The sequence below is a fragment of the Muntiacus reevesi genome, chromosome 4, assembly GCF_963930625.1.
Source record: "Muntiacus reevesi chromosome 4, mMunRee1.1, whole genome shotgun sequence".
Taxonomy (NCBI): Eukaryota; Metazoa; Chordata; class Mammalia; order Artiodactyla; family Cervidae; genus Muntiacus; species Muntiacus reevesi.
The window spans coordinates 8,697,315-8,769,403 of NC_089252.1; positions in this window are offsets into that span (position 1 = coordinate 8,697,315).

A 72,089-nucleotide genomic window follows, 5' to 3' on the forward strand; every position below is an offset into this window, starting at 1 on the left:
TTGAGAGTCCCGTGGACTGCAAGGAGATCCAACCAGTCCATCCTAAAGGAGATCAGTCCTGGGTGTTCATTGGAAGGACTGATGTTTAAGCTGAAACTCCAGTACTTTGGCCACTTCATGCGAAGTGTTGACTCATTGGAAAAGACCCTGATGCTGGGAGGGATTGGGGGCAGGAGGAGAAGGGGACGACAGAGGATGAGATGGCTGGGTGCATCACCAATTCGATGGACATGAGTTTGAGTAAGCTCCGGGAGTTTGTGATGGACAGGGAGGCCTGGCGTGCTGCGATTCATGGGGTCACAAAGAGTTGGACACGACTGAGCAACTGAACTTAACTGAACTGACTAATATTGAATTTCATTGTAGATATTAGTCTAATTCACCTAGATATTTTTTAGAGGCTGTATATGGCTTTCCAGTGGTTTATCAGATGAATAAACTTGTATGGAAAATTTCTTGTGAACATGAAATTCTTTGGATAAAATGTTCATAGCTTTGAAAAGGCTCGTAATGAAACTTATGAGCCATAAATTAAGAACCAGCAAATCAGATAAAACACTTCCAAATCATTGTTTATAGTATTCCATTGCACTACATGGTTTCCTCCACCTTCCCAAACTCTGGGATAGATATTGCTGGGCTTTGTCTTAGGGGTGATTACATTACAATGAAATGAATATAACCAACCCAGCTTGAGAAAGGGTATATGTTATAAGGAATCAGGAGATCTTAAAGAACTCAAAGAAAGGAAACATAATCATGCTTGGAGAGAAACTAGAACCAGGATTTGCTGAAGACATGAGACAGGTTTGCTGTCTTGTTCTCTCTGCCTTATCTCTGCTTCAGTTCAGTTCAGTTGCCCAGTCATGTCCCACTCTTTGTGGCCCCCATGGACTGTAGTATGCCAGGCCTCCCTGTCCAACACCAACTCCCGGAGTTTACTCAAACTCATGTCCATTGACTCTGTGATGCCATCCAACTATCTCATACTCTGTTGTCCCCTTCTCCTCCTGCCTTCAATCTTTCCCAGCATCAAGGTCTTTTCAAATGAATCAGCTCTTTGGATAAGATAGCCAAAGTATTGGAGTTTCAACTTCAGCATCAGTCTTTCCAATGAATACTCAGGACTGATTTCCTTCAGGAGTGACTGGTTGGATCTCCTTGCAGTCCAAGGGACTCTCAAGAGTCTTCTCCAACACCACAGTTCAAAAGCATCAATTCTTTGGTGCTCAGCTTTCCTTATACTCCACCTCTCACATTCACACATGACTACTAGAAAAACCAGAGCTTTGGCTAGATGGACCTTTGTTGGTAAAGTAATGTCTCTGCTTTTTAATATGCTGTCTAGGTTGGTCATAACTTTTCTTTCAAGAAGCAAGTGTCCTTTAATTTCATGGCTACTATCAATATCTGCAGTGATTTTGGAGACCCAAAAAATAAAGTCTGTCACTGTTTCAAAGTTCCCGATCTATTTCCCATGAAGTGATGGGACCAGATGCCATGATCTTAGTTTTCTGCATGTTGAGTTTTAAGCCAACTTTTTCACTCTTCTCTTTCACTTTCATCAAGAGACTCTTTACTTCTTCGCTTTCTGCCATAAAGGTAGTGTCATCTGCATATCTGAGGGTATTGATATTTCTCCCAGCAATCTTGATTTCAGCTTGTGCTTCCTCCAGTCTCACATTTCTCATGATGTACTCTGCATATAAGTTAAATAAGCAGGGTGACCATATACAGCCTTGACGTACTCCTTTCCCAATTTGGAACAAGTCCAGTTCTAACGTGCTTCCTGTGGCAGACTTTATTTTTTTGGGTTCCAAAATCACTGCAGGTGGTGACTGTAGCCATGAAATTAAATGATGCTTGCTCCTTGAAAGAAAAGTTATGACCAACCTAGACAGCATATTAAGATGCAGAGACCTTACTTTGTCAACAAAGGTCCATCTAGTCAAAGCTCTGGTTTTTCCAGTAGTCATGTATGGATGTGAGAGTTGGAGTATAAGGAAAGCTGAGCACCGAAGAATTGATGCTTTTGAACTGTGGTGTTGGAGAAGACTCTTGAGAGTCCCTTGGACTGCAAGTAGATCCAACCACTCACTTCTAAAGGAAATCAGTCCTGAATGTTTCTTAGAAGGACTAATGTTGAAGCTGAAACTCCAATACTTTGGCCACCTGATGCAAAGAGTTGACTCATTTGAAAAGACCCTGATGCTGGGAAAGAGTGAAGGCAGGAGGAGAAGGGGACAACAGAGGATGAGATGGTTGAATGGCATCATGGATTCAATGGACATGAGTTTGAGTAAACTCCGGGAGTTGGTGATGGACAGGGAGGCCTGTCATGCTGCAGTCCATGGGGTCGCAAAGAGTTGTACACAACTGAGCGACTGAACTGAACTGAAATCTTTGTTAAGTATTTTTTATAACTGTGCTCTGAGCATTAAGATGAGAAATAAATTAATCTGATGTGGCTTCTGCCCTTAAAAGGACATTGACTTCTGTTAATATTAAAGTAGAGAAACTGGATCTTATAGAAAGAGTAAAATGCACACATGGATGAGAGATTGATGACCTTCCATTGTATGGATCCAGTCTCCCCTGAAACATGAGAGCCCTTCTGGTCTGTGACTTTCATGATTTCCTCTGGTTCCTCGCAAATAAATCTCAGTCTATAGCAGCCAACAGGGTTTCTGTTTCTTGAGCCAGATCATCTCTAAAACAAGTTCAATAATATATAGTCTAGAGATAGAGGAGTTGGGAGAAACACAATATTGGAATGGACAAGCTAATCAATTAGACACAGCTGAGAAGAGAATTAATAAAATGAATAGATTATGATGAGAACTCAGAATTTAGCATACATGGATAAACATATACGAAAATCATTTCAAAGGAAGTTTGAGAATGTTGAATAATAAGAATTTCAAACAAACATCTAATAGAAGTTCTAGAAGGAGAGTATGGATAAAATAGAATGTAGGCATGAGGTTTGGTTAGAAGAATCCTAAGAATAATCTGAAAATATCACTAGACTGTTGAAAGATACAAAGTCTCAAATTCAGTAATCCTGAATAAGAATGAAAATAAATACAGACCTAGGTAAAACAATGTGAACCTGTGGAACTTGAGAAAGGAAAAAGACTCTCAACATTTCTGGCAGAGAAAAGACAGAATACCTACCAAAGAACTTGTCTTGAAGGCTATAACCTCTCCTTGTTCTTTACTTTTAAAGAAACTAGAGAGAGTAGCAATTTTTCCATCCTGAAAATGTATTCTTCCAGCAGCCTCTATACATGTCTATATTTGCAAAATGTATTTGTAATGCCAGGCCGTTATCTGTTTCTTTTTAGACCATGAGGTCCGTCAAGGAAAGTATTTTGTTATTCACCTTTGTCTGTGGTGTGTCCAGCACAGGGCCTGGCATCTCGCTGAAGATCTTTCAGTGGTTGAATCAATGAATGAATGAATGACCAATTCCAAGGAATTTGCTCAGATCTGCTCAATGAAGATAGTTTAAAATTTTTTCATAAGAACCATGAGTAGGATTCCTTTCCTTATAAGAAACTGGTGTGACGTGACATAGATGGGATATTTAGGAAGGTGGTGTCTATCAGCTTTCTCATCTGCTAAGGCTTAAATTGGATGATCCATAAATATTTATTCACTTTTTTCATAGTTGTGTTCCTTTCTGAGTATTTCATACTGTGAGAGAGCCAAAATACAAAGCATTTTACCCTTAGGGTGAGTTTATATATTTTATACACACACACACACACACACACACACACACATTTTTGACACTCTGTACACAGTGAATAAAAAATGAGATTGATAAATAAAGAAACCAAGTGGACAGGAAAAGCTAAAGGTCACATTTTCGTACTTTCTAATTTTGTATAGAAAGTTTGGCTCCTTGATAGTCACAATTTGAAATATCTATATTGCCTTAAAGTCTCTTTCTGACTAGTTTCTGTGAAAAACAAACAAAAAATTATTGAGGTGGGACATTGGAGTGAAGCGGGTTATCTTGACATATTATTATTCTAATAAAATTATAGATTCAAATGTAGTAATCATGTTTAGTATCATTGAATTCATCAGCAGGTGAGTCCTTATTTATAATTCAGTAGGTGACAGTTGTTTAGCTGTGTCTTTGTTTTGTTCCTAACCACTCTATCCAGTGATAGCCCAGAAGTGTCTCACTAATTTTGAAAGTCTTATTGATTAGGTACTCTTTCTGATTTTCAAAATGTCAATTTATCCCAATGTCCAGGCAGAGGTGGTCCACTCTTTCAAGAATTCATATCTCAAAAAGCTAGTTAAGCTTCTAGTGCTATTATTTATTTTATTATAAACAAAGATTCTCAGCTATAAAATATTACCTCTCCGAGTTTCATCAGTTTTAGGAAATTGAAATATTTATCAGTTCTTGGCTGATGTTTTATGTATTAATTAAAAAAAAAATTAGAGAAACTAGATTCTTTATATTTCAGTAAAGGCCAGGTGTGCTTTTTAAAAGTGCCTTAAAACTTCAGCACTTTCTCTACCATGCTCAATTTTATTTGGGTAATTTACATTTTATCTTTGGATAATCAGCATGGAAATGCTTCCATTTACAAGTGGCCTAGATGGTGAAAATTACAGAAACATATGCGACTGTGGAGACGTGCATGTTTTAGTGACTATTTGATATAATGTTCCTTATGTTTCATCCAGCAAAAGCCACCCATGAAAGAAAGAGGATCTTCTCCTGTGTCTTTAAGTATGGGGTTCAAACTGGCAGTGCTTGGGACCAACGTTTGTTATTTACATCCACTGCAGCTGTTAGCACTTCGAAAAAGTTATCTACTTTAAACAAACAAGCAAAAACACTTAATTGGTTTTCTGTTTTCATTTGAACAGCTAAACGAAAATAAAGCTATATGAAGATGGGAGGAAATTACATTGAAAGAGCCTGTGAACATAATACAGTTATTTTTTACAATTTATAAGCATATTTACTATCCTTTATGTCTTAATAGAAGTTTTCCCCAAGTTGTAATAGCTCTTTTAAAACCACAGATTTAACTTTGCTGTAACCTTTGCTATTTTCAAGTCAGCCAAATGTGACTGTAGGGAGCAGATCCTGCAGCTCTTTCTCTTTTAGCACAAATTTGAGTCTCACTGTGAGACGGTGTTCACTTCTACTTCCAGTCTGTTCAGATTTGAATCCATTTACTTCCAGCCAACCCAGAAATGAATGAGGTCTCTCTCTCTCTCTTGTCCTCTATCTCTCAGCCTCTCTTTCTCAACAGTATTTCATTTGCTTTAGCAAACATATAGAAAAAGAATATATCACTGCAGTGAGCCCTATTTATAATGTGAATAGGCAGATTTCATCTTTGCCACCTATTTCTTTTGAAATCTTCTCGACTAGGACCATCCAGTATCTGGACTTCACATCCTTCTCCTGATATTTAGAGATTCTCCACTGTAATTCTCCTATTTTAGAATATCATGCACTCTTCCCTTTCACTGAAACTACGTCTAATGATATTCTAATCCAAAGGGACACAGTGAAAGTTAACAGAGAAATGAGATGCTATAATATTGTCTAATAGAGTTCACACTCTACATTCAAAATGCATGTTTTTCCAAGCTTTCCAAAGAGAACAATCATTAACATCTGGGGGCTGTGACAATACACTTGCAGAATATTCCAGGGAAACATGAGTCTCTGAATATCCTTAAAACATATGGATTTGGCATATGCACATTCTGTTTCTATCGGTCTATTTCTATATAATTCAAACTCAGATCAGGAAATCTGTGGCTGCAGCTGATACAGAGAAGGCTCAGCTTGCTTTTGTTTCAGTACTTTATACATGCCATTCCCCTGTTTGTACTCTGTTGACTGCTCTCGAAGTTTTCTGCATCTTTGGTTTTCATGAGTTTTTCTATATGCCTCAGCACAGCTTTCCTGATGTACAGTCTTCTTGGAGGCTCCTGAGATTCTTAAATCTATGAATGTATGTCTTTCAACAAATTTTAGACATTTTCATGCATTATTTCTTCAAACATTTTCTGTCTTAGTTACTTTTCTTTCCTTTTGAAACTAATTTCACTTGTGTTAGACATTTTGAAACTGTGTTATAATGATTGTTGTAATAAAAATGCACAAAAATATAAAGAATAATAAATGGTAAAAACTACATTTCTGATTTTGTAAGAACTGAAGATGAAAGAGCACCTGTCCGGGTACTCAGTGGTGCTAACAAGAATCTTTATAGTAACTGAAATGGTCTTGATCTAAAGACATAAGGAGTCATTATGAGTGTATCTTTCCCTTACCCTCTGCCTTCCACATCCTCCATGCCTATTGAATTAGTATATAAGTGTGTGTGTGTGTGTGTGTGTGTGTGTGTGTGTGTGTGTGTGTTTGCTTTATGGTGTTTTAATAGGTTGCTTTATAGTTTTCTTCTCCTCGCTTCCTGTGTTAGCTGTCAATATGTCCGGAATGTTGAGATGTTAGACTTGGACAACATTGAAGAAATATTTTTCTTGATAGAAAACAATAAAGAGAAGTCCCGCTAGAGATACATTGCTCCTCCCTGTGAATATAAAAGGGATCCAGTTGGGAACAGACAAACACAGACGAGCACATGATATTAGCTGCTTTTTAGACTAAACGATAGCAAATCACAAGTGAGCTGTTATCATGAGTCAGTTCTTGCACCTAGATTGCACTTTTATTGGAGGGGTCTGGATGACGGGGCCAGCCCGAGAGGAAAGGGTACTCAGTTATCAGTTGACCGATGTCAGTACTCAGAGCTGCTCTGGTTACTGGTAAGATTTTCTTCACAAAAGGTGAGCAACAGTAGCATTTCAATGGCACACTTTCTGAATTGTCCTAATGTTTTTGCTAGTACAGCAAGAGCTCCTCGCTCTGGACTCTGACTATTAAAGCTCAACATTCAGAAAACTAAGATCATGGCATCCGGTCCCATCGCTTCATGGAAAATAGATGGGGAAAAAGTGGAAACAGGGGCTGACTTTATTTTTCTGGGCTCCAAAATCACTGCAGATGGTGATTGCAGTCAGGAAATTAAAAGACATTTACTCCTTGGAAGGAAAGTTATGACCAAAAAAGACAGCATATTAAAAAGCAGAGACATTACTTTGCCAACAAAGGTCCGTCTAGTCAAGGCTATGGTTTTTCCAGTGATCATGTATGGATATGAAAGTTGAACTATAAAGAAAGCTGAGTACTGAAGAATTGATGCTTTTGAACTGTGGTGTTGGAGAAGACTCTTGAGAGTCCCTTGGACTGCAAGGAGATCCAGCCAGTCCATCCTAAAGGAGATCAGTCCTGTGTGTTCATTGGAGGGACTGATGCTGAAGCTGAAACTCCAATACTTTGGCCACCACATGCGAAGAACTGACTCACTGGAAAAGACTCTGATGCTGGGAAACATTGAGGGCAGGAGGAGAGGGAGCAGACAGAGGATGAGATGGTTGGATGGATCACCGACTCGATGGACATGAGTTTGGGTGGACTCCAGGAGTTGGTGATGGACAGGGAGGCCTGGCGTGCTGTGGTTCATGGGGTCGCAAAGAGTCAGACACAACTGAGCGACTGAACTGATACAGATACTGAACGTGCTCAGAGCCTGATTTGACCTTGTTTCTATTCAGGACCTTTAACAGTTTTAGAGGAATTTTGCTTATAATTTGGTGTATTTCTGAGACTATATTCATGCTGCAAACTACTTTAAATAAGAAGTTCACATTAGGTCACATTCGTTTCCTAGGGCTGCCGTACAAGCCAGCAAACTGAGTGGCTGGAACAACTGAAGTTTGTTGTCTCACAATTTGGAGGCTGGACATGCAAAACTGGAGTGTGGGTAGGGCCTTGCTACTCTGAAGGCTTAGGGAAGGATGTTCCATGCCTTGCTTCTAGCTTCTGGTTGGCCATTATTTTGTGACAGTCTTGGTGTATGGCCTCATAATGGCAATCTTCATATGGTTTTTTTCCTATGTGTGTCTGTGTTCAAATTTCCCTTTTTTTTTAAGGACATTGGTCATTTTGTGTTAGGGGCTTATTCTACTCCAGCACCATCTCTTCTTAACCTAACTAATTACATCCACAACTACCCTATTTACAAATGAGTTCACATTTTAAGGTTCCAGGGATGAAGACTTCAACATATGAATTTGGGATACAAGATTCAACTCATAACAATCATTAACACAATGTTGTTTAGTCATTAAGTTGTGTCTGACTCTTTGCCACCCCCTGGACCATAGGCCACCAGGCTCCTCTGTCCGTGGGATTTCCCAGGCAAGAAAACTGGAGTGGGTTGCCATTTCCTACTCCAGGGGATCTTCCCAACTCAGGGATTGAACCAGAGTCTCCTGCATTGCAGGCAGATTCTTTACCACTAAGCCACCAGGGAAACCACACATTTCTAAGGTACCCACCCCTAAAATTCAGCCATCTCCCACTCTGAAGTGGCAACCACAAGATCTTACTCTCTCAAGGATGGAAAGTGAAACCTCCATGGTAGTAGGACAGTCCAGTGTTTGGGGAGAGGGGAAGTGGCAAAGCTTCCCTGTATCTCAATAGAGACCTGTAAGTCTGATGTACAAGGAAACACAAATCCCTGTTTCTGGGAATAATTTCAAGTTGTGTGGTTTGTTTGTTTCAAGTTTCAAACAGCCAGACAGTAATTACTCAGATCTGCACTTAGGTCTTTGAAGGGTCAGGTGTTCAAGGTCAGAGTTTCTTTTCAACATCTATGGTTGAAGCCCAGAGAATTAGAGCCAGTTCACAAGGATAAAAGTACTGATAGAAATGCTACCACGTTGATGGGAAGACAGCAGTACAATAACCCTCACAATAGCACAAGCCTTCACAATTAACACAATTGTGTTAATAACCCTCCTTTGAAACCAGCTTGTGATGAGACTCATCTGTGCTCTCAAAGCTGAGAATTGTGAAAATCAGAGAATCCGCTGGAAGATAATTTTCTCTTCAATCAAAAAGAAGAGTTATTTAGGAGGTAGTTTAGGATGAGAATTACTGTGTCAGATTAAAAGTTGGAATCTTGTAGATTTTTTTAATTGTATGCTTTTTGTTCATGAAAAAAAGAAAAAAAAAAGCCTCTCTTTGCCAAGGAGGCTTATTATGAAGGAAATTTGGACTTTAGATTATTTTAATTCTTTTTAAGAATTTTTGTCTTTAAGCCAGAAATGTTAGTAATTTAAAAATTGTTCTTTGTATCCCTTCATTTTGAAGTAAAATTGTTATTCTTGTCCAATACAGACCTCTGTGCTGGGAAGATATGTGGTATATTCTTTTCTTTTGGGTTCAATGAGTATTTACAGCTCTTCGATGTTGACATAATACTATGAGTAGCACAATTTAAAAAATGGCATAGTTTTAATTTTAAAGGGAACCATAAGAGCTTCATTTAAAAATACTTCTATTATGCATGGTTCAGAATTTGGAGAGAATGGAAAGAATGTTGAAAGAGAATGGAAATTCTATCCTTGAATAAAAATTATGCCAAAAGTAACATGAATTTTGCCTTGTATCTCTTGCTTTCCAACACATGTGTTGTTGACTGGAAAGAAAAGAGATGCCTTTTGTGTGGCAATCCTTGAATGATAGATCTTTTAAAAGATACAATTTTGTAAAATTAAATGATGTAATTTCATTTTTCTTTTTTTTTTGGTTGCAATATTGATCAGTGAAAAATTTCAAGAACAATTAAACAACAAAGGACTTATTTTGGATAGCTGAAATGACACCAAATTCACTCTTTAGATAATTGACATCACCAATATTTACTGAGCCCCTACATACCTAAATCATTGTGTTGACTTGTGAGCTATAATGATCTAGAAGGATGTCACAAAATTCATAAATAAGAAATTGTAATGCAATGCTGTATTTCACATATAAAGAGAAAACTGAATAGGTCCATGACTTTAGGAATACCAAAGGTCATTTCATCTGAGTAGATCAGAGAAATCCCATGGTTGTTCAGGTTGGAAATTACAGATGAAGTATAATTTTAGCAAATGATGGAAAGAACACATTTCAGAGGACTTAATAGCATTACCCAAAGTCTAGAAACTAAAAAGTGGTAAATATAGCAAGGAATATAATTTTCATGAAAGGTCAGAAATTGATGACTCCAAGGGTTGTAGGGGCATGGAATAGAGAGCTATGAAGGCCAGACTGGAATGTCTGGGCCCTATTTATTAGAAAGCAATATGGACACAAGTATTTTCTAATAGGGGGGCGATGTATTTATTAACAGCAGTTTTAAGGATGGCTGTGTTAGCCCACAAACACTGTGTGCAACATGTGTGTTTAAGACAGACCTGTCCCTGGCTGACATCAGAGTCCTGTGATTGTCTCCTATGGCTCCGGGATTCCCAACAGTTTTGGGGAAATATCCTTAAATCATGTGGCAGCCTAGAGTGCTTCCACTGGGACTTCTCTCTCTCTCTCAAGTTTAGACACGGCTCATCAAGATGTCAACACCTGAAAAAGGCAAAGAATAGATTATTCCCCTGGAGCTTTTAGAGGGGGCGTGTCCAGGAGACATCGTGACTGTGGCCCAGTTGATACTGACTTTGGACCTTGGGTGTACAGAACAATAGAACAGTAAATCTCTGTTATTTGAAGCCTCCAAGGTTGTGGTGCTTCATTGCAGCACCTTAGGAATCAGGAGTCCCAACTCCTGCTCTGCAGTCCACTGACAACTTTGATCCCAGAAAGTAACAGGTGTGGCCCCAAAACTCAGGCAGCTCATAGATCTGGGAGCCTGGGACTCCTCTGATGGCTGATCTGGGCTCCAGCTCTCTCTGCTCACTTTTCTGAATTTTCCTTAGACCCACAGAGTGTTGGCTCCCTTTCATCCAACTTTATCTCCCTCTCTTCACTTGGGGTCATGCTTGCTTGGCAGCCTGATGACTCTCCCAGCCTCAAGTAACGGCCTTGCTATTTTCTTTCACACACCCATTTTCCCCAGTAAAACGTGTGGGTTTAAATCTCTTCCCATCTCCTGCCTTTAGAAGGACCTGGAGTCACAAGCTGGAATTCCAAGATTTTAATTTAAAAACTGAAGAATGAATGTAATTTTTTTCAGCCTGAATTTTTTTCCAGAGATATATATACTGGGCTTCCCCGTTGGCTCAGATGGTAAAAAAAAAAAAAATCTGCCTACAATGCGGGAGACCCAGGTTTGATCCCTGGGTTGGGAAGATCCCCTGCAGAAGGGAATGCAAGCCACTCCAGTATTCTTGCCTGGAGAATCCCATGGGTGGAGGAGTTCATGGGGTTGCAAAGAGTTGGACACAACTGAGCGACTAACACTTTCACTTTTTCATATATTTTGCTGCCCAATCTGTATAAATTTCTCTGAGATCTTTATGTTATGTCATGTCTAAAAGTGTTCACAATGAGTCCCCACAAAAGTATACACCTCCCCCCACACCTCTACTGTCGTAACCTCAATAGATAGCACCGTCCATCATATACTCACTGCCCAGACAAAGATTTGTCTTCTTGACTCTTTTGCTCATATACCATATTAGTATAATTCAAGCTCTATCAATTCTACCCTAGAATTTTGCTTAAGTGGCCCCATGTTTCTCCTTCCCCAGTACTAGTATGCATCCTGAATCATCACCATTTCATGTTTATTTACCTCCTCAACTCCCTAGTTAAGCTTCACTACCTATAGTCTCATTTGCCTACCATTCATGGAAAGCCCTGAATTTGGGATGATGAAGCTGAACTACAGATCTGCCTATGTTACTACTGTCCCTGTCCAAAGTCCTTTCCGTAATTCATTGCCACTGTTAGCATAGAGTTTAAATGCCTAGTGGGACTTACACAGGCATCCCTGTCCTCGCCCCTGCATCCCTGCGGGTGCTTCATCTCCAGCTTTCACCCTTTCCCCTCTCATACTTTAACACCTGCCATTACAAAGCAGGTGCCTTTATCATACAGTGCACTCTATCTTGCCTTCCTGGCTGTTTGCATGTAGTTCTCTCTGCACTCAGAGCACTCAGGCTTTAACTTGAATGCTTTGTCCCCCAAAAAGCTATTCATAATAAGCCTCTGAATCTGTCCCTTTCGTGTGTAACAGAAGCGATTTTGTGGCCCCCCCAACCCCCTCCCCAGAACATTTTGTAATGTCTGGAGATGTTTTGTGTTGTCACAACTGGGAGGTGCTACTGGTATCTAATGGGTAGAGGCCAGGGATGCTGCTGAATGTCCAACAGGGCACAGGTAGCCATACTGGGGAAGACTTGAAAGTTCCTTGGACAGCAAGGAGATCAAATCAGTCAATCCTAAAGGAAATCAACCCTGAATATTCACTGGAAGGACTGATGCTGAAGCTGAAGCTCCAATACTCTGCCCACCTGATGCAAAGAACTGGTTCATTGGAAAAGATCTTGATGCTGGGAAGGATTGAAGACAAAAGGAAAAAGGGGTGGCAGAGGATGAGATGGTTAGGTAGCATCACTGACTCAATGAGCATGAATTTGAGCAAACTCCGGGAGATAGTGACGGACAGGGAAGCCTGGTGTACTACAGTTCATGAGGTTGCAAAAGTCGGACATGACTTAGTGACTAAACAACAACAAAAACAAATTATTTGTGTAAGTGCAGCAAGAATTGACCATACAAGGCTTTTTAAAAATCTATTTTGCAGAACTTCTCACAATGAATCAAGATTGAACTTTTAAGACACACATAATATCATATACCCATAACATATACACACAGACATACAGAAACATACAGACAGAGAGTAAACAGGGATCTAATAGCTTTCGTTTTAAAATTATAGGCATGAGATGGGCATGATAATACAAAACTCACTAGTTTATAAAAGAACAGTGGAATACAGATTGTGTTTGTGGCAGATGGTATAACTTACATATAGATGCTTTAGATGTCTTAAACTTTTTACAAATAATTGTGGAGCTTTTAAGGATTTTTCTTTCACTTAGTTTCCAAATAGCCTTTCCTTTTATGTGTGTGATTACTTAGTGGGATCCTAACAGAAATGTCACTTGGCTCAGTGTGACCAAGTGTTAGTTTCATATCTGTGGATGACCTGAAAGAGAAATATTAACGACTTTCAGGGAATGAGGGTATTCCCTCCAGTCTGAGAGAAAATTGTGTAGGCAGCAACTTCTCATGAGTTTAAGAGTCCTCCCTGGAAAGTCGCATTCCTGGCAAAATGCTTGAGCAGCCTTTGATATGATTGGAATTGAGTGCTCTCTGGGAACTGAGATTCACACACCTTTCTCCCTTTAAAGGACATTCATTTTTAGCCAGCTCTGTGACTATGCCAATAGTCCTAATCAGAAATCGTTTTGTGTATCAAGTCTAAAAATGAGTATCTAGCCAACATTTTTTTTTTCCTATAATGTTTCTCTGCCAAGAGGAAATCTTTGTTTTGACTTTCTCGGGAGCATTTCCGTTAATTATAAGCTTGAACTGAAACTCTGACACGTGCTCACAAACAATTCTTCTTTGAGAAGTCCTTCAGCAGGAGCTGTTACCAGCCTCTGGACATTAGCCAGCTTCAGGTGGGCAGGATCCAGAGTCTACCCTTAACACAAAGGGGTAAATTTCTCAGAATTTCATTAGGCCCACTTCTGATATTGTAGCATCTTCTCCCAGTTTATCCTCCCTTCACCAATAACACAACAGACTAAGCCATGTCCCTTAATCCTCAGTCAGCAACATTTTTGATATTGGCAGAATACAATGTTGGCACTTTGGTTGAAAAACTCCAGACACATCTGTGCTTCCTGACATTTAGGTGTTGCAGTATGTCAGCTGAGACTTTAATGTGACCCCCCACACCGCCCCCACAGCAAAGGTCCATCAGAATCCTCTGTTACACAGTTCCTGCAGCACGAATGGGAGAATACAGCGCCATCACTCAAAGGCTGGAACCAAATCTTTTGGGCTATCAGATAAGATCATCTCAGCTGGCTTTTCTTATGCAATAAAGAAGCTAGTACATACTGATTTTTACTAAACCTTTGAAAAAAAATATAAAGTCTGAGAAAGAAACAATACAGGAGGATAGTGTTAAGTCAAGGAAGTCAGTTCAGCTCTGTAGATATTTGCTGCTTATATGGGAGATCCAAAATATCTCTTCTTAATTGTTTCTAAATAACTTTAAAGTTAATAAAGTGGAATAGATTATGCAGTCCTAAAGAGGGTCCCCAGATTTTTAGAGAATAGCTTATATATCATGTCTATCTATATATCTATATGTATCTATCATCTATCTACCTATCATCGGTCTACCTATATATCATCTACCTATCAACCATATATTATGTATCTATCATCTATAATATAATCTATCTATCATCTGTTATTTATCTACCTATCTGTCACTTAACTATTATCTATCTATCTACCTATCTGGCATTGTCATCTGTTGACCTCTCCCTAATGCCATGCTTATGACTTCTGTAACTCACTTTAATCTGGAGCCGTAGTGAAAATCACTAGCTGTTTACTAAAACCTTTGCTTTCTTCCTGAGCCCAAAGCTAGACTGCGTTTCTCTTCTTCCCTTGAAGTTAACTTTGACCAATGCCATATGAGCAGAAGAATGCGTTTCATTTCCAAGAAGACAGAAGGTGTTTGTGACTTGAGTTTTGGCTGAAATGGAGCTTTTCCCTTTGTACTGACTGGACCAATGAGCTATCTTATCTTCGGAGACTGAGCAAGGACTGAACTTCTCCCGAGTCAGCCGCTGACGTCTGTCTACATGTTACCCTGGGCAAGTCTACCCTTGCCCATGAGTTTGAGGACTTGATTTCTCCAGTTGTAAGCTTTCCTCCTTTGACATTTTTTCCTCCTCTTTGTGTCTCCACGTCTCCTCTTTGTGGCTTCTTAGCTGCTTCTCTCCACCAATTCCCTCACTCATTTTCTCTAATTTTTCTGAAATTTTGTCTTCATTCTCTCCTTTCTTGACAAGCAGATCTCCTAGTCTCTACTAGATCAACAAGGCCACAGTACAAAAAAGGCTGGAACATTTCTTTGAGCAAAAATGTTGGAATCATGTTGGAATAAATGTGCAAAGTTCAGGTTTCAAAATATCTTTCCTGTCACATGTTTCTTTCATATTTTAGTAGACTAAAGAGATTCCATGGAGAAAGTGTTAGATGAGCATCCATCTGACTCTGCATCCCTGATAAAGTTTCCTTCCTGGTGAGAAATCAAAACATACTAGATTTAGAGAAGAGGTATATGCTATAACTGTAAAAGTAAAAACTCTTGTTTAATAAACTTGATAGATCTAAAAGTAAAAACTTCTTTAATAAACTTGTGATGTTAATATTATTAATTCCTTTCTATGAATTTGAAGCAATTTTGCTACAAAAAATATGCAACCAAATGTATAAGACATTTTAGGAAACCATATTTTAGATTAGTAAAGCTTATTACCAAATAGCATAATATGAAATTAAATTTTATAGGTACTACATGTATTTTTATATCATTATAATATTTGATATTGATAATATATTTTTAATTTTATAGCAATGTATGTCTGCATTCTGTTTTTGTGAAGATGTTTTTAGAAAACCCAGTTTCATGCAGACAGGAGTGTGAAGTTCAATGTTACAGAGAGCTCATTGTGCAATATGTGGGAAACTATGCTCTGTTTTTGCTCAGAATTTGATCAAGTCAGCACATGAAAAACCTAGATTTAAACCTCCTCTATTCACACATCCCCCATTACTCAATACTCTGTTTCTTAACAACTTCACAGCACAGAGTCTGTGCTGTCAAGTGAATTGAGAATATAGACGCAATATTTGGTTCAGAAGACAAATATTCACAAGATAGATCGAAGTCTAGACATGCAAAGCATTATGTAATTCCACGTTGAACCATCAATCTCAAGATGATGCCCTGAGAAGTTATCAGGTGACCAAGTGACTGATTTGACCATTCTCTGTATTTGAGAGTGTTTGTGTCTATACTCTTGCCAGGAAAGGCTGACTGTCCCTGTTTCGCTGTTCTCTCCATGGATTCTCTTTCCTTTTCTTTCTCTGAGATAACTTCTCCTATCTTTCAGGTGGCAACTCATTTTTCTTACTTCCTTAGGAATGACTTCCCTGTTTCAGCCTGTCAGGACAAACTCCCCATTACATGTCTCTTTTGTAGCATGTTGTCATAATTATAATCTTACATTTTGTTTGTTTAGTTATATGGTTAGTGTCAGTCTCTTATGCTGGATCATTTCTACTTAATGTGTGGTCCATGTATATAACATCATTGGCACTACCTGGGATCCTGTTAGAAAAACAGAATATTTGATCTTGTCCTTATACAATCAATCTACTTTTTAATAATGACCCAGTGATTCATACGCATATTCAGTTTTGGGAAGTGGTGCACTAGACTCTAAACTTCATGAGGCTATGGGCTGACAAACCCCTGGTGCTGAACACAGGGCAAGGAATATATTTATTAAGTAAATTCTTTTATAGAATTAATATTTATGGAATGTTCCAGAAGCATGTGGGCTTATTGCAAAGTTTAAAAAAATAGTGCAGCTAAACATGAATCTTTTAAAATTTTCCTATTCATTGATTTGACACATATTTAATTAACACAAACCACAGTCCAGGAATGGTAACATTAATAGGTTCTTGCTGTTTATTCATTCATTAAATTATCAGCTAGCTCTTGCTAACAGGTAACTATTGACATATGCCAAAGATTTAAGGAAAATGTGTCAGAGAGGTACTTAAAGTGCCAGTCAACTTAATTTTCTATTAACTATCAAAAGAGTATCATGATATGGTTTTAGTAATGGAACACCATGACTGATCTTCACAGAGCAACACTGTTACCCGAGAACGTGGCTTTTGGACCACCCTTCCAATCTGTGAGTTCACGGCAGTAGGACCATGATGAATGCATTCGTCCTGACATCTTCAGCCTGTTGCAAGGTGCCGAGAGTGACTTTTCTGGGATGGGGTAGGATGAGGTATAGCAAAGGAGGATAAGGTGAAGTAATTTAAAAATTGTCTAAATTGATGTTAAAATAGAAATTCTTCAACCTACCTTATAAATCATTTAAAAAATAATTATTAAACTGTCTGTCATCCATCTACTCTAGGGAACAATGGCAGATATATAACTTTTTTCAAATAGCTAAGTCTTTTAAATTCAAATAACCAAGTCTCAGAGGTTACAGTTTAGGGAAAAGACTGAGCCAAGAAGTGTGTGATGGCAATCGATACATACTTCTTGATTACATTGCAGCTATGCAATGTAAGAATATCAGTATGAGGAATATACTGCAAACTATAGGTGCGATGGAGCTACTAATCTTTGGCTCTCATTAAGTTGGAGTACAGAAAACTTTTGTAAAGTTTTGCTATAAATTTATATAATTAGATATTCTCCTATTCTCCTCGTAGAAAAGTTGTCTGTGTGGTGCACCTTCAAAATTGTACATGCAACCATTTATCATTGCTCGAAATGTAAGTTTGCCTCAAAGGATCTAGTTAGAGTTCTAGACATCTATCCTTTTGATATAATACAGATTCTGAGATTGCAGGGGGTATGGACATGGCCAATAAAGTTTCTAAAAACATTTTAATAGTGTGATATTATTTTGAGCAGTCCATTTTTAATTAGCTGAAAAGAAATATTAGTAAAATTACTTGAAAGAAACTATGTTCTGATTATTACATTCTCAGGTTTTTAATTCCTTGTTAAATCTTAGTAATGAAATCTTGCTGACATTTTTTTCTGTGAAGGTGAATAAATGTGGAAAAGTGTTCTCATAAAATATATGTAGTGAAACATTGACCGTTTTAGCAGGATTAATTTTTCTGGAGGAAAATGCTATCAGACTTGATATAATTTGAAAGAAAGTCAATTTTCAAATATTAAGTGTATACCAACTTTTAAATTATGTGTTTTATTTTTTTAATTTTTGAAATTTATTTCATGTTTCATTCCAGTGTTATTGAGATATAATTGACATGTAACACTGTAATTATGTGTAAAGCATAATCATTTGACATCATGGAATGGTTACCAAAGTAAATTTGGTGAACATCTATCATCACATATAAATTACATGTTTTTTAGAAAAGAGACCTTTAGAGACTGATTGGATAATATTTTTATATCTTTCTTTCCAGTTGGAGTATTCTGCACTGCCTTTGTCCCTTCATTTCTGTACAATTCCAATTAAAGCTCTAGTTTTCCTATGGATATGCTAATTTCCCAAACTAATACTCTATCTCCAACTATCTCTGTCAATGTAAACTGGATGCTTCCCCACCCATCTTGCTCTCTACAGAGGGCTTCCCTCACCTTAATTATTTTAATAATATAATTTATAAATATTTATTAATTGCCTTCTATGTACATGCTATCATTTTACTTTCTATGGAGATTTTTGGTGTATGTGTGATAGAAAAAAAAATAATTTAACATATCCTTGTATCATAAGAACCCAGTTTCTTATTAGGTTCATATTTTTGCTTGTGTAATTCTCACTGTATTCAATATTGAGATCAGCTGAATTATTTCATGCACATAAAGATAAATAAAATACTGCTTTTATGTTGTATTTGTATTACTGCTGCAACAAATGTCCTAAGAATCCTAATAGAACTGTTAGCTTATAATTTTCCTCCATGTGAAGCTGAGACGCAGAGAATTGTAACTTTGTCAGAGGTGAGATCTGAATCAGGGTTTCTTTCAGTCCATGTACTTCTTTTGTATGTACAATATTGCCATCTCAGTCTTTTAAAATTTTGAATTAATCTGAAAAACATTTTAACATAGTGTTTTAAAAAATATGTAAGTTTTTACTCAAAGTTTAAGGTGACATACAATATGTGTAGCTAAGTCATGTCCAATTTTTTGCGACCCCATGGACTGTAGCCCACCAGGCTCTTCTGTCCATAGGATTTCCCAGGCAAGAATATTGGAGTGGGTTGCTGTTTCCTTCTCCAGGGGATCTTCCCAGCTTGGGCTTCTTGCATTGGCAGGCGGGTTCTTTAACAATGAGCCACTTGGGAAACCCCAACAATATGTGCATCTGTATATTTATGTAGTATTTTTATATTATTATTCTTTGAACAAATAATACTGAGAAAGACTGTTTCCTTATAACTCACCATCATGCTTCCTGTTTAAAACCTGGTCCTCCTGAGTGTCTTCAAATGGATCCATCTTAACCTAGACGGTGGAGAGAAGTCATCAATCCTCCACTGTGCTAAACTCCCCAATTCAGACAGTCTCAAAACTTTCTCTACTTGTGACACTGATTTAAATATAATTCCTCATGGCAACATCAGCTTAGCTCCACTGACCCCACAGTACCAAATCTTCCCCTTTTGTCACACCCTAGTTCACTGGTTCGGAACCGGGGTCAGGAAGATCCTCTGGAGGAGGCACTGCAACCCACTCCAGTGTTCCTGCCTGGAGAGTCCCCACGGACACAGGAGCCTGGCGGGCTATAATCCATGGGGTCGCACAGGGTCAGACACGACTGAGTGACGAAGCAGAGTTCACGCATATCCACCCTACCCGTGAAGGTAGGGTCAGTTGGGATCTTGTTCAATAATGTGTGCCAGCAAATAATCCAGCGTCTGACATACAAGTAGGGGATCAATGACTGTCTATTAAATAAACAACCACGCTACTAGTGGGCAAGTTGACTTACAGCCGTATTCTTTTAATTAATATTTCTCTGTTCCTATATTCTATAAAAAATGTTTCAGAGAAAACATCAGTTACGCAGGACTTAAAGGCATGTGATACCAAATGCAAATGAATGATTTTGTTACCTATATGTTAGCCATAATTTTGCAGCTTTTCTCTTTCAAACATTACTCTAGTTTTCCTGTTCATCACATTTAAAATAGTGGAAGCATCTTAACTTGACTCTTCACTCATATTTAACATTTCTGGGTTCCATTTGTTCTTGTAGAATAACGCCTCAGGAATTTAACCCTTTGCATTTTTTATAGCTACATACTTTCACTTAGTGACTGAACAACACTCTTTCAAGTCCTATCATATACTCATGCATTAAGTCTTTTTCTCTACTAACTTTTTCTTTCGACAACTGTCAGATTATTCCTCATTAATCAGGATTTTTGTCATGTCACTTAACGAAAGCCCCTGAATGGATTTATGTAGCTTACCGATTCCTGTCTAAAATTTTGAGCTAATAATCAGTAACTTTTGTTATTTTATCACACTATTTCTAACTACTATTCAGATAAGCATTTACATGTCAATCCTTTCTGACTTCTATCTGCTAGTCCTAATATACCTTTTATCTCTTTATTTAGGTTCTTTCTTTTTTATGATATCCCCACTCCTTTCTGCCAGTTTAAAATCTAGCAGCAGAAATGGAAATTTCTCAGACAAGCTTTTCTGATTATATTCACGTGTGAATTTTCATTCCCAACTCTGAATACTAGGAGCTCATTCACTGGTTTATATACTGCTTTGTACTGTTAGGATCCTGGCTCTGTCAATTGTTTGAACTCTTGAGAAAATTATTTTAACTTCCTTTGTGTCTCAGTTTTAGCCTGTATAAAGTGGACAGCTTAACATAATCTATCTTTAACGCCTGTAAAGATTAAATAAGTTAATACATGTAAAGTCCATAGAACAGTTCCTATCATGTATTATGTGTTCAATAACAGTTTTTTTCTCATAATTCTTTTCTTTCATCTAAATCAGAGTAGTAAGGCAGAGTCAGGGAGGAAAGGATCAAGTTTTCAAGATAAATACAAGTGACTAGACAAAAGGTTCAACTGGAATCTTTTTGCCTGCAAGCTTCAAAGTAAAGGGCTAGGAAGAAACCAGTTTAAAAAAGAAGTCATTCAGGTCATCCTTTGATGCAGGACCAAAAATCCCCCACGTGAGCCCTTGCTCCAAGTGTTCTTCATTCCCTGGTTTTCCCCCAAGTGCTCAAGGTGAGGCTGTTGACTCCGCCCCCATGACAGAAAAGTCCCTAAAGTATCACCAAGTAAAGATGAAAGTCTCTCTCCTGGGGTCATAGTCCATCTAAAAGCGGGCTATGGTTTCTGAGGGCTTCGCAGGTGGTGCAGGGGTAAAGAATCTGCCTGCCAGTGCAGGAGACACAGGAGAGAGCAGTTTGATCCCTGATTCCTGAGCATTTCTGAATCTCCACCAGTCAGTTCAGTTTAGTTCAGTCACTCAGTCATGTCCAACTCTGTGTGACCCCATGGACTGCAGCACACCAGGCCTCCCTGTCCATCACCAGCTCCCGGAGCTTACTCAAACTCATGGACATTGAGTCAGTGACTCCATCCTACCATCTCATCCTCTGTCATCCCCTTCTCCTCCTGCCTTCAATCTTACCCAGCATCAGGGTCTTTTCAAATGAGTCAGTTCTTTGCATCAGGTGGCCAAAGTATTGGTGTTTCAGCTTCAGCATCAGTCCTTCCAATGAATCTCCATAGGAGTTTTTAAGTTCTCTAAAGGGTTCAGAATCATTCCGAATTCAAGAAAAGCAGTCCATTTTGTCAGTTTTATCACACCATAGGTTTCTTCTGTGAAGCCGAGCAGGGCAGTGTTCAGTTCTGAGCACGTGTCTGTGACTCCGCAGCAGTTCAAAATCTTGTGGAAGCCAGAGGACTAGGCGAGACCTGGGCTTGGCCGTGCCTTCTGGGCAGCTCCAGGGGAGCTTAGAGGAGATGCCTGCCAGCTTCTCACCACCAGCGAGCTGTGTCTGTGTCACATATCCTGAAAGAAGGGCGTGCACTGCCGCCTGGACTACAGAGGTGAAACCATTTCAGTCTTGGAAACAGCATGGTCATCCATCTGTGTCAGCAAAGCAATAACTTTACTTCAGAGCTCTGGAAGGAAAGAAGCTTGAGGCAAGTTTTCTTAGCTCTGATTTCGGTAACTATTTTCCACTGAATAAAATCCAGCCCGCCTCTTATTTTCCTTCATCTCAAACTTGCTTGTCAATCCCCCTTATAGTTGATGGACTTCTGTTCTCCTCCTGGCTAACCTTATCTTCCCCTTGCATTCATGGTTTCCATAAGCCATAATGAGTCCAGTTTTATTATTTATTATCCACGTGAACTTGGGTAGGTTTTTTGAACCTCTGTGTGTCTAAGTCCAAATTAAAAGGGGCACCATGATACCTATTTAGCAGGACTGTTGAGACTCCTGGCGCAATACTGACTAAATGACAATTTTTAGCATGTTGGAAGCTAACAGTCCTAGTACACCAAATTTAATGATTTGGGGAAAACACCCATCTAAAACATGCTAGCCTTACAATTGTCTCCTTCAACTCCAGAAAAGATCACTTGTAATCACCAACTAAACTCTAAGACTGTAACCTGGACCCTGTCAGTGCATAGTCAAGCACCTCTGAAATGTATAATTGCCCATGAAAAAGATATATGTAGTCTTTCGAGAAAAGCTGCATCCCTTTCCAAGTATATCATCTTAACATCATGTTGTCTCTTCACTCTTTTTTTTTTTCTAAAATCCTTTGTATCCTAATACATCTCTTTCTTTCTCCATATATATATATACACACACATATGTGTATACATTCAGGTATATAATATATAATACATATTTGTATCTGTATACACTATACTGTGCTCACACATCTAATTTTTAGCGACTAGAAGAGAATGAAGTTGCTTGAAGGCCCTAGGCCCATGGGAATCTTATCAAATGGAAATCAAGCTCAACCTTTTTTCAACCACTTAAAGGAAATAATTAAGAGATTAATCTAATCCAACTTTTTTTCATTGACTAGAATGGGCAGAGTGAAGAAGGAAACCCATGAAGAAATAATGTCCTCACTCTGAGGAGCAAAATGATGATATTACTTTTAACTTTAGTATGCTTTCACTCCTTTTAATCACATGTAATGCATGTTATAGTTCTCCACATTATTTTCCATGCTGCATTAATGAATTGACACATTGGAAAACAGAATCACAAAGATTTTTAATGCCTCACCCAAGATCTCAGAACAGCAGTGAAACTCCATTTTCTTTTTTTAGTTTCTTTTCAACAGCTTTCCTCTTTCTGACAGCTAATTCCTATATCATCTTCTCTGGGCAAACATGGCAAATATCTGGTTTGAGAAGTAAAATAATTTAAATAGACTGTGGTGACCTTAGGCCAATTCTGAAGCTACAGAACTTTATATTATTACTTTTCCATTTCACTTTCTCACTCATTTATTCAACTGGGGCCAACTGTGTTCAGTATGAGTTACTTGTTGCCATAAAGAAAGGAGAAATATTTAATATAGTGAGACCATTGTTAAATTCTGTTGTTATGGCATTTTTTAGCCCATTAAGAAAAAAATATGAGCAGGCCAAAATTAAGATTAGATTTTTCTTTGTCTTGTCTTCGCTCTTATTTTCTCCCTCATACCTTCATCATTAATATATGCATCTATTCAAAAAGTATTGTGCAATTACTAGGTAGCAGGCCTTCTCTTAGGCACCAGAGGTCGTGTCCCTCACAAGGTTTCTGCTGACCTGGAGGAAACAGTTTACTGAACTATCCCATGCTTCTGGCCCTCTCCCAGGTGGCTCGGTGGCACAGAATCCCCTTGCCAATGCAGGAGATGCGGGTTCTGTCCCTGGGTCGGGAAGATTCCCTGGAGATGGAAATGGCATCCAACTCTAGATTCTTGCTGGGAAATCCCCTGGACAGAGGAGCCTGGAGGGCTGCAGTCCATGGGGTCACCAAGAGTCAGACATTACTGAGTGACTGGGCACACACACACCCATTCTTCCACCACCACCATCATAGTGCGCACACACACAGGCACACACACGAAGGCAGTGTCTCAGATGTTACCTAAGTTGTCTTTGGTAGAGGAGGTCCTATGAATTTTTCACAAACATTGGTCTAGTAACAATTTGCATTAGCATCACTCAGTCTTCTTAAATAAAAGTATATCCTAGAGCCCCACTCAGATCTACTAAATGAGTCTCTGGAAATGAAGTCTGAAAGCTCTTATTTTTAAAAAGCTTCCAGGTAATCATGGTGCAGAGCCAGATAGGATAAACCACTCTTACACTGTGAACCTGGCCATTACTACTGTTATCAAAACTCACTTGTCCTGTTCCTGGTGAAATGAATCTGTCAGAAGAACTCATTGATAACTGCTAATGGTTCAGCATTCCTTTAGGGAGAATTTGCATTTGAAAAAGAGACACTTGAGGACAAATGTCTTACACTGATGGAATAAATATGTAATGTGGATGTTTCAGGAACTGTAGTGTCAATAAAGATGAATACTCAGGCGAAGCCAGCATTACCCATTTGCCTTCAAATCCACCACGGAATGGGTACAGCCTCCTATTTATAAAGAAGGATTACATATTAAAGGGAAAAAGTGAAACTTGTATGAATTTACAAATCAATCACTTTTATTACTAAAACTGTGGTGTATAATGGAAGGAAGGGAAATAGTTGGTCAAGTCCATTAAGATGAAGTGGTTGAGTCACTGCAAAAATACATTGAAATGCGGTTGATGAGTCATGCTCTGTCTCACTTCTCCAGGGAGACAGCTGCTCACCATTAATGACCAACAACAGTGAGGACTGATCCATCTGCCCTGTTCTGGCCCCGGGGAACACACCACCTGTTCAGCTGAGCACGACTGCTTCCATAAATCAGCCTCAAAACGAAGCCTCTTGTTTCTTTCAAAAAACTGTTGGGCTTGCTGAACCAGAATGGAAATAAGGTGTAGCTTTTATGTAGAAACATCAAGAGATTCAAAAGCCTTTGTTTGTCCTCCCTGGTTAGTGTTCGAAATTACTCAGAAGAAATAGCGCTGTCACTGTGAGGTGAAAATCTTTGGCAGAATGCAAATTGTTAACTCAAGTGTTCTGTGTTAATAAAATGCTTTCAGATTCATTGGAAGCTAAATGTCGCTGGATCTATGCTGACAAACACCCGAGGGAAAAGAAATGCATTTGGAGTGTGAATCTGATGTAACCTTCCTAGTCCTAGGGAAGTAAGAGAATTCAATAAATACAACCAAGAAAACTGCTCAAAAACTTTGAGCTCCTAATTTTCACTGGATGTTAAAGTTTATGCTGTACAAAACAGTTGACTCTCACTATTTTACTTTTTCTTATTCACTCTAAGTTTCTTACCTTTTCTGGGAGTAAATGTCTCATTTTTTTTTTTCCCTTTACAGATTTCTGTTACTGTTTTTACTCATGTTATCCTCCCAGCTAATTTATCTCACAAAATTATCCATGTTAGCAAAGTCACAAACACCCTTCATGACCTTGGCTGGCTGGCTGTCTCTTCTCTCTGTTGTTCAGTCGCTCAGTCGTGTCCGACTCTTTGTGACCCCATGGACTGTAGCCCGTCAGGCTCCTCTGTCCATGGAATTCTCCAGACAAGAATACTGGAGTGGGTAGCTACTCCCTTCTCCAGAGGATCTTCCTGACCCAGGAATCGAATCCCAGTATCCTGCATTGCAGGCAGATTCTTTACCATCTGAGCCATTATGAAGCTAAAATTTAGTAAAAATAATGTGCACTATACAAGTCTTAGTATACTCAAAATGGTATTTTGTAATACTAAAATAACCTTCAATATCTGCAAAATACTGTGAAGATTTTACTCTATCTATAAACTAATAAGTTAGTCTACCTACCACAGTTTCATGAATCTTGGAAGAAGACATGAGCTTCTGGGTCAGAGACAAAGGTATTTATTACTCACAGCACAGCAAGGAAGCGTGAGCATGTGCATAGTTGTAACAGCTCTCCTTACCCCACAAATACCATGGAGATATTGCTCATGTCCCCAGGTGGATGCTTGTACATAGACTCAAGAGTAATCTGCACTTAGGGAACCCAAGTCTTTCCTAATGGGTAATAAGCATGCCTGACCTTTGCCTAAAAAAGAGATTATGCTTATCACACTGGACATTAAGCATGACTACTTTTTGCTCCAGAACAAAAGTTAGTTAGTACCTCTGCATCCAAGATAGACAAACATGAAAGAGATTCATGGAGAGCTGTTACTATATTAACTTCTGAAGAATTTTCTCTTAACTACAGCACTGTGTCAACTACTCTGATAAAGATGACCAGCAGAAACTGAAACTACATCTGTTCATCTCCAACAACCTTTCTTGAAGACTTCTGGCAATGTGATCTCAGATATCAGGGTGAAGACAACTTCAGGATTGTCCTCAGGTATCCCTCTGTCCCCCCAGGGTCACAGACCCAACTGAACAGATCCTGCTATTGTCTACCTTAGAAATACAGGTAGCTTTCTCTTTAGGTTATGTAATTGACATTTCCACTGGGCCTGAGATATTAATCCAGGCACCACAGGAAATATTAGTGTATTGTGCAGACTCTACCTTGGCCATCTAGGAGGAAGTCTAGGGCAATTCTATCACCATTACCTTCCTGACCAGTGAACTGAGGATGGTTTGATGACCTTCCTAAGTCAAAGTGATTATTAAGTTAGACAAAATCAGGGACAAATGTAGTAATACCCGTTCTAACTGGAGGATTCCCATTGTAAGAGCAAGTGCTTACAGGATAAACATAAATTACGGTGTATATGGGTAAGTTATACTTTTGGGACTCTTTCCTCAGTAAACCAGGTCAGCCTCATTTTTGAGAGATGTTTGGAGTTATCTGAGGCCTCTGTGATCTATTGGTTGTATTTCTGTGAGCACCCCTAGAATGCAAACCACGTTTTGAGGAAGCAGTGAAGATAAGGACTGGCTTCCATACAAGACTTAGCTTTAGGAGTACACATAGCATCCTTGGAAATAAAACATTGTTTACAATTGTTGGTGCCCCTTAGGCAGTTGGGGAGGGGCAGGTGGATGGCCTCTTACATGGCATTCCGGTCTGCTGGTAGGCTGTGGAGTCTCGGTTCAGTCTGAATAACTGAGGCTAATCTTTGTTTTTGGAAGTATATTTAAGGGTTATAAGTGCAGCTTATCCTGATTGTTGATGCCATCCCCCTGGTGGCATTCATGTGCCTCTTAGAATGATTGATGAATGGCTTTGGAAATGGGGATGGAGGGAGCATCCGAAGATGCCAGAGTGAGTCATCTCTGCCTTGTCCCTGTTCTCTGAGGAGAAGGCTGTCTGTATTTTACATCTATCTACCTACCTATCTCTCTATCATCTATCTGTCTACACTTTATCAGACTTATGGGGCTTCCCAGGTAGAGCAGTGGTAAAGAATCCAGCTGCCAATGCAGGAGACGCAAGAGATGCAGGTTTGATCTGTGTGTCAAGAAGATCCCCTGGAGAAGGAAATGGCAACCCACTCCAGTACTCTTGCCTGGGAAATCCCGTGGACAGAGGAGCCTGGTGGGCTACAGTCCATGGGGTCGCAAAGAGTCGGACACGACTGAGCGACTGAGCACACAAACACCATCAGGCTTAAGAAAATAGGAGGATAGGGAGTTGGGATTCTTTCCTCACCTCAAACCTAGCAAGACTTGTTTAATGGAAACACTGAGAGTGTAATATGTGAACCAGTAACTGCAGTGATATTGACCTGCAGTCTAGAATTTGTTCAGGAAAAGAGTATGTGTTTTATATGGACCGGGTATAGATCCTTTGCAAAAGAGTGTGAAATTGTATTGCTTTCTTTTCAATGAAGTCACGGGAAGAGGTGACTTAACTTAGAGAAAATGTGTGTCATTGAATTCGTAGGGGCTAATACAATATGAACTGACCAGATAAAACTGGAATGCAGCTTACTACATTAAGAACCCTGCAGGTTACAGAGCCCTGGTGATGGGAGAAGGTCTTTTATTAAACTAAGGTGGAATTGCTTAGAACTAAACATATTTAATTGTTGCATTAAGATTGTGTTCCTTATTTTCAGTAACTGTGAGATTTTCTAGTTTATAAGACTGACCAGAGGATTATTTAGCCTGAGTAAGTTTTCACACAGGAGCAAAAGAAAAACAGTCCCAATGTGCAAATCTAAAGAAGCAAAATGAAGTTATTTGCTGATTGTATCCATAGAGTTATGTTTTTATAGCATTCTACTTAACATACAATTACAAAATGTACTGTGCAATCTACTTAAGATAAATAGGACTTAATACATATTACATATTATTTATAATATGTGGTTTATATGTGTCATATATTGGTATTGAGATAACTTCAAATTCCTCCCCATTAAAAACTGATGAAAACTTTAGCCAGGGAGGGTGAAGAAAATTATCTGTATTCACATTCAGTCTATATGCTATTTCGTCCCTTAACCTTTTTTTTTTTTTTTTTTTGCTTCACACACTTAGATTTATTGGAGCTTTTCATTCTAATTGCAGAGAAATTAGTCTATACCACACCAGTGATTTTTCAAACACTGTAAATAAATAACCAAGGGTATTGTCTGACTTAAAAGTGCCCCCCACCCCGCCTTTGGTACACACTGAGAAATTCCTACTGCTTGCTACTTATTACCCTGAAGTGAATTTTATCTCCTTTTGTGTGGCTCAGTGACAGCCTATTTTCTCTGATCTGAAAAATTTGAGTTATATGTCTGTGCCCTCAGTTCAGCCCCTCCTGTAAAATGCTATGTTCTGCATCATGAAGTGGGTTTTATAGCCCCATTTCTTTGGCAGAAAGAGTAAGATTGGAATTTGAGCTTCTAACAGTAATTGATTGACAGTTGTGGTCACCTTGGAAAGTCCTATGCAACTCCATTTTAAACTGTGGTATGTTGTGATTCTATTAATTCATGAAAAAAAAAAATAATTTTCTTCTCCATGTGGTTTGTATTCATCATGATCACATGTTCATTCTCACACTTCCCAGAATACAGTTTCTCTGTTTTCTACACTGACTCCACGCACGTGGATGTTAGAAATAGATACTTATTTTTAAAATATAAAGATGCTTTCCAAACAGGTAAGTTTCTTTCTACAAGGAGAGATAATTGTTGCACATGCTTTAAATTTAATTTAATTTTTAATTGGAGGATAATTACTTTACAATGGGCTTCCCCTGTGGCTTAGCTGGTAAAGAATCTGCCTGCAATGAGGGAGACCTGGGTTCGATCCCTGGGTTGGGAAGATCCCCTGGAGAGGGGCCCAGCTACCCACTCCAGTATCCTGACCTGGAGAATTCCGTGGACTATATAGTCCATGGGGTCTCAAAGAGTCGGACACGACTGAGCTACTTTCACTACTTTCCAATATTGTGGTGGTCTCTGCCTTTCATCAGTCAGCATGAATCAGCCATAGGCATATATATATATATATATATATATATATATATATATGTCCCCTCCCTCCTAAACCTCCCTCCCGTCTCCCACCCCACCCCACCCCTCTCAGCTGTCACAAGGCACCAGCTTTGGGTTCCCTGTATCACCCAGCAAATTCCCGCAGCTGTCTACTTTACACACACATGCTTTAAGAAACCCCCAACCCAAGACTTGATTTCTGAAATAGATGAACTAGAGAAGTGTTTTTAGATTTTTTCATATTAAGTAGTTTTTTACTATGTGATTTTCTGGAGCTTTTTTTTTTTTTTTAAATTGGGATATAGTTGCTTTACAGTGTGGTATTAATATTAGTTTCTGCTGTACTACAAATGCACAAGGAAAACAAACATAGGAAGATCACTCTTAGACATAAATCACAGCAAGATCTTTTTTGACCAACCTTCTAAAGTAAGGACAATAAAAACAAAAGTAAACCAATGGGACCTAATTAATCTTCAAGTCATTTGCACAGCAAAGAAAACCTGCAGCTTTTTAAGTTTAGTTCAGTTTTTTTTTTTTTTAATTTTTTTTTTTATTTTTCAGTGGGTTTTGTCATACGTTGACATGAATCAGCCATGGAGTTACACGTATTCCCCATCCCGGTCCCCCATCCCACCTCCCTATCCACCCGATTCCTCTGGGTCTTCCCAGCCCACCAGGCCCGAGCACTTGACTCATGCATCCCACCTGGGCTGGTGGTCTGTTTCACCACAGATAATATACATGCTGTTCTTTCGAAACATCCCACCCTCACCTTCTCCCACAGAGTTCAAGTCTGTTCTGTACTTCTGTGTCTCTTCTTCTGCCCTACATATAGGGCCATCGTTACCATCTTTCTAAATTCCATATATATGTGTTAGTATACTGTAATGTTCTTTATCTTTCTGGCTTACTTCACTCTGTATAATGGGCTCCAGTTTCATCCATCTCATTAGAACTGATTCAAATGAATTCTTTTTAACGGCTGAGTAATATTCCATGGTGTATATGTACCACAGCTTCCTTATCCATTCATCTGCTGATGGGCATCTAGGTTGCTTCCATGTCCTGGCTATTATAAACAGTGCTGCGATGAACATTGGGGTGCACGTGTCTCTTTCAGATCTGGATTCCTCAGTGTGTATGCCCAGAAGTGGTATTGCTGGGTCATATGGCAGTTCTATTTCCAGTTTTTTAAGAAATCTCCACACAGTTTTCCACAGTGGCTGTACTAGTTTGCATTCCCACCAACAGTGTAAGAGGGTTCCCTTTTCTCCACACCCTCTCCAGCATTTATTGCTTGTAGACTTTTGGATAGCAGCCATCCTGACTGGCGTGTAATGGAACCTCATTGTGGTTTTGATTTGCATTTCTCTGATAATGAGTGATGTTGAGTATCTTTTCATGTGTTTGTTAGCCATCTGTATGTCTTCTTTGGAGAAATGTCTGTTTAGTTCTTTGGCCCATTTTTTGATTGGGTCATTTATTTTTCTGGAATTGAGCTTCAGGAGTTGCTTGTATATTTTTGAGATTAATCCTTTGTCTGTTTCCTCATTTGCTATTATTTTCTCCCAATCTGAGGGCTGTCTTTTCACCTTACTTACAGTTTCCTTTGTTGTGCAAAAGCTTTTAATTTTCATTAGGTCCCATTTGTTTATTTTTTCTTTTATTTCCAATATTCTGGGAGGTGGGTCATAAAAGATCTTGCTGTGATTTATGTCAGAGAGTGTTTTGCCTATGTTCTCCTCTAGGAGTTTTATAGTTTCTGGTCTTACATTTAGATCTTTAATCCATTTTGAGTTTATTTTTGTGTATGGTGTTAGGAAGTGTTCTAGTTTCATTCTTTTACAAGTGGTTGACCAGTTTTCCCAGCACCACTTGTTAAAGAGATTGTCTTTTTTCCATTGTATATCCTTGCCTCCTTTGTCAAAGATAAGCTGTCCATAGGTTTGTGGATTTATCTCTGGGCTTTCTATTCTGTTCCATTGATCTATATTTCTGTCTTTGTGCCAGTACCATACTGTCTTGATGACTGTGGCTTTGTAGTAGAGTCTGAAGTCAGGCAGGTTGATTCCTCCAGTTCCATTCTTCTTTCTCAAGATTACTTTGGCTATTCGAGGTTTTTTGTATTTCCATACAAATTGTGAAATTATTTGTTCTAGTTCTGTGAAAAATACCGTTGGTAGCTTGATAGGGATTGCATTGAATCTATAGATTGCTTTGGGTAGAATAGCCATTTTGACAATATTGATTCTTCCAATCCATGAACACGGTATGTTTCTCTATCTGTTTGTGTCCTCTTTGATTTCTTTCATCAATGTTTTATAGTTTTCTGTGTATAGGTCTTTTGTTTCTTTAGGTAGATATACTCCTAAGTATTTTATTCTTTTTGTTGCAATGGTGAATGGTATTGTTTCCTTAATTTCTCTTTCTGTTTTTTCATTGTTAGTATATAGGAATGCAAGGGATTTCTGTGTGTTAATTTTATATCCTGCAACTTTACTATATTCATTGATTAGCTCTAGTAATTTTCTGGAAGAGTCTTTAGGGTTTTCTGTGTAGAGGATCATGTCATCTGCAAACAGCGAGAGTTTCACTTCTTCTTTTCCTATCTGGATTCCTTTTATGTCTTTTTCTGCTCTGATTGCTGTGGCCAAAACTTCCAACACTATGTTGAATAGTAGTGGTGAGAGTGGGCATCCTTGTCTTAGTCCTGATTTCAGAGGAAATGCTTTCAATTTTTCACCATTGAGGGTGATGCTTGCTGTGGGTTTGTCATATATAGCTTTTATTATGTTGAGGTATGTTCCTTCTATTCCTGCTTTCTGGAGAGTTTTAATCATAAATGAGTGTTGAATTTTGTCAAAGGCTTTCTCTGCATCTATTGAGATAATCATATGGTTTTTATCTTCCAATTTGTTAATGTGGTGTATTACATTGATTGATTTGCGGATATTAAAGAATCCTTGCATTCCTGGGATAAAGCCCACTTGGTCATGGTGTATGATTTTTTTAATATGTTGTTGGATTCTGTTTGCTAGAATTTTGTTAAGGATTTTTGCATCTATGTTCATCAGTGATATTGGTCTGTAGTTTTCTTTTTTTGTGGCATCTTTGTCTGGTTTTGGAATTAGGGTGATGGTGGCCTCATAGAATGAGTTTGGAAGTTTACCTTCATCTGCAATTTCTTGGAAGAGTTTGAATAAGATAGGTGTTAGCTCTTCTCTAAATTTTTGGTAGAATTCAGCTGTGAAGCCATCTGGTCCTGGGTTTTTGTTTGCTGGAAGATTTTTGATTACAGTTTCGATTTCCTTGCTTGTGATGGTTCTGTTAAGATCTTCTATTTCTTCCTGGTTCGGTTTTGGAAAGTTATACTTTTCTAAGAATTTGTCCATTTCATCCAAGTTGTCCATTTTATTGGCATAGAGCTGCTGGTAGTAGTCTCTTATGATCCTTTGGATTTCAGTGTTGTCTGTTGTGATCGCACCCTTTTCATTTCTTATTTTGTTTATTTGGTTCTTCTCTCTTTGTTTCTTAATGAGTCTTGCTAATGGTTTGTCAATTTTGTTCAGTTCAGTTTTATACCATGTTTGTCCAGTGGGAGTTCAGGCCGTGAGGCAGATGCTGACGTGATGATGAACCGTCAGTCTCAGAGTCCTTGCTGATCTCGCCTCCTGGGGTTGCGCCTGAGCGCAGCTCTGGGGAGCAGGAGAGACCCACGCGGTGATCCAGTGGTCCCTATTCTGCCCGAGGCTGTACTGCCAGGCTGTGCTTCCTTCCAGTCTCGGAGTGGGTCTGTTCACTCACGTAGAGCTCTGTGGGGTCTGTTTTCTCAATCTGGGTCTGACTCAACCATTTTCCAGTTTTCTTGACCTGGTTTATTTCCAATCATGTTAAGGGGAGTTCTAAATAAACGGCTACTGAGAAATTAAATTAGAAAAATAATGCATTCCTGAAGTCCGATCTATAATTAGCCTGCTGTTGTTAGTCAAGTGTCCTTTGCTGTTACTTATTGTTTGCAGAGTTTATATTGATCAAATGCTCCATGTAATCCTACCAGACACCCCCATTGACATCAGCGCTTTCACACTGCAGGGCTGTGTTTTAGGTATGTCACAGCATCTTAAAACATGTTTGCCATTTTATAATATCAATCAGTGAACTTTCGATGATTTTTCGTCAGTAGACTGATATTTCCAAGCAAATATATCAGACGAGTTCTCTGGATACTTGATATGTATTTCTATTTATTTATTTTGATAGCTGTGTTAGTTGCTCAGTCGTGTCCCACTCTTTGCAACCCCATGGATTGTAGCCCACCAGGCCCCTCTGTCCATGGAGTTTTCTAGGCAAGAAAACTGAACTGGGTTGCCATTGCCTTCTCCAGGGGATCTTCCAGACCCAGGAACTGAACCCGGCTCTCTTGCATTGCAGGCAGATTCTTTATCCTTTGAGCTACTTTGCTTGATAGTGCAATTAAAAATCCTTGAGCACACTGTCTTTTAATATCATGACTATTGTAGGCCTTCATGTGAGGAATGTTCTACCCAAAACATTAAGCTTTCTTTCTATAATACGGGGGAGAGGGAAAGAGAGAGATTATATATAACTAAAATTCTGAAAATGGGAAAGCGCCAGGACTGGACAAAGCTGAGAAAGCCAGGGCTGTGCTGGGCTGTGTCCCCGCATCTCTTTAGGGCAGAAGCCCCAGCTCCTCAGCAGGGAAGCCCCTGCCCTCACACGTGGCCCTCGGGGGCCCCGAGCAGCCTGAGCTCCCCGCGCCGCCGTCACAGCTGCCGTCCTGACTGCGCTCTCAGGGGCACCTGCCCACCGTTTGTACGTGAGACGCTACCTTCTGGTCTGAAGGTTTTGATGTCGTTGTCTGTTTTTAAAGTCTAACTTTTCGTACACTATGCGGAAAGCATATTCCTAAAAATTGAAGTTCTGTGCCCCAGAGAATGGGCATTTTGTTTTTTTAGTGTGAACATTTGAAATGGCAATTTTCCATAAACATTTCTATGGGTACTTTTAAATATTTTAGTTTATAGTGTGACAACCAATACACAGAGAAGTGTATGAAATGCAAACATGCCCTTTTAAAATAGCAGACATAAAACAAATACCCATGTCACTACTATACATGTCAAAAAAGAAATACTTGGTGGTGTCTTAGAAAATCAACATTCCTTCCTTCCTTCCTTCCTTGCTTGCTGTGACCTTGGACACAATATTTAGCATCCTATGCCTTGTTTTATGAGTTACAAAATGAGAGATAACAATAATAATACCTAACTCAGAGATGATATACTGTTGTGCTGAGAACAGTACTGCCATACTAAACACTCTAAGTGTCCATTTAAAAAATTCTCTTTGCATATTGTGTTGCCTTTATCATTACACTGGGTGTGTGATATGTAATAGATAAGGATAATTAGTGAAACATAGGTGTGCAAAATTCCTTAATTATGGTTTTAAGCGAAAATGTCAGTTACAGAAGAGTAAATATCAAAGATGATATTCAGAATATCTTGGTAAATTCTATTTTTACTTCTGTATACTTTGATTCCACTTATGTAGTAATAATTCACTTAATGTACACATAAAATATGTCAAAATAACTCATTCATATTTTTATTGCATCTTTAACACAAATATCTATAGAAACTGTACTGGACTTTAGAAAGTGAATTTTACATGAGTTAAGCTGCTTTAAATTTTCATTTCAGAACAATTTTATTTATTTCTTAGTTGAAAATTAATTTTATTTGATTGATGATGCAAGTTGACAGTTGAATTACTAAGATTCTATTCTTTCTGAAAACACAGATGAAAGCTCAAGTTTACTCATTTTTCAGGCTTTCATCTTTCTGATCTTAACTTGTCTCAAAATGAAGACTCCAGCCTCCTGACGCATTTGAGAGCTTTGTCACCAAGTGTTTGCTTTTTATATACTTACCGTGGTATTAACGGTAGTGCTACATTGGCAACGTAGTACATTGGCAACGTTTTTAGACATGCAAAACTGCATTGTCCATTTACTAATATAATCTGTGTAAAGACATATAAGATAATTCACACACCATAAGCATTCTGTTTGAAGTGTTATTATCTTTTTAAGATTGGGGAGGGGGGTGGGAACCCACCAAAGCACATAAATAGGTGGTAAGTGCATATTGAGGAAAGCTGGAGATCTACCCTAGTGTATATTCCCATTATATAGAATGTCCCCTGACTCATAAGAAGAGGGGATATATACTTTTAATGCATATCAGTACATTAGCCAAATATACTTGCCATCTTCTAAATAAATAAAGTCACCATGCCTTAGTCAGGAGAAAAGATGGAGAACAAAAGAAACATCAGGGTGTCAGCCATAGATGGAGAGTCAGTTCTTAGCCTGTTGCAAGCTTCTTACATGACCAACTCTGGGACTCCCTAGACTGAGTTAGAATTTATCTCCTATATATGCATAATTTTTGGGCTTCTCTGGTAGCTCAGTTGGTAAAGAGTCCACCTGCAGTGCAGGAGACCCCAGTTTGATTCCTGGGTTGGGAAGATCTGCTGGAGAAGGGAATGGCTACCCACTCCAGTATTCTTGGACTTCCCTTGTGGCTCAGCTGGTAAAGAATCTACCTTCAGTGTGGGAGACCTGGGTTCAATCCCTGGGTTGGGAAAATCCCCTGGGGAAGGGAAAGGCTACCCACTCCAGTTTTCTGGCCTGGAGAATTCCATGGACTGTATAGTCCATGGGGTTGCAAAGAGTTGGACATGACTGAGTGACTTTCACTTTCATGTATAATATTACATAATTCTATTTTACATATATAATTTCTCATATAGATATGGCTTATACAGCAAAGATATCTGCTTGCAATGCAAGAGAGTCAGGTTCAGTCCCTGGGTCAGGCAGATCCCTTGGAGAAGGAAATGGCAATCCACTCCAGTATTCTTGCCTGGAGAATTCCAAAGACAGAGGAGCCTGGCAGGCTACGGTCCATGGGGTCAAAAAGAATTGAACACGACTCAGCAACTAATCCACACTTACACACACCCCTTGTTGTCTCCAGTCCCCTGGGTATCTCTCAGCATAATTATATCCAGTTTACACAAAGAGACTGCCTGCAGATCTTTCAGCACAGGTCAGGACTGTTAAAGTCATCTTAAGAGGGAAAAACACACTTAAATCCCACATGCTGAGACTAAGTGATAGCCCATAATAACTGCTCACACCAGTTCTTGCCCATTCCTCATATATTTCTTTCTTTTGAAAGAGATTATAGGTACTCGTAGTCAACACAGATCCCTGAGGGAAAGATGCTTTGAGGAGAAAGCTACTGTTTTCTTCAGAATTCAAAGAGCATCAAATAAAAGCCAAGAGCCAGCACACATAGCCCCACATAGAGAAATCAGTGGTCTGACCTAGATAATTGTGTCGGTAACTTGGATAATAACAACAGGAACAACAAAGACAAAATAACTGAATGCCTAGAAATGCAACAATTCAAACCACAATTGCCAATGATAACCTTTCCACATACAATTTTTAATGCAAGATATAAAGTCTAAAGGTAACTAAATGTGAGTTCTCCTGTAAGTAATGCCATTAAAAAATGAAGGTTGCAAATAGAACTAAATGTTAATATATGCAAGTCTGTGCACATCGTCTTCAAAAGAGTTCACTTTTTTATTGGGATGCAGCAATTGTGTGACAGAGCCTTGTCAACTGAAGAACTTAATAGTAGCAATTACCTTTCATAAGGAATCATAGCATGCCTGGGAGTCAAAACTCATATGCTGTTTTGGGGCAAAAGAAAGGTGTTGGAATGCTTTGAATTTTTAAGAAGTATCACTTCTTATATGAATACATTTAAAGTGCAGATTCTCTGAAGATGCTGGCCTGTAAGAATAACTGAGAGGAGACAGACAAGCAAACCCATGGTTAGATTATATTGTGCTAAGTATCAAAGCCGGGATGCATGGAGAAGAGAATGTCCCTCCCTATCTGGCCAGAGGAGATGGCTGCGTTGGATCCTAAAGAAGATGGAAGTGAGGCCACGGGGTTGAGAATAGATTATACAGGGAAGTGCAGGTCCACTGCAGTAAAGAACCTGAGGGAAGCGTGTCTAGGAATGCTTTGGGGAAAATAGGGGTCAGGTCATTAAGGGGACTTCCCTGGTGGTCCAGTGGACTAAGATTTTGAGCTCCCAATGCTAGGGACCTGAGTTTGATCGCTGGTCAGGGAACTAGATTCCCGCATGCCACAACTAAAGCTCCTACGTGCCGCAACTAAGACCCTGCACAGCCAAATAAATAAATATTTTAAAAAGAGAAGAAGAAGAAAGAGGTATACTTCATACGTTTCCTTTTTATCCTTTCTGTGTCACACTTTTAACATGTCTTTGTTTCTAAGAAAGTTAGGAGATCAATTCTAGACACTGTAACTCTTTGTGCTGATTAGACAAACTCCCCTCTACACCCCCCTCTACACTCCTCTCTATACTCACAGTCATTATCTAACAAAGTCGCTTGGTCGTTGCTTTTTTCCTTCAGTTTTCGCTCCTGAACATTGGATGGAAGGTGCTAAAAGCTGTCTGTGACGCATGAGTGACATGAAAAATGTGAAAACAGCTTTAGTAGCCTGAGTCTATTTGCAGTCCCAGAACACTTTATTCTTTGAATTTTCACAGATGTAGGTGAGGATTTTAGTGCATTAGGTGAGAAAAAGAATCATTATGAAAATATATATATATATTTAGTGCTTGTTTTCAGAGGATGGTGACTCATCAGGATTCATGAAGGCAGTTTCTCTTTTAGGGTGATGACAGCTTAAAATTAAAGCTATTATTTTCTACCAAATGCATATCTGGTCTGTTAATTATGCATTCAACCTGTCATGTGCAAAGTGAGTTAAGGGATAAAGATTAATGGATCAAGAAAATCACAGCTGTAAATAATGAAAATATCTTCTTAAATTGTTTCATAATTTTATGCCAACTCTAATGTAACATTTTTATTAAATACATTTTTACACAGGAAAAAAAATAAAACACAGTTCAGAAGTAAGGGAGCATCAATGCATGTGATCATAGCTGGAAATAACCACTCAATATATCCTGGTACACATTGAGAACTTTCAGTAGTTGGCGTTTTTTCCTACTAACCCCACTGGACATTCATCAAAGCCCATCCCTACTCAGCACACACTAATTTGCTGTGGGATGTAGGTCACCATCAGGCTATCTGCCATATTGGTACCATCTAGTACTGTTCTCTATCAATGTGGCAGTGGTGGTTTAGCTGCTGTTGTGTCCGACTCTTTGTGACCCCGTGGACTGCAGCCCACCAGGCTCCTCTGTCCATGGGATTCTCCAGGCAAGAGTACTGGAGTGGGGTGCCATTTCCTCCCCCAGGGGATCTTCCCGACCCAGGGATCCAACCTGCTTCTCCTGCATTGTCAGGCGGATTCTTTACAGCTGAGCCACCAGAGAAACCCCTCTACTGGTATGGTTACCCCTGGATTTAAAAGACTTAGTGAAAAATAGAAATGTAAAATGTCTCATTAATAATTGTTTATATTCACTACATTTTAAAATGATAATTTTTGAAAATATATGACATTGGATGTGTATAATATTTGGGAAATAGTATTAAAGGTAGGTTTACCTGTTTCTTTTTACTATTTTAAATACACCTCTGGAAAACTTGAAATTCCTATGCAGTTCACATTTGTGGCTGATGATATATTTTTATTGGATAGCACCAGTCCAGTATGTTTTTGCTGCGTTACCATGTGTATGCACTGTGTTTTTCCTTGATTTTTAAGGCAACACTATAACTTAGAGAATTATCACAGTTACTCATTACACTTAGCTCATACAGTCGTCGTGAGTCTATTTCTCTCTTAAGCCAAGTTAAGAGAGCTTTTAAGAGAGCTTTCTAAGCAAGTTTGTATGTTAGAGATATTTGAGAGTTTCAGTATTGATAATATCTTCATTTTACCCTTTCATTTAAATAAAAATGGTTTGGCTCCAAAATTATATGATCAAAGTTTTTTCCTTTCTCTCTACACCGTACTTCCTGTTTCTCTCTACACAGTACTTGTGCACTTTTTATAATTGTTAAGATTCATTAGCATCCTTGTTGCTTCTGCCATAGTTCCAACTTTGGGTTCAGTGAAAGGACTTAAATTCTAGGATTGGATCACCATTTTTCTTATTAAGTTTTACTTATCCTTTTACTTTTCTCTCTTAATAGCTCAAATGGATTTTCAGTTGATCTTTTCATGGAAGTTGATCAGAATGTGTAATTCTTAAGAGAAGAGGGATCTATCTTACCTGAGTGTTGCAGTCACCAGTATTGGAAATGCAGTTATCTTGAATTTCTTGTTTAAATATTGTTAGCAGTGACCAAAATCATGATATCAAATTTCAAGTTTGGATATAAAGGTTTATTTTTAACTATACATACCATTCCTTTGGCCAAATATGTTTGCTGTTATATTTTGCATTCCGTATATTTGTCTGTCCAAATATATGTCTATGTAATGTCTACATATTTAATAGACATATGTCTGGGAAGTCATATACACACATGTGTGTGTGTTATTTGAGTATTTCTAGAGAAATGATTTAAAAGGTTCACTTTGTCTAGTAATTTACCTAATGCAGACTGGATATCTTGCTGAACTTACATTTATATTTGATGTTTATATTGTACCTGATGAAAAACAGAGCAATCACTTACGTTTTTCTAATAAGCAATATCTGAATGCAGCTAAGTATATGCAAACAAAAATGTAGTCTTTCAGAGTTGTATCAAACTTTTGTATATTTAAATAAAATATAGATTCAAATCATTAATGTATTTTTGATGTTCATTTCTTTGTGTTATTTTTTTAGATTCCACATATAAGTGAAAGCATACAGTATTTGTCTTTATCTGTCTGACTTATTTCACTAAGTATAATTATAATGCCATCCATGTCTATCCATGTTGTTGCATATGGCAAAATATCATTCTTTTTTATAGCTCAGCAGTATTTCATTGTGTGTGAATACACCCACACACAAATACATATATGTGATATATATATATATACATACATATGTATATCACTGTTTCTTCATCCATTCATCTCTTGATGGTCACTTAGGTTGCTTCCATATCTTACTATTATAAACAGCACTGCTATGAGCAATAGGGTGCATGTATCTTTTTGAGTTAGATTTTTCATTTTCTTTGGATATTTGCCCAGGAGTAGAATTGCTGGATCATATGGTAATTCTGTTTTTAACTTCTAAGGAGCCTCTATACTGTTTTCCAATGAGCTGCACCACTTTACATTCCTACCAATAGTGTATATGAGTTGCCTTTTCTCCACATCCTCATCAACATTTGTCATTTATGATCTTTTTTATGATAGCCATCTGACAGGTGTTACATGGTATGTCATTGTCATTTTGATTTGCATTTCTCTGACTGTTACCAATACTGAGCATCTTTTCATGTGCCTGTTAACCATCAGTGTCTTACATTTAGATCTTTAACACATTTTTTAGTTTATTTTTGTATATGGTGTGAGAAAATGTTCAAATTAATTCTTTTACATGTTGCTCTCCAGTTTTCACCACACTCTTTATCAATGTACCATTGATCTATGTGTTGGTTTTTCTATCTGTACTATACTATTTTGATTACTGTAGCTTTGTAGTGTGGTCTGATATCAGGGAATGTAATAACTCCAGCTCTGTTCTTCTTTCTGAAGATTGCTTTGACAAGGATGTATATTTTTAATCTCATATTATGTATTGCTAATGTTAGACTATATTAATGTGGCTACTACTATCTCATCTGATAATCCATTCCTATTCGCTTATATTGTTCTTATTTTAAATATTACATTTACCATTATGCCAAGCAAATAATTGCATTCCTTTCATAAAATATAATTAAACACTCTCTATAAAGTCATCACCAATTAACTAATCACACAATCATTTCTTCTCAGAATTGTGCATTAACTTCTCCTTAAATATGCATGCATATTTTTTTTGCTGCATTGCTTTTCCAACAATATTATAAGCAGCCTGATACTTGTGCATTGACCATGTTTTACATAGTATTTTGAGCTATTGTACTATACTGAGTGATGGGTTATTTACATGGTAGATTATTAATAACTTCATGTTATTATATGATTTTTATGTGATGCTATCTAACCATCTCATCCTCTGTCTCCCCCTTCTCCTATGCCTTCAATCTTTCGCAGCATCAGGGTCTTTTCCAATGAGTTGGCTCTGCATATCAGGTGGCCAAAGTATTGGAGCTTCAACTTCAGCATCAGTCCTTCCAATGAATATTCAGGGTTGATTTCCTTTGACTGACTGCTTTCATCTTGCAGTCTAAGGGACTCTCTAGAGTCTTCTCCAGCATCACAGTTTGAAAGCATCAATTCTTCAGCATTCAGCCTTATTTCTGGTCTACTTCTAAGATCTATACATGACTACTGGAAAAACCATAGCTTTGACTAGATGGACCTTTGTCAGCAAAGTGATGTCTTTGCTTTTTAAACCTAAACTCTGTCTAGGTTTGTCTTAGCTTTCCTTCCAAGGAGCAGTCCTCTTAATTTCATGGCTGTAGTTACCATTCACAGTGATTTTGGAACCCAAGATAATAAAATCTGTCACTGCTTCCACTTTCCCCCCTTCCATTTGCCATGAATATCTCATAAGAGATAGTGGTCTGTAGTTTTCATTCCGTTGTGCTGTCATTTTCTGGCATTGAGATTAAGGTAATACTGGCCTCTAAATAAATTGAGAATGATTCCCTCCTCTTTTATTTTGTGGGGAAATTGATTAAAATTGACGGCAATTCCTCTAAATGCGTGGTAGACTTGTTGACCACCACTTGTTTTTATAAACAAAGTTTTATTGGAACACAGCCATGTTTATTTATTTACATTTATTCGTGGCTGCTTTCATGTTACAAGGGCAAAGATGAATATTTGCAACAAAACTTTTGCTCAGTCTGCTCAGTCACTCAGTCGTGTCCAACTCTTTGTGACACCATGGACTGCAGCATGCCAGGCTTCCCTGTCGATCACCAACTCCCAGAGCTTGCTCAAACTCATGTGTATCAAGTTGGTGATGCCATCCAGCCTTCTCATCCTCTGTCGCTCCCTTCTCCTCCTGCCTTCAATCTTTCCCAGCATCAGGGTCTTTTCAAATGAGTCAGCTCTTTGCATCAGGTGGCCAAAAAGTATTGGAGCTTCAGCTTCATCATCAGTCCTTTCAGTGAATATTCATAACTGATTTCCTTTAGGATTGACTGGTTTGATTTCCTTGCAGTCCAAGGAACTCTCATCTTCTCCAACCCACAGTTCAAAAGTATCAATTCTTCCGTGCTCAGCTTTCTTTATAGTCCAACTCTCCCATCTATACTTGACTACTGGAAAAACCATAGCTCCGACTAGATGGACCTTTGTTGGCAAAGTAATGTCTCTGCTTTTTAATATGCTGTCTAGGTTGGTCATAGCTTTACCTCCAAGGAGCAAGTGTCTTTTAATTTCATGGCTGCAGTCACCATCTGCACTGATTTTAGAGCCCAGAAAAATAAAGTCTGTCACTGTTTCCATTGTTTCCCCATCTATTTGCCATGAAGTGATGGGACTGGATGCCATGATCTTAGTTTTCTGAATACTGAGTTCTAAGCCAACTTTTTCCACTCTCCTCTTTCATTTTCATCAAGAGGCTCTTTAGTTCTTCGCTTTCTGCCATTCACTAGCTGGCCCTTTGCAGATGAACATGTGTCATACTGTGATTTAAGTAATTTTTCTAATCCAAACTTTTCATTATGATGAGCTAGTTAATTTTTTGATTCTGACCTGTTTTTTGATGAAGAAAATGATCTGAACAAAATAATCAGTAGGCGAGAAAGTAAATAATTAAGAACCCTAATAGTTCAGTGACAGGACAACTAACATCTAAATAATTAAAAATTCGTTATTTTGCCATTTGTGATACAAGTTTCTCCCCCCCATCTCCAGAGGCTATAGCATCAGAGTCCTTTGGAATGCACATGAAAATTTAAATTTGTAAATGGACACCACATTAAAGCTGAGTCATCTCAGCGAGTACTTGAAGATTGGTATTAATATGCTCCCATAAGCGCCTCGATGGTACTTACTGGAAACGTACTTCTATTTTACCTCTGAATCCAGTAAACTAAAGCAACTTACTGTTAGCTCTGCCCTTGGTGTGAAAGCCAAGTTTCTTGTTTGTTCTCCTCTGGTGCTTTGTTCTCTATTCCCTAATGTGATTTTATTACTGCAAATCTTTCTTGAACTGTCAGATAAAATGGATTGTGCCAAGGTCTCTGAATCAGACAATTTCTCTGCCTGAACTTGCAACTTCAGCTTAAGTTGTTCCAGTTGGCTCTTTCATGCCTTTTGAGCCTCCATTCAAGGTGATTAGTTTTTATTCTTTTGTCTATTTAGCAGAGAAGAGCATTGTCCATGGCTGGAAATTTTCATATTGACCCTGACAGCTCTCTTTGATTTCACTTGTGGTCTTGAATATATACTTCCTTGCATGTATATTTTCCATCTGGTTTTATTATAAACCTCATTATGGCTAGTTATATGCAGATCATACATTCCAGAAATTGCAGCCTAGCATTCCTCTAATTTCCTCAATACTAGTGGTCTAGGAGGAGCTATAAATTGTGCTAAAAGAAGAGAAAGGGGGAGATTGCCTAGTAACCAGGTGGGAAATGCTAATCAGAAAAATCTCAAAGACAAATATTTTGATAAAATTTCAAAATAAAATAAAATTTATATCCTGTTTTAAGTCCCAAAGGCCCTGCTGTGTATCAACCAGCTCTTCCTTGGCCATGAAATCTTTGCCATTGTTTAAATGTATTTGAGATATTTTTCAGAAATTTTGTAAGGTGTTTTATCCATGTTGTTGTTTGGTTGCTAAGCTGTGTCTGACTCTTTGTGACCCCATGAACTGTATGTAGCCCACCAGGCTCCTCTGTGCATAGGGCTTCCCAAGCAAGAACCCTGGAGTGAGTTGCCATTTCCTTCTCCAGGGGATCTTCTCCACCCAAGGATCAAACCTGCATCTCCTGTATTGGCAGGTGGATTCTTTACCACTGAGACACTAGGAAAGCCTGTATTATCTATGGGGACATGAATTTACAAAAATGACCTTTTTGCTTATACGGTTGCTGTAGAAACATTTTGCAAAAACTCCTTCCATAACTAAGCTGAGAATTTTAGATGAACAAAGGAAAATCCCTGCACCATCAATTCTGGTCAGTCACAACTGGTTTACCTTATAAATTTTGCTCACTAATAAGATTGCCAAGTCATTATTCAAAGGATATTGTCCTATTTTACACATAATCTTAAAATGCGTGAGTATTTGATTTTTTGTCCTACAACAGATTAAGTACAGAAATTTATCACCACTGTAACCAATCAATCATATTGGTTGCAATGAGAAGTTTAAAACAAAGGAAAAGACAATAAATGAAGATAAATACTCATGCGCCTGCCCCCCACAGTAAGAAACACATTTCAACGCAGACATGCATGGGCCAGCACAGCGCATGTGATGCCCTCCTGTGAACATTCATCTTAATGCGTACACTCTTCCTGATTTCACGTGGCCTTTGCCTCCAGTGGTGAAGCCGATTTCAGTTCTCGTCCAGGGACTGAAGTCAGGCCTGCCTCGTCAGTCAGAGTACTGAATCCTAGACTCTAGACTAGTGGCCAGTGACAAGTCCCTAGCCCTTTTGCTTTACAGAAATGAATTCCTGCCAAGATGGAAACAGTGAAACAAGTGAAATATTTATTAGGAGGAAAAAGAGAACGTGTAGGTAGATACAGAAGCTCAGAGAGTCTTGCCCTTGTGGTAATTTAAATCATTTCTGTGAGGCATTTCTTCCAGATTTCCTCAGACCAGTCATCTCGCCTTGCCTGGTTCTGAGTCCATATTTGGTATATCCTAGGATTCTCTTGTGTGTGTGTGTATGTGTGTGTGTGTGTGTGTGTGTGTGTGTGTGTGTGTGTAGTGTGTGTGTGTGTTCACCCCTTATCTAAGATGGATTCCAGTGCAGAGGCCTAGAGATAGGTTGACATCACTCCCCTTTTGACCTTCAAGGAACTTTTCTGGACATCTGTAGTTGGGAAGGTCTCCTTGACCTCAGGAACGAGAAATATGTCGTCTCTTTTATTTAGGAAGGGCTCAGCCTCTCCTGTGCTGTTCCTGCTATCTTCATCCTGGAGTGTCTGTCCACAGTGGGCTAGCTGGGCTATTCAGCCTGGGACCCATCTGCCTTCTACCTCATCCCAAACACACACACACACACACACACACACACACACACACACACACACACACACACACACTCCCCAATCCCAGCATATGAACAATACTTCATCATATATGTGTATATATATGATGTATATATATATACATGTATATATGTGTGTGTGTGTATATATATATGTACCATCCTAAGTCCCAACATAGAGGTATATAATATACTCAACCCCTACACACAAACACATGGACCCATAGCCAATGTCAACATACAAATATTATTCACAGCCCCAACACATACACCTTTTAAATCACACATATATCGATATTCACATGCAGCAGCACACCTACTCTCTCTTCTTCCCAAGCCACCTTGAAGTTAACCTTTTATTCCATATTTCCTCTATACTTCCCACCCTCTTCCTACTCTCCTGGACCCTATCTCCTATGTCTGTTCTTCTGTATCAGTCACCCACACCCTCCTCCCATTCTTCACACTCAAGCCTAAATGAATACATGCACATAGAATCTGGGGAATGATTAATATCCCTACAAACTTCAAATAAATTCTTTCAAGGGTATTATGATATAAATCAGCATGTGGTCATAAGCTAAGGATCCAGAAACATTACACCACATTCATTAGTCTTTATTTTAGAAGGTAAGAGAATATTTAATATGTTTCGGGAAGATTTCCACTAAATCTATGGCATAACAAAACACAGTAATGACTGAAAATCCGTAGGGAAAATTTCAAGTGTCCAGAATGACATATCTCTTAAGATTTGCAATTTACTGATGTATTATTTTCTGAATAACCACAGATCGTTACTAGCACTCTAATAATCACACCATTTATATCTTAATTCCCACCTACCATGATAGGGTGGCCATACAGTGGGAACAGTTTTTGGTTCAAAAAGGGAAATGACAACTTTGCCTTAACAGTAGACATAACTCTAGGCTCTCTAGGGAAGATTGTGGTCACCTTTCTTATGCACAAACTGAGGATACTCTCTTTAATTCATCATTTTCCACCACTGTTGAGCCACTGTAATCTGAGTCTTTCTCTTTACTCTGTGAAAATTACTTTGTGGTGCTTATCCAAGGTCTTAATGAGGCAAATATCCAATGAACAGAATTCTCAATTTCTTGACTTCATGGTTGACTGTTTCCTTCAGGAACTGCTTCTTTCTCTTTGGCTTCTTGGTAACACACTTTCCCACCTTTCTTCTTCCCTTCTAGGTCATTCTCTTCAGGCTCTTCCTTCTTTACTTTATTGATGCTGGAGTGTCCTTGGACCTTGTTTTTATACTACATTTTTGTTTTCTCCCTGTCTTTACTCCCATGGTTATCCATGTTTTGGAGTTAAATACCCCTCTAATGCCAGTGACCACCAAATTTATGTCAGAAAGTGACTGAGGTCCAGCCAGGTGAGTCCATCTTCACTTGGATGTCTTACTGTTGTTCATTCGCTAAGTTGTGTCTGGTTCTTTGTGATTCCATGGATTGAAGCACTCCAGCCTTCCCTGTCCTTAACCATCTCCTGGAGTTTGCTCAAACTCATGTCCATTGAGCCGGTGATGCCATCCCACCATCCTTTGTCACCCTCTTCTCCTCCTGCCTTCAATCTTTTCCAGCATCAGGGTCTTTTCCAAAGAGTCAGCTCTTTGCATCAGGTGGCCAAAGTATTGAAGCTTCAGCTTCAGCATCAGTCTTTCTAATGAATATTCAGGGTTGATTTCCTTTAGGACAGTTTTGAACTCCTTGCTGTCCAAGGGACTCTCAAGAGTCTTCCTAAGCACCATAGTTCAAAAGCATCAGTTCTTCTGTGCTCAGCCTTCTTTATGGTCCAACTCTCACATCCATACATGACTACTGGAAAACCCATAGTTTTGACTATACAGACCTTTGTCAGAGTGATGTCTCTGCTTTCTAATATAGGCATCTTAAATTTAATATAGCAAAGTTAAAGCTTATCTTTCCCCCTCACCTCACACCTCAACTCCAAATCACCTTTCCCAAGGTTCTCCATTTCATAAGCACCTCTTGATGCACCCACATGAAAATCCCCCATAGCTTTTTTTCCTTATAGCATGCCTTTCATCAGATCCTGGCCATTGTATGTCAGCAATGTCTTTGAATACATTCCTTTCCATCTTCATTGGCACGCTCCCTGTTTGAGCCACAGTAGCCTCTACTGAAAATGACTAAATTGTCTTTCATCCATTTTTATCCTTGTCCATTTCCTGGTGATCAGCCATGCTGTAGCTCAATAGTTGTTTTACAAAACAAGCTCACTCATGTCTTTACCCTGGTTGAAACCTTTAAATTTGTTCGGCACTATTAGGACAATTTTGAAAATATTTTAAGTCTTGCATGATCTGGCCCATATTAATCAACCTAATTCTCAGTCCTCATTTGCTGCCAAATCCACCTGCTCATCACAGTGGCTTTGTTTCCATTCCCTAAATTGTTTCCTTCAGCACCAGAACATTCATACTTGCAGTTTCATTTGCATATGCTTCTTTCCTTCTCTTTAATCTGATTTTGCTTCAGGTGTAATTTCTTTTATTTTCCTTAGTTTATATTAGTTATTAATTTATGCCTCTCAAAAACCATATTTTTTCATAATATGTTACAGTTGTGTCACTGCATGGTTAATGGTTACTGGGGTGATGTTATGAAATGTCTGTTTACTAAAGTTCCATGTCTATTATGTCTCACATTGTAACATATGTCTAGCACACAATAAGCACTAAGTAAATATTGATTGAATAGATGAACGGCATAAACATTTACTGTAAAAGAATTACTAAGTAAGCTGAACTCAGGATTTGCATAAAGAAACAGCCTCGTTTTTTTCTGCTACACATTTAAAATTGGCTCTTTCTTACCTCTTCAATAAGATCTCAGGCATACTCTATAGTTTGATTTTTCAATCTCATATAATGAAAGTTCTCAAACCAAGTTAGTCTGGACTAAATACAGATCCATGCTTAATTCAACTTCAAATTTAAGGTTTTTTCTCTTCCTCTTGCCTGGACAAATAGTGGCCTTGGAAACCTGCAGTGGGACATTCTTGCTTTTTTTCTGATCCCTTTAGGTCAGGCCAAACAGGTAGGAACAAGGAAAAGGAAACAAGGAAAAAGTAGATTCAGTTATAGCCTGACATCAGTGCTCTCCAGATGGGATGACATTTTCTCCTTATTGGAGTATATTTAAAAACCATAGGAAGAAGCCTATGTAAGAGGTACAGGCAAACCATGTAAGAATAAGAATAAATATCTTGGAGGATAACTAGGGCATTGTAGGAAAGAATCAAGGACACAAGTACTACAGGGATACACCTAGAATACAAGAAACATTTTTTCATTTAACACTGCAGGAAAGTATATAATTTTGGGGACAGATAATTATAGCTTTATCAAGTGAAGAGTAGGGGGTAATTAAATGATTTTTGCTCTTGACAACTTCATTTTATTCTTTTGGAATTTGGAGGCAATGTCATCAGCTGATGGGGTATGTGGGTTATGGATTGTTAGAGCAAAATTTCTTAGAAAAATTGATCATGAACACTTGTCAAAGTATATTAACTTGTTAATGAAGGAACTCGCAAGAACATAATGGAATGTGTCAGGTCAGAGCAGCATTGGGGAGAAGGGTTTTATATATCATGAATGAGAAAATGTTTATATAAGTAGCTAGGTTGCTAAGAGCTCTTGCTGGTTTATTTCTCATGGTTATAAATATGTTGCAAAATTAGCTTAAATAAGCTGCAAAATTATCTTACTTTATCAGTTGGCATGCATTAAACTTAGGAGCTCAGAGATTGAGCCAGCTTCCCAGTTTTCCAGGCCTGAGTCATTCAAAAATAACGAGTCATACATTGGAGAAGCAGACAATATGCAATTGACCTGTGACTGTTAATCAGACATTTCAAGTTAAGAAGTTTTCACCCCCTTTCAACTGTTCATTTAAGACACAGATACCAACTGGTATCAGAGGGAGATTGCTCAGTGGCCAAGAGGCGGTCATCACTAAATTTCTCCAGATTGCATCTAAATATACTCAAAACACAATTTGCTTATTTTTAAAGTTTATAACAAGTTTTTTCCTACCTTGGTTCCTTCTTTGGGACTAAGTAACCATAAATGTACCTTGACCATGAACATAAAAGTCCTCATTAAAATTTTGTGCTATAGACATTAAATAAACTTCCTGTCTATTAATCACTCTCTGAAATTCTTGAATGTGATGAGAAATTAGAACATGCTTACCTAATATGATAGGATTACAATCATGATGATAAGTATTTTTTTTTTTACAAATTTGATATTACTCTTTTAACTCATTTTTAATATGGGTGGATGATTTCCTTTATAATCTAAAATTTGTAGATTTCTGTACAATCTAAAGATTTGATATGAGAATGAAAGAAAGGACGAGTATACAGAAAAAAAGGTTTTTCAAGCAAAGAGATGGTAGATATTTTTAATCAAATTGAGGAAATTCTTTTCTATTCCTAATTTGTGGAGAGTTTTTTTTTAAGTCATGAATGGTTGTTGGGGTTGGTCAAATGCATTTATTGCCTCAGTTGATAGTGTCATCTATTGTGGTAAATTTCTGTTTAAGGCACCAGTCTGTGAGATTTTGTGATAGCAGCCCCAACTGACTAATACTGTAAACATGGCAATCTTAAGAAATGGTTTGGTAAATATATTTACAATTAAGTAATGCAGAGGTGTGTTATTTTATATATTCTTCTAGAGAAAACCTGTAATTGAGCTTGAAATATGCAACCTCATTTGCATTGTGTAATTGGATTGCCCAAAGGATTGCAGTAAAATTTATCTGCAGTAATTGTCTGAGTTGGGTGGGATCATGAAATCAATCTAATGCAAAGTTCCATCAGCAATTACAGAAATGCTTTATTTTCAAAATCTCATTTTTACAGACTTAGAAAGATATGTACATTTATATAGTCTAAACTGGGATTTAAGGAGCTCAAATGCATTGACATATTTTTATTAATTCCACATTTACTTGAAAATACTTTAGCTTAGGGATTCTACTATTAAATATATGAATTTATATTGCCAAAAATATTTGAAGTTTTATAACAAAGTATTTTTTAAATTAATTTTTGTTTTGTATATGTTCTATTAAAGAAAGGTTATTTTCAACACAGCATAGTGAATAGGAAGCATTTTCTATTTCAGCGTTATGTTTAAAATGTTTTTCTCACTACAAGCACTCTTTTTAAGTCAGTATCAAAGATGGAGCAGTGTGATTACTACATTTTCTATAGGAATTATATTCTAAAAATATCTTTCTCTATATGCTGTACAATCATCAGTACACAGAGTTGATACATGAAGCATTTACATGCATTACTTACGGGCCTTGCACTTATGCTATAAATTCATTATCAACTGTCAGGAACTTGGACTGTTTAACTGAATCTTTCTTAAAATATTTTCCTTTGTACTTTCTTATCTAACTGCTTCAGAGTAATAACTATAGTGGTCTTAACTCTGATAAAGCAGCTAACATTTACTGAGTGTTTTCTATAAGCTAGACCTCATACATAGAACTTTATGTCATTTCACTTAATCTTACCCCAAACCCTAAAATTTAGGTATAATCACCAGTATCTTATTACAAAAGAGAAAATGAGAGCTAACAGAATTAACATGAATTTTCAGACTTTAACATCTAGTAAGCAGAGTCCAGATTGGAACTGAAACAGCAATTCCATGATCCCTGTTCTTAAGAATGGTTCATTTGTCCCCCGGGGTTTGTTCACCCTCGTGTCACTGGGGAGTTTGCTTCAGTGTTCATTCCTACACTCTGTCCATGGAGGTTCTGATCCAGAAGGTTTTGACTCATGAACCGCCGTGTTTGGAACTACAATTTAACAACTACTGACAAGTGCTACAAACCTCTCTGAAGTGGTAAACTCTAGCTTACAACCAACCGAAGTTTGAAAATTCCGTGCAGTTACACTGGAGTCAGTTGAATAATGCTCCTCGAAGCTGTCTATATGCTAATTCTTGAAGCCTGTAGGTTTTAGCTTATTTGGTAAATACTTTGCTCCTATGATTAAGTTAAATAGTCTTAAAATGGGGATTTTATCCTGGGTTTTATGGCTAAGACCTAAATGTAATCATACCCTTGTCCTTTTAAGATGGAGGAAGAAGGAGATTTTTTTTAAAAAAAGTAATCATACCCTTGTCCTTATAAGATGGAGGAAGGAGGAGATTTTTTAAAAAAATTTTATTGGAATATAGTTTTTCTCCAGGTATATGCCCAGGAGTGGGATTGCTGGATGAGATGGTAACTCTCAGTAAGTTGCAGTTTTTCAAGAAACCTCCATGCTGTTCTCCATAGTGGCTATGCCATTTATTAATACATTCCCATCAGCAATGCAAGAGGGTTCCCTTTTCTCCACACACTCTCCACTATTTTGTTTGTAGATTTTTTGATGATGGTCATTCTGATGGGTGTGAGGTGATGCCTCACTGTAGTTCTGATTTTAATTTCCCTGGTAATTGGTGATGTTGAGCATCCTTCCATGTGCTTTTTCATCTGTATCTCTATGCAGATCTTCCACTCATTTAAAATTTTTTTTTATATTGAGCTGTGTGAACTATTTGTATGTTTTAGAGATTAATCCCTTGTCAGCTACTTCATTTGCAAATTTTTCTCCCATTCTGAGGGTTGTCTTTTTGCTTTGTTTATGGTTTTCTTTGCTGTGCAAAAGCTTTTAAGTTTAATTACATCTCGTGTGTTTATTTTTGCTTTCATTTTCCTTATGCTAGGAGGTGGATAAAAAACAATCTTGCTGTGATTTCTGTCAAAGAGTGTTCTGCCTATGTTTTCCTCTACGAATTTTATACTTTCCAGCCATACAGTTAGGTCTTTAATCCATTTTGAGTTTATTTTTGTGTATGGTGTTAGAGAGTATTATAATTTCATGCTTTTACATGTAGCTGTCTGGTTTTCTAAACACAGGGACCATACTCAACTTTGAAAACATTTTTGACATCTTAACATATAACAGGATACATTAAAGTTGTTGAAAAAATAATTAATGAAATCTAGAGAAATAAAAGGACCTTTAGGTGAAAATACAAACCTCAACTTACAATCATTTAACAAAATTTAATTTTTGTGCCACAGCGTTTTCTTTTTTCCTCCTTGTTTCAGTACAGTTTATATACAGTAAGATGCACAGTAACTATTCCCAGATCCTGTGGGAATAGTTCAGGGTATCTTTACAGATATAAACAATCATGTAAGCCCTTCTGGGGCTTCCCAGGTGACTCTAGCGTTAAAGAACCTGCCTGCCAATGCAGGAGATGTAAGAGACGCAAGTTTGATCCCTGGGTGGGAAGTTCCCCTGGAGAAGGAAATGGCAGCCCACTCCGGTGTTCTTGCCTGGAAAATTCCATGGACAGAGGATTGTGGCAGGCTACCGTGCACATGGTGACAAAGAGTTGAACAGGACTAAATCGATTTAGTGCACATCCTGGATACTACAATTTAAAAAAAGTTTATCCGGAATTTTCCTGCACTATTTCATGTATTCATTGGAAACTACACACATTTATTCTTTATTGGTATTCTCTACCAAAAGGAATTAGGGATCGTTGGTAGATGAGCAAATTCATGTCTCAGGTGAGAAAACAAAATGAAACAAAATAAAATACATTCCTCCCTTGGAATAGGAAGAACAATGTATGATTTCACAGTGCTTCAAGGTGGTGATAAAGAATTAACAGGTCTGCCCAGTGAGAGGTTGTTTATACCCACATGGGGACAGCTTAAAGGATCAAAAAGAAAATAGTGATTACAGTTATTTGGAGCCAAGTGAGCCTGAAAATGCTGAAGTATTATTTAAAATGATGTTTGCTAGTACAAAGTCATAACCCTAATGAAGATGGTCAGTTCCTCCTCAAAAGGGAGGAACGTTGAAACTCCATGGGATTGATTTGTTTAGCTGATGTTTCTCCTTTTGAGTAGTTCAGAAAGCTCTTGTAGCAAAATAATCACTCTGATTCATGTTTGAAATGTGAACTAAGGGTAAGAAAGGAAATAAAGGTAGATTTCCTGAGTTAATACTGTTGTGGGGTTGCTGCGTTGCTCCTGTAAGGAAAAGGGAGACCGTAAGGCTCAGTCCTGTTTAGGATCGTCATGTCCCAGGATGTCTGAGATGACTTGGTGATTCGCCTCTGTCTGTATTTGCCCACACTGTCTAGAGCTGCCCCACATTAATCATACCATGATGAGACAATCGTTGTTATTGTTCAGTCACTAAGTCATGTCCGACTCTTTTGTGACCGCATGGCCTGTATGTAGCCCGCCAGGCTTCCTGGTCCATGGGATTTCCCAGACAAGAATACTGGAGCGGGCTGCCATTTTCTTCTCCAGGGGATCTTCCCAACCCTAAGATCGAACCCATGTCTCCCGCATTGGCAGGTGGATTCTTTACCACTGAGCTGCCAGGGAAGCCCAATAAGACAATTAATTAAACACTAACAAAGTAAAATATCCTGATATTCTGACACAGCTGTTTTAAGGAAAGACTTTGGTCTCAGAATGTTGAGTGACACAAAGTCATAGAAATCCTGCCTTGAGAAGAAGCTGGGTTAAACTTCCCCATTCCTACTGTGATTCTCCACACAGCTGTGCGGTACCATCAGCGATTGGCTGCCTGTGGGGAACCTTACCCTCTAATGCGAAAAAACTTTACATGGCCATCTTCATTATCCAAGTTTGTGGTCTCTTAAATCGGAGGAACTGTCTTCACCTCTGTTTAACTGCCGTCTTCCAGTCAACCATACCACACTTGCTTCAACCGTGTAAGAAGCTACGGTAAGTGGAGAGAAGGTCTCCTCCCTGGTGGCTTAGATGGCACAGCGTCTGCCAGCAATGCGGGAGACTTGGTTTCGATCCCTGGATTGGAAAGATCCCTGGAGAAGGAAATGGCAACCCACTCCAATATTCTTGCCTGGGAAATCCCATGGACAGAGGACCCTGATGGGCTACAGCCCATGGGGTCGCAAAGAGTCGGACACGACTGACCGACTTCACTTTCTTTCACTTTCTCTCCAGAGAAGAGATATTTTTTCACAGGTGGTTTTCAATTTGAGAAGAGAGAAGGAACTGGAAATTTATTAATAAATAGTTTTAACCACTTGAGAAGACACATTACTGTTTCAGAGGACAATAAATAACTAAAATCAATTTAATCTGAAATTGCTTTGGAACTATATTTTCCGTTTTTTCCATCAGTGATACAATTCAATTAAAATATGTTGGTTATAAAGACATGTGGCTCATAATTGCCCCTTTTTAAAGATGTAATATCTGGAGATATGTATTAATATTACAACTGGTAATGTGAAGTGAATGACTGGAACCCTTGCATATTTCATACACATCAACCGTACATTCATCATTTTAATACAACCCATGAGATAGCAACACTACCATTCATCAATTCTAAGACACACGTTTATTTTCACATTTTAATGTAAAATGTCTTTGCTATCTGCATATACTTCACAATCATAATGTCTCATATTTTTGTTACCTTGATGGCAGCTCTGATGTGGATACTATTACCTGTGCATTCATGAGCATCAAAAATGCCAGAATAAAACTTCAGATTCATTGTCAGAAGTTTGAGGGAAAGCCTCAAAACAGTACATGAAACACCTCTTTAAGTCTCAGGGAAAAGTCATGATAGATATTGGAAAGAAAAGATGGTGATTCAGACCCCTTAAGCAACTTTCCTGCAACAAGGCTCAAAAGTAAACTGGCTGCCTCTAATATCTAAGCCAGGATAGGAATCTAGCACCAAAGACTGTCAGTTATTTTATGTACTATGTTCAGTTCAGTTCGGTCGCTCAGTCGTGTCCAACTCTTTGCAACCCCATGAATTGCAGCACGCCAGACCTCCCTGTCCATCACAAACTCCCGAAGTTTACTCAAACTCATGTCCATCGAGTCGGTGATGCCATCCAGTCATCTCATCCTCTGTCCTCCCCTTCTCCTCCTGCTCCCAATCCCTCCCAGCATCAGGGTCTTTTCCAATGAGTCAACTCTTCACATGAGGTGGCCAAAGTATTGGAGTTTCAGCTTCAGCATCACTCCTTCCAATGAACACTCAAGACTGATCTCCTTTAGGATGGACTGGTTGGATCTCCTTGCAGTCCAAGGGACTCTCAAAAGTCTTCTCCAACACCATAGTTCAAAAGCACCAATTCTTCGGCACTCAGCTTTCTTCATAGTCCAACTCTCACATCCATACATGACCACTGGAAAAACCATAGTCTTGACTAGATGGACCTTTGTTGGCAAAGTAATGTCTCTGCTTTTTAATATGCTATCTAGGTTGGTCATAACTTTCCTTCCAAGGAGTAAGTGTCTTTTAATTTCATGGCTGCAGTCACCATCTGCAGTGATTTTGGAGCCCCCCAAAATAAAGTCTGACACTGTTTCCAATGTTTCATCATCTATTTGCCATGAAGTGATGGGACCAGCTTTCTGAATGTTGAGTTTTAAGCCAACTTTTTCACTCTCCTCTTTCACTGTCATCAAGAGGCATTTTAGTTCCTCTTCACTTTCTGCAATTAGGGTGGTGTTATCTGCATATCTGAGGTTATTGATATTTCTCCCGGCAATCTTGATTCCAGCTTGTGCTTCTTCCAGCCCAGCGTTTCTCATGATGTACTCTGCATATAAGTTAAATAAGCAGGGTGACAATATATAACCTTGACATACTCCTTTTCCTGTTTGGAACCAGTCTGTTGTTCCATGTCCAGTTCTAACTGTTGCTTTATGACCTGCATATAGATTTCTCAGGAGACAAGTCAGGTGGTCTGGTATTCCCATCTCTTTCAGAATTTTCCACAGTTTATTGTGATCCACACAGTCAAAGACTTTGGCATAGTCAATAAAGCAGACATAGACGTTTTTCTGGATCTTTCTTGCTTTTTCGATGATCCAGTGGATGTTGGCAATTTGATCTCTGGTTCCTCTGCCTTTTCTAAAACCAGCTTGAACATCTGGAAGTTCACGGTTCATGTATTGCTGAAACCTGGCTTGGAGAATTTTGAGCATTACTTTACTAGCGTGTGAGATGAGTGCAATTGTGCAGTAGTTTGAACATTCTTTGGGATTGCCTTTCTTTGGGATTGGAATGAAAACTGCCCTTTTCCAGTCTTGTGGCCACTGCTGAGTTTTCCAAATTTGCTGGCATATTGAGTACAGCACTTTCACAGCATTGTCTTTCAGGATTTGAAATAGCTCAACTGGAATTCCATCACCTCCGCTAGCTTTGTTCATAGTGATGCTTTCTAAGGCCCACTTGACTTCACATTCCAGGATGTCTGGCTCTTGGTGAGTGATCACACCATTGTGATTATCTGGGTCATGAAGATCTTTTTTGTGCAGTTCTTCTGTGTATTCTTGCCACCTCTTCTTAATATCTTCTGCTTCTGTTAGGTCCATAACTTTTCTGTCCTTTATTGAATCCATCTTTGCATGGAATGTTCCCTTGGTATCTCTAATTTTCTTGAAGAGATCTCTAGTCTTTCCCATTCTGTTTTTTTTCCTCTATTTCTTTGCATTGATCACTGAGGAAGGCTTTCTTATCCCTCCTTGCTATTCTTTGGAACTCAACATTCAAATGGGAATATCTTTCCTTTTCTCCTTTGCTTTTCGCTTCTCTTCTTTTCACAGCTATTTGTAAGGCCTCCTCAGACAACCATTTTGCCTTTTTTCCATGGGGATGGTCTTGATCCCTGTCTCCTGTACAATGTCATGAACCTCTATCCATGGTTCATCAGGCTCTCTGTCTATCAGATCTAGTCCCTTAAATCTATTTCTCACTTTCCACTGTATAGTCATAAAGAATTTTATTTAGGTCATACCTGAATGGTCTAGTGGTTTTCCCTACTATCTTCAATTTAAATCTGAATTTGGCAATGAAGAATTCATGATCTGAGCCACAGCCAGCAGCTCCTGGTCTTATTTTTGCTGACTGTATACAGCTTCTCCATCTTTGGCTGCAAAGAATATAATCAGTCTGATTTCGGTGTTGGCCATCTGGTAATGTCCATGTGTAGAGTCTTCTCTTATGTTGTTGGAAGAGGGTGTTTGCTATGACCAGTACGTTTTCTTGCAAAACTCTGTTAGCCTTTGCTCTGCTTCATTCTGTACTCCAAGGCCTAATTTGCCTGTTACTCCAGGTGTTTCTTGACTTCCTACTTTTCATTCCAGTCCCCTATAATGAAAAGGACATCTTTTTTGGGTGTTAATTTCAAAAGGTCTTGTAGGTCTTCATAGAACCATTCAACTTCAGCTTCTTCAGCATTACTGGTCAGGGCATAGGCTTGGATTACCGTGATATTGAATGGTTTGCCTTGGAAATGAACAGAGATCATTTTGTCATTTTTGAGATTGCATCCAAGTACTGCATTTTGGACTTCTTTGTTGACCATGATGGCCACTCCATTTCTTCTAAGGGATTCCTGCCCGCAGTAGTAGATATAATGGTCATCTGAGTTAAATTCACCCATTCCAGTCCATTACAGTTTGCTGATTCCTAGAATGTTGACTTTCACTCTTGCTATCTCCTGTTTGACCACTTCCAATTTGCCTTGATTCATGGAGCTAACATGCCAAGTTCATATGCAATATCGCTCTCTACAACATCGGACCTTGCTTCTATCACCAGTCACATCCACAACTGGGTATTGTTGAAGAAATACTAAATCATCAATCCTTTGCATGACCATAGAACTATGTTGTGTTAGAGAAAATAGATGTACTTGATTGTCAATCAGAAAGCAATTCAGAACAGTCAGATGCTAAAATTGGACAAGGTTCACATATAGTTGGTCTAATTTACTTACCTTATGTTTTTCATTTTATTCATGTATAAAATCACATGTGATATAAGTTTATATCTAGTCAGGTCCAAGCAAGCTAGTTCAGTACATATAAAATGATTCTAAATCATGTGTTAACTTGCAAGTTCTCTGGCAGAATCTTTTCCAAAATATAAAAGTTCATCACAATGCTTGTCCTTATCTTAGAGACAAGAAAATTGAAACCTGTGATAGGCTCATTTTGAGCAGTCATACAGCTAGTAAACAGTGGCACTAACTTTTTTCTCAGATTCATTAAACACCTGGCCATGACCTGTTACATCCATGTCTTGTCACCTCCCTCTAAGAGGGAGAAAGCATCTCCTAGAGAGTGAACTGTTCATGTTATTGTTTTCACTAGACCCTATAACTGAAATCAAAAGTTTCATCTTTCATAAAGCATTTCCTCTTTGCCTTCATCAACCCTGAATATTCTTTGGAAGGGCTGATGCTAAAACTGAAGCTCCAATACTTGGGCCACCTTATGCGAACAGACCCTGATGCTGTGAAAGATCAGAGGCAAAAGGAGAAGAGGGCGGCAGAGGATGAGATGGTTGGATGGCATCACCGGCCCAAATGGACATGAGTTTGAGCAAACTCTGGGACATAGTGAAGGACAGGAAGCCTGACGTGCTGCAGTTCATGGGGTTGCAAAGATTCGGATATGACTTAGCGATTGAACAACAACAAGAAGCAAGTATTTCAGCAACAGGCAGAAGACAGAAGCCGTTTCAGAATCACAGCAGTAAAAAGCCAACAAGGCTGAGTATAGTGCACAAAGCAGAAGATTCTGACCCAAACCAGGACATTGATGCTGCAACCAGGACTGTAGAAACTGCGGGGATCCTGATGACGCCATCCTCATCAGGGGTAGACGTATGGGGCTGAATAAAATGATGTGTGTAAAAACTTCATCAGTGACTGCTGGACTCAAAGGTGTGCATGCCACCCTCGAAACATGTTTGCTGTACCTATGCCTTCCTCTGCAACAGTGTCGTCCCCTTGAACAGTTTGCCAGTTGGTGTAAATAGAATGCAGATTTCTGCTGCCTCAGGCAAGCACTGTCATTCTGGATGCACATCTGTATTTTGGATCATTTTTACCCACTTCAACCACAGTGACTCCTTGAAGTTCTGTGGCATAATTGATTGGAGTTTATATTCAAAGGTAAATTGGTTATAACTTTTGATCTAAGCTCAATTACCTGTTATATATGTCAAAAAATCTAAGTATGATACATAGGAATGTTAATCATTGATGGTCAGGTCAGACCCACCTGCATTTGAATTACTGACATACAAATGTGTATTTAGTTTCTATGATGAACAGGTAAACAAAAGCCCTTCTCAAAAGGGAGTTTACTTAGCTGTTATTTTGAAGTAATCTAAGTAAAATTTCTAAAGCCTGTGTATTCCATGTATGTTAGCTACTAGCATCACTGTTTTGTACTATTTAGTAAAACTCAGTAGTAACTTTACATTTGCACAATAACAGGTAGTTTTTCCTTTAGTCAGTGATTACATTTTCCATGTGTGGTTTACCTGCCAAAATTTGTATAAAGATTAAAAGTTAGCTGGACTCCAGTACATGATTCTGAGCCACCTCCCCCTTACAACCATGAATGAACATTGCTGATTAAAGCAAATAAATACAAACTCTATTTTAAATTCAGTGCCAGTCCACCTGATTGAAGTACAGGCTGAACTGAACAGTAAGAATCACAGGAACGGTGATTAGTAATGATGAAGAGAGAAAGCTAAGATGTGACTTTATCAGCACTTTCAAGAATAATGATAAAGTATTGTATAGAGAATTTTAGTCCCCACTTCTTAAAGAAAATCAACTAACTCTAGATTGAGATGTGATATATTATGACCTGCAGTTTGGGAAAGATGTGGTAAGAAGTCAGAAATGATAGCAGAATGGGTAAAATTTCATCCAATTTTACTCACTGGAAGTTAGGAGCTTTAAGACGAGTTATAACATTTTATATTACTTTGTGTGATAAAGCCTAGGGTTAGAGGGCTGACGGAGCTGCTGCTCAGCTGAGATGTAAAGAAAAATATGTTCTCATGCAACTCCCTATGTGCCTTTGATCGTCAAATTTCTGTAATTAGATTATTGTAATTTAGGTTATTATTTTTTTTTTTGTTTCTAGGATTCCCACTTAATGTCAGAGAACGTTGTGAGGTTTTTAATTTTTGTCAATGCTTTATCAATCATCATTTTAGAGTAAGACATATTTTCTTATTTCCAACTCTACTCATGAACAAAATTGTAGCGGGTAGGACCCAGATGAAGAAGAACAGGAACACTAAGAATAGGCAGTTGTACATATGGTGGTAGGTGCTCAACAAACATTTATTAATTTTTGAATGCATGGTTAATAGTTACTAAAGAGGGATCTGTGAATATATGGAGCTATGTGTTATATATTTTATGGGCATTAGGTATGATAGAAGAGAAAAAATATATTCCTACAATAAAGCTCTTCACTGTCAGACACTGCTCAAGAACTTGTCTGGTTCTAGGTAAACCTAGGTTGAAATTCTGATCTCCTTAATCTTTAGCTTTCTCATCTGTATGATGCAGATGTTACTGCCTACCTTGTGTAATTTTTTAAGGGTAAATAAATCATTTACACTTCATTTTATAAGCTTGCTCTGAAGAATTGATGACATAGTATTTTTGAAATACTTGGCACCTGACTCAGAGAAATTGCTCAGTAAATATTGTTCTAATTACTATCTACCTCAACATTTCCAATACCGATCCTTAGCTGCGTGAGGAATTGATAATAAGTAGAGGTAAGGGAAGATATACAGGGCGCTACAGCAGGAATTCTCAAAGGAGAGCCTGTAGCTGACACTCTGGGTGTAGAGGAAGGAAATGGGTGAGAAGATCGAGAACTATTTCCCCCATATTGATGTTATCTGAGGAAAATTTAAAAGAAAAATAATAATTGCTTAGATGATGAGACAGTCAGGAGCACTCCATGCAGCATGATGAGTAGGTGTGAAGGCATAGAAGCATGAAGACCGAAGTGTCTTTGGGAGCTAGAAATCAGTCTGCATGGGGAGCTTTAGGGAGGGGCTGGCAGGAGGTGACTCAGAGATGGATTTGTGGACTTGGACTGAAGCCATATCATGAAGAACTTGTCATGGAACACAATAGAATGGGGCTTGGTGGTATAAAAGAAAGCAAGTTCTAAAATGCTTTGGGTGGGGATTGGTGTCACTGGATTTGGAACCTTTCTGAAGGTGGTGAGAATGTTGGATTAAATGTACCACCACCAGCTACAAGCAAATGCATTAGAAATCAAAGGTCCAGGTGTGGGGTGTGCAGCAGTCTTGATGGAGATGAAGAGAAATGGACACTGTACTAAAGTATATATGAGGTAAAAGAAAGACCAGACTTAATAATAGATGAGACATGAGGAATTAAAGAGAGAGAGGCTTCTTGGATGACTCAGGTTTCTGGCCTTCGTGGTTGAGTTCTGCATTTCACCAACATGAAAGTTAAAATGGGCTTTACTGAGAAGATAATAAGGACTTTAGGAAGAACAGTAAAAAGACCTCCTCCTTTTTCCTAATTTTCAGGTTCTTGAATGTTAACAAGAATTCTTTCAAGTGATTTCTTATTCTCTTCTCCATAAGCTTATTTGTGGTAACTTTAAAAATATGAACACAAAAGTTTGATATAACTTTTAATTGCCTTGTTTCATTTTATTTTCTATTTATTCCCTGAATATATATTAAGATTTTCTTCCTTTCTGCAAAAGGAAAGGTCATATTAAATACCATTTTCAGCTCAACACTTGTCACATTACTTAGATTCTCACAAAAATTCCTTTTAAAAATTCTTAACAAGGAACCAAATTATCTCAATGAAGAAGGTCAGCCCAGGAGCAACTTAGACAAATTTGGAAACTTAACCAACTCTTTCTGACACTAAGTTATTTAGATTAGAACATAAAACACTTTAATGGCTATCCTTTGAAATGGTTAGACTGTAATTTTTAGCTTCACGTTTATCAGTAGAATAGGTTTGAATATGGCATGTGTAAATGCTGATCAGTCTGTGCTGTATGATGAAAGTTGAAGTTGTCATGTTGCCAGTTTCCTGTTTTATAGTTAATGACCTGAAAGATGTAGCATAGTGATCGTGTGTGTGCATGCCTGCTTAGTCATGGCTGACTGGAACCCCATGGACTGTAGCCCAGCAGGCTCCTCTGTCCATGGAATTTTCAGGCGAGAATACTGGAGTGGGTTGCTATTTATTCCTCCAAGGGTTCTTCCTGACCCAGGGATCAAACCCAAGTCTCCTGCTTGGCAGGTGGGTTCTTTACCACTGAGCCACCAAGGAAGCCCCTAGAGATTATGCCTGTGTGTGTGCTCAATCGTGTCTGACTCTTTGCGACCCCACTGAGTGAAGCCCACCAGGCTCCTCTGTCCATGGAATTTCCCAAGAAAGAATAGGGGAGTGGGTTGCCATTTCCTTCTCCAGGGGATCTTTCTAACCCAGGGATCGACCCCAGGTCTCCTGTGTCTCTTGCATTGGCAAGCAGATTCTTACTACTGCCAAACCTGGGAACCCCATAGTGATCATAGATATAGATTAATACTGGCCATATAAACTCCACAGGAGTGACCTCAAGGATATTCGGTAAGTTTTGAGCACTTTCCCCCTGTGTTGTCACATCAGACTTGTGCCCCTAGAGTGAGAGGCAGCAAGCTTTTCCTGTGAAGTGTCAGAGAGTACATATTTTCAGTTTTGTAGGCCAACTATTCAACACTGCCGTTGTAGCATAAGAGCATATATACTATGTGCACAAGTGAGGGAGTTTGTGTGCCAATAAAACTTTATTTACATTAATAGGTAGTGGCCAGGATTTGGCAAAGGATATACTTTTTTGGGCTTCTCTTGTGGCTTGGCTGGTAAAGAATCCGCCTGCAATGCGGGAGACTTCATTCAATCCCTGTGTTGGAAAGATCTGGAGAAGGGAAGGGCTACCCACTCCAGGATTCTGGCCTGGAGAATTCCATGGACTGTATAGTCCATGGGGTCGCAAAGAGTCAGACACAACTGAGTGACCTTCACTTTCTTTTCATACTTTTTTAGGATTATGTTATGATGCCTAAACTTAAAGTGGAGAATAATGAACTATCTTATCATATAATCTCATTAGAAAATTTAAACTAATAATATAGGACTTATTTTTTCTTCATTCTAATAATTAGCATAAACTCCCTTATCTAATTTTTGAGAACAATAAAAAGTAAACATACTATATAGTTAGGATGGTTATGTTAGTTATATAATGGATAATTATTAGCTATAATCATTATAACTAATAATGATATTATATTATATTTTCTTCTTTTTCCTCCTTTTCCTCATAATATATATGTTATATGTATTATATAATAATAATATAATATAATAATATAACCAATAATTAATAATTGTTAGTTGTAATAATAATGTTTAGTTATTAGTTATAATTTTTAAATCATAATGGCTTAACACAGTAAGTATGTACTTCTCATTCTAGATCCAATTTATATGGGTCACAGTCCCCCTGCATCTTATACTTTGATCATCAGAAGCACATGCCTCCATGATTGTTTCAGCAGGAGCCTTGAGGGCTAAGTAATTTCACAGGATTCTTTTTATGGGCCTCGCCTGTGAGGGGCTTATATTTCTTTGGTCTGCAAGACATTGGCTTATTAACACAGTCACATGACCTCAACTTGTGTTCATAAGGCTGAAAAGTTTCCTTTTGGCTTTGTATTCATGAGCACACGACACTTTTTCCTGCTACCATTATTTTTATTTTACAACATATAATGAAAAGCTAGCATTTTTCACTATTACTCTGACCTTCTAGACACAGTTTAATTACATATTTAAGAGGGTTTTATGTGCCAGTTTTCCAATTAAAAACTAAACAAAACACAAGAACAAAAATCTCTAAATTGTGCTTGTTCTGCAAGATTTCATAAACACTGTTTAACCAAGAGTGGCAATGTAACATGCTGGTAAAATTTAACCAAGTTAATTAATATTATATTAGGCTACTTCAGAAAGATATCATTGGAATATACTATTTTTAAGCCAATATATAGTTTCCTTTTAGAGACAGCTGTATCAGAATCCTTCACTAAAATGTGAACACTGACTCAGCATAAACAGTACTTGCTATCAATTGAACTGCCAGCTACACAGGAAACCTTTCTTTGGCCAGTTCCCAGGAAATTAATGAACAGATTTGATTCTGCTTAGCTTGGAGAACTGTTAAAAATCTCACTCCAAGGTAGTGTGAAGGAAGACATAACCTTTCTATTTCTATTCTTTAAGAATAATTAAAAGATTTAATTAAAAATCACTGTACCATTTAAAGTTCTTTTTCACTCCAAACTATAATAATAATGATTTATCAGATAAAGCAAACTATTTATACCCTAGGCTATAATAGTCTTCTCTTTGTGTTCAGACTTTGAGAAACATTGAATTTTTTTTAGTGGTAAGGGATTTTTCTTACTTCTGTCTTAATTTGCAAGTGTGTGTGCATCAGTCATGTCCAGCTCTTTGTGACCCCATGGACTGTAGCCCATCAGGCTCTTCTGTCCATGGGATTTTCCCTGCAAGAATACTGGAATGGGTTGCGATTTCCTCCTCAAGGATATCTTCCTGACTGATGGATCAAACCTGTGTCTCCTGTGTCACCTGCATTGGAGGTGGATTCTTTACCACTAGCCACCAGAGATTTCTAATTTAAAGCAATGAGACTGTTCTTTCTTATCCCCATAGAAAGATTGCAGAGAACTATAAATTCTAATACTATATATATATATATATATATATATTTATTTCATATACATATATATATATATATGAAAGAAAGTGTTAGTTGTTCAGTAGTGTCCAACTCTCTGCGACCCCATGGATTGCAGCCTGCCAGGCTCCTCCATCCATGGAGTTTTCTGGACAAGAATACTGGAATGGAGTGGGTTGCCATTTCTTTCTCCAGGGGATCTTCCTGATCTAGGGATCAAACTTGGATATCCTGCATCACAGGCAGACTCCTTACCATCTGAGCTACCAGGGAAAGTAGGTTATGCATATATATGTATATATATAAAACACACATATATATATACACACACACATATATGTGTGTGTGCATTTATATATAAAACAAAACAGGAATAATTAGTTTCCAAGAACTAAAAAATATTTGTTATTTTTAAATTATCTGTATTGTTAAAGAAATTTAGATGAGGGTTAATTTGATCAGAAAGAAAAGTGTCAAATGATGTGGAGAAATTGTAAAACTGTTGCCAGTTTTTGAAAAATGATTGTGAAAATGATAAGCGATTAAGAATGTAAGACAAGGAAGGGATAGTTAGGCAGTTTAGGATGGCCATGTGTGCACTGCTATATCTAAAAAGCATAAGCATATGAAACTCTGCTCAGTGTTATGTGGCAGCCTGGATGGGAGAGGAGCTTTGGGGAGAATTGATGCCTGAGAAATCCCATGGACAGTCCATGGGTTCACAAAGAGTTGGACACGACTGAGCAACTAACACACTTTATGTATGGCTGAGTCCCTTTGCTGTGCTCTTGAAACGATCACACCATTGTTAATAAATACAAAATAAAAGTTAATAGAACATGTAAGACAATGCTCCATAATAAAGTAATCAAGACACAAGCTGTGTCTAATCTGTTGTTAGGATGGGATGGGGAACACATGTAAATCCATGGCTGATTCATGTCAATGTATGGCAAAAACCACTACAATATTGTAAAGTAATTAGCCTACAACTAATAAAAATAAACAAAAAAATTTAAGACAAAAAAAAAGGATGTAGGGCATTTGAAAGATATAAATGAAGATAAAACTGGAAAAACAGTAGTTTGGAAACTTATTGGTAATTACAATGCTACTTGAATCCTTCCCTAATAAGCAGCTACACTTATGGAATCCCAAAGTTTCAGTTAAAGATCAGTTTTCCAGAAATGAGCTAGAACATATTAGACATTTCTGTTTTTTATTTTGACATAGTGATTTTTGCAGCATCATTTAGTTCCTATGACAACACTGGGCATTTATTTTTAAGGTCATTTACAAACTGAGTGTCAGAAGTCTTTGTGGTTGATTCATGTCAATGCTTAGACTATTATAGAAAGACACCAGAAGGGGAAAGGCATGGCAGAAGGTGTCAAAACAAAGGTGGTATCACACATAAGTAAACCACATGGAGTCCACTAGCATCAAAACCCCACAGTACTAAGTGCCCCAGCACTCCATTCTCAGCATGCTGATATCAGTGAGATTACTGATGAAGAGTTGCCAGACATTTTTCAGCAATTTACCATATAAGAGGGAACCAAATGTTGGGGTGATTTAAATTACTGTTCAAAATGCAAGTAATGCATTTGTTTGTTCAAAATGCAAGCATTAATGATAAACACTTGATAGTGCCCTTTTCAAAAGTCAGTTTAATGGCTCTGTATGTGTTGCTTATTCATTCATTCCCTCATTCATTCATACATTCATCCTCTTAGATACCCACATAGACTTATCAAATCTGTTCAAGATATTACACCAGGTAAAAGTGACTGTGATGATTTTGCCTTCAAGGAACTGATTATCTATAATTGGGAGAGAATGTAACTGCACAGAAAATGTCTAATGTGAAGAAAAATGAAGATCTCTGGGAGAAAGCAGTGAAGGATTTATTTAAATTAGACCTGAAAGAATAAGGAAACCATTGACAGAGATGGTGAAAGATTACCCAGGCAGTAGTGAAAGAACATAAGTGGGAAATTCCTATTAAACAGTAGGCTGGAGTTTGTGTTCAGGGGCAGATAAGGCTGCACAGTCATCTTGTAATTATCATCAAAGCTACAGGCAAATTGGAAAAGTATATGTTCTGTGGCTGAAGTTTTCTATGTTTCCAACGTATTGTAAATTTGCAAACAATAAAATAAATTTTCAAATCCAAGAAACATTTTTATCTTGCATTTTAAGGTAAGTAAATGCATGTACATATCATACATGAGAAAATGCAACCATTTTGTACTTCAGAATTTTTATGTTTGCTGTCAGGTTGTACATAACTTGTGCTAGAGACTGCATTTATTTCTCACATGTTGCGATTTATATGCTGTTTAACAATGTAACTGGTAATGCTAATAATCTCTATCCATTGATGGTCAAGCCAGACACATTATCAGAATCACTGAGTGAATTTTCTGCTGATAGTCTCTGAGACTATTTTGAAGCTATTTTGTTTTACTCATGAGGAAAACTCAAAGAGAGTAAGAACTCTGTTCCAAGTTGTTGGTTTTTTTGTGTGTGTGTGTGATTGAAACTATAGTCAAAACTCAGTGACTTAAATCTGTCTCCAAAGTTTATCTTGAGAAACATTAATTTGACATTAACAGAGTAGTCATTTACAGCGTCCCTATTTTTTCCTGTTAGCCTCTGTAGCCCAGTATTTTAAATTGCTAAGTAGAATTTAGTGTTTTTTTAAAAATTTTTGATAATGATTCACAGTAAGAAACACCTTTTCCCTCATGATCCAATATGTGCGCACACACACACACACACACACACACACACAAAACCGAGATAAAACTAGCATGAAACAGTATTGTGATACTCTTGATATTCTCGTTTGTTTTGGTTTGTTTGACTTTATTTTGTGAAAAGTGTTTTAGCTGAGATTAATTCAGTATATTTCAACTCTCACCAGAGGGTTGTAGAGTATATTCCTACACTTTGGAAAATTTTAAGACAACCTGAGTTTTTTCCTTCTCTTTCAGTTAAATAAAAAAAGAAGAGTTTATTCTTCAATCAGCTGTTTTTCTACTTTAAATAGTCTTCCTTATTGTAATGTGTTCAATTCACTTTTTTGCCTTGTGTTAAAATGAAAGAAATTTTACCTTGACTGGAGGCTACATGTTTACTAAAAAGTAACAATGAAGAAATTATATGTTAAGAACCAAATTATAGTATTTTTCTTTTTCAGTGAAACAACGAGTCATTTTAATTACTTTGATACTAAGAGTTATTTTATAGATTTGAAGGCTATAACTTTGAAATATGATATGGTGGGTTAGCTTCTACAGGAAATGGATTCAGTGAAGTTAATCAAAATACCAGGGATAGTTCAAGGTGACCCTAATTTTGTATTTTAATATTAATGAAAATTGCTTTTATTTGAAACAAAAACAAGTAATATACTGTGCGTATGGGAAAAACTACATCCTGAAAACTTTACACATAGATTCTCATCATTTTGTAATTTATTTTCTTTGTTGGACTTGACATTGTTCAGACTTCTCAATATTTTCAAAACCTAAAAATGATAACAAAAATAGATTTATTGGATGACTACACACAGAGTATTTCTGCTTTACAAATAAAGATACTTTAGTGTTAGTTCTCACATACACCTGTATTCTTTTAAAAATCTGGAATGAAAGATTAAAATAATATGATTTATAAGTATTCAAAATGTTAACTATGTGTCAGGCAATATTGTAAGCATTTACTTAAATTATCTTCTTCATTCACACAAAAAAGCTTTAAGAAAGATATTTTTTCACACTTAGAAGATGAAAGGTCTCGAAAGGAGATAATTAGTGAGACACTTTGAATTTGTCACATTTGTTTTAATTATTGTTATAGATTCAGACAATTAGGATGCTAGCAATTTAACAACCTTCAGAATGAAATACACGTATCCACTACACTGAGACATTTTTATTTCACTATGTTATGCAAATTCTTTACAGTCTGAGCCACCTGGGAAGCCCCTAATAAAACAAATTTGGTAAATGCCTTCACAAAAGGACTTCATTGGAGGAACACAGAATGCTGGACTCAAAACAATAACAGGAGAGAAAGTTATGTAAGCATATTAATACTGCTAATGCACAGGGACATAAAGAATTAATAAACCTCTATCATACAAGTATATGCAAATGCATTCACCTTTATGAAACTCAAGAGGAACATGCAAAGATTCATATTCCTGATACTTCCCTGAAGTAAGTACATGATTCAGCAACATTTCTCTAATATCATTCATTTGATTCACTTATCATCTCTGATACTCAGTCATTTCTTTAATATAGATAACACAGTAACATGTTATTAGAAGCAGTAAAGTTTTAGAAATAAGGAAATGGGAGTGGGAGTGTGGTCAAGTACTGCTATGAGTTAGAAAAGCATGATTTAGCAAACTAGCCTGTTTAAATTCCTTCCTTTATCTGTTTTCCTTTTTCCTCCAAGGAGTTCACCGATATTACTGTGTATAATATAAAGCTTTAATAAATGCACAGTGGGCTTGTGAGCATTTAAAAAAGTTTATTGATAAAAGGCATTCACTGAACGCTTTTCCTATTTGCAGTATGTTAAAACTTTCATCAGTGACACAAAAGTTATTTCCAATTAATTTAAAAGCAGACACTTGTAATATTTTTTCACTCTAGGTCATTCTCTTTTATTAGTTTTCATGAAGATGATGGGGATACATAAATGTAATTCAAATGAGATCAAATGAGATATCAAAAGTGTGTACTTAAGCAAAACCATATATTTAGGCTAGTTTTACTGATTATTCATAATGATAAGAATTTGCATAGGCCATCTAAGTTGGCTGATGACCAAGGAAATGCCTGAAACTGTACTGACTGATGCAGTAGACACTAAGTACATATGGTCATTTATACATTAACATAAAATTTTTAAAAATTAGTTTCTCAGTCACATTTCAAGTACTCGGTAGCTACATGCAGCTGCTGCTTACCTGTGCACGTACAGAATACTTGAGTAATATAAACAGGTATGAAGGACAGTCTTGATCTAGACTATGAATCCTACCGGGGTGCCAAAGATTACGCAGACATGCCAAGTATGGTTGCATGCTATTGCGTGTCCTCCATATGTAAATGCATCCTGTTAATTTCATTGTGCTTTTGTGAGAGGCAAGTCCCTTTTGTCTTTGCCCTCAAAGAAGGGTCTATGGAGGAGCTAAGGGGTGCCTGGTGGCCCTCCGCCTGGGGTTCCCTGGGTCAGCCACTGCCCTGAGGGGGGCAGGTCATGCTCTCGCGTGCACACCGCTGGGCCATCACTCATCGTCTCTATGGCCGCTTCAGCTCTCTCAGTCTTAAAAGAATAAAGCATCTGAACCTCTTATCATCTTATCAGATTTCATCTGCAACGTGTTTGCTTTATTATCTCTTAGGGATATTTGATCACAGCAGTGTTACCTGCTGCATGATCAGTTATACTGTTTTCATTGGAGGGGACACATTTACTTGAAATTAGAATGAGATCTTGATAACCAATTTATTGTCATTACATTGACTCTTCAAGATAAAACTATCTATGTGTATATGTATACAGATATATATGTATATATGTATATATACACACACATATATATATGTACTTGAAACTTGATTAAAATGGGATTTTAGAAAAATATTTCCTTGGACAGAACTGATTACTCTCAGAATAAAGTAACACATTGATGACATACTTGGAAATATATTTGCAAATCTTAAAATTCTACATGAAATTATTATTAATATTACACATCTGCAAAGTAGATAGTGCACAAAAATGAGAAACTCTAGTCTAAATGTTTTAATAAAAATACATGGTAATTAAGAAATGAGTCTATATGTATATATTCTGTTTGTCAGTTACAGTGTTTGAGAAAAAGTATTTCTCCATCTTTCTGTGCCAGGGTCATTATTCTCTATATGAACAGCTTGAAAGACAGATTGCTTATATCAACATGCTCTTTAGAGCAAAATTCTTTTAAAAAGATCTATAGAATATATACCATATGAATCTTTTATCAATAAAGGGTACTAATCAAATAAGGAGTATCATTTATTTTCTCACACATTAGCCTATTTCTAGTAGTTCACAAAAAGTTCAATATCATCTTTCATCTTTTATACCTTTGCAAATGAGATATTGTAAATACATAATGCTGTCTTCATAGGGTTGGGGAATGGTAAGAAATGAAAATAAGCAACGAGATGATAGGTTTCTTCCTGTCGTGTTTTGTTTTGTCTTATTTTATTTTTTTTCTGCCATACTCAGACACTTAGGCTGACAGCCATCTTGACTGGAAAACAGTAATAAAGTGGAGCTGAATGACTAGGGTCGATATTCCAACATTAACACTGAGGAAATGCCCATAGCTATTCTATTTAATGGGCACAAAAGTAGCCTCATACAAGGCACTTAAAAAGATGAGGATATATGAGGTCTATTAGACTGAGTTATGAACTCATCCTTTATTATGTCCATGGCTCTGACAGATACAAGTTTTAAGTACAACCATTTCCTATCAGACTGCATGGTTTTATGCTGGATATTCAAGCAGCTTTAAGAAATGGTTGTTTCTCCCAAATAGACTAACTCTTAAAATTGGCTACTACTTATTCAGAAAAGACAATGAAGAAAAGCAGC